This window comes from Papio anubis, chromosome 5 (genome assembly GCF_008728515.1).
Source record: "Papio anubis isolate 15944 chromosome 5, Panubis1.0, whole genome shotgun sequence".
NCBI classification, from domain to species: Eukaryota; Metazoa; Chordata; class Mammalia; order Primates; family Cercopithecidae; genus Papio; species Papio anubis.
In genome coordinates, this window is record NC_044980.1 from 125805373 (window position 1) to 125876612 (window position 71240).

The 71240-nt window shown below is 43.3% G+C and overlaps 1 protein-coding gene across 2 annotated transcripts; it reads left to right on the plus strand.

Annotated features, from left to right (window-relative positions):
- The first annotated feature begins 2725 nt into the window (after positions 1-2725).
- Positions 2726-58240, plus strand: HSPA4 (heat shock protein family A (Hsp70) member 4). 2 transcript variants are annotated; one of them, XM_003900096.4, is made up of 19 exons: positions 2726-3107; positions 16068-16125; positions 18497-18637; positions 21500-21622; positions 24672-24771; positions 25439-25572; positions 28117-28361; positions 38737-38813; positions 40341-40492; positions 40997-41103; positions 41501-41634; positions 43097-43278; positions 44584-44673; positions 47966-48118; positions 49380-49505; positions 51710-51817; positions 53602-53721; positions 55676-55837; positions 56045-58240. In XM_003900096.4, exons 1-19 carry the CDS (start codon positions 3001-3003, stop codon positions 56246-56248), a joined length of 2523 nt encoding a protein of 840 aa, XP_003900145.1. In that variant the 5' UTR covers positions 2726-3000; the 3' UTR covers positions 56249-58240. The 2 variants fall into 2 exon arrangements, with proteins under 2 accessions (XP_003900145.1, XP_021795363.1); XM_021939671.2 differs by having other exon boundaries at positions 2770-3141.
- Positions 58241-71240: the final 13000 nt, after the last annotated feature.

Consider the following 71240-nt stretch of genomic DNA (forward strand, 5'->3'; position numbering starts at 1 on the left):
AAATATCCCAGAATAATCTCTTGAGCTATAAGTTTGATGATCCAGGAAACTATTTATAGCAGGATGAGTACTCTCTGTGACTGATGGTAGTTATGTTTTATTTTGAGAAGGACAAATCATTAAAAAGATTGATAGGGCTCGTGGTATTTTAAACTGAAAGCAGAACCAAGGCAAACAAGGTAGTTGAGGTATGAAGTTGGAACACAATAAGATATGGGTGTACTTTTCATCAATTTAGCTAAGACCTAGGGAGGTCTTCCAATAGACGGAAGGCAGAAACAGGCAGTAACACAGTGATCTTTAGGTCCACTGGACAATTTAGCATAGGCAGCTCGGGCTGTTTGCTCAGTGATTAACAATTGAGATAAACAGATGGAGACAGGACTGTGTCATAATTAAGGTCAACAGTGTCCTTGGTATTACTGATACTGCCCCTAGGTAGGAGAAAAACAGACAGAGGAAGGAAGGTCAAGGTCAACCTAACTTAAAAAACTTTTAAAAATTATGATTAAAATATACATAAAATTTACCATTTTCATAATTTTTAAATGTACAAGTGTCACTGATCATGCACATTGTTATGCAACTACCACCAGCATCTATCTCCAGAACTTTCTCATCTTCCCAAACTGAAACTCTGTATCCCTTAAACTCTCCATTTCACTCTACTCGTGAAACCGCTTTTCTCTCTTTATGTAGTTGTCTATTGTAGGTGCCTGATACAAGTGGAATCATATTAAATTCTGAATATAAAATTAAAAAAATTTAAAAAAATATTGATATTTTTGATTTGACTTTTCACTTAGCATATTTTCAAGGTTCATTAATGCTGTAGCATTTATCAGACTTTCATTCCTTTGTCTTTTCAAGGCTGTATAATGTACTGTTGCGTGTATACACTAAATTTAGAAAACTAATTAATCTGTCAATGGACATGTGGGTTGTTTCCTCCTTTTAGCTGCTGTGAATAAGCTACTATGAACACGGGTATACAACGTACAAATATGTCCCTGCTCTCGTTTTTCCAAAGGCTGCTCCTTGCTGCCTCCACTCTTTTTACTCCCAGTACCCTTTTACAGGTAGCACCTGGTACTTGTCTTTGAAGCAAAAACAGGTTTTAATTAGGCAAAATGTGAGAAATGTGTGGCCATTTGCAAGTTTTAATGGTAATCAACCCGGGTTTGGGGTTGCTCCTATAAAGTGAAGTACCTCCTGAGGTGGCAGGAAATGCAGGTATTTAAAGGGAAGGGCATACCAGGACAATGTAATTTCTTCTTTGCTCATTCACTTTTAAAATGGCTGAAGGGCAGGTACTCTAGCCTTGAGACCTTCAACTCATGGTGTACCCTCCAGCAACAGAGAACTTCTTTTTAGTCCTTAAACTATGGTCTCTATTGCTAGTTTTTCAAACTTGAACACAGCCTTTTCCTTTTCTGGGAAGTTGTCCTAGTCTCCACCATTCTGTGCATATAGCACTTGCCCTTCTGTACTGGGGTCACCTTTACTTGTTTAGCCACCCTCATGATGGGGATGATCCTGGTTTTGTAGAGGTGAAACTTATATACCATTGGGGGGCCCTAAACAAAACAAATAATTAAAATGACAAATCCCAACACATTACTAGAGACTTGGAGATTCAGATCCTCCTTCTTAGATCTCTCTGGGTAACTTATTAGAAATGCTTACATACATTTGCTTCCTAATCCCTGGGGCCCATGCTTTCTACAGTCTACAGTAACAGGACTGGAGAAAAACACCCGAAACTCTATGAACAAGAAATTGTCGATCCCACGGAAGCCACTGTAAAACCGAAGAGGAAAGATGGACCGAACCTGAACTAGTTACAATCTAAACCCCTCCTGGGATTACCCCTACCCAGTCCCCTCCCTCACCACACTCCTCTTATGAGGAACTTCTCCACAACTCTCAGCAACTACCTGTTCTCCCAGGAGGCCATGCAAGCGAAGGGTCCTGAAGCTTAAGATTTATTAGCTTCATATAAAGGTCTGAGCGGACCTTTCAGGCCAGGCAGCGTATCACTTGCCTATGTTCCTTGCACCCAGGTTAGGGCCTACCACAGGGTAGGTGCTTGGAATGTGCTGGGGATTAAAGGCTTAAATCCTGCGGGCCCCTCAATCTGATCTAAGGACACGAGTGGCTTAGAGAACGGCGCGACAAGGCTGAGCGAAAGAAAACAAGGTGGTGTGGCTGGGAGTGGGCTCCTTCCCTCCGCTGGTGAGGGTGTGATCTTAGACTCTTGACAGAACAGGACATAAGGGCCGCGTTCCAACGGCGGCCTTCTCCCCTACCGGGGATAAGAACAGAAAGCACCCTGTGGGATCTGCAGAACAGCTCGCGTCTCATTCCAGGCGCCCGACAAGGTGGAACGCAAGACACCCCACTACCGGAAGTGTCTTTGAGAGTAAAAAAAAAAACGGCGGAAGTAGGCCGCAGCGCTTCCTCAGTATAGTCCCTCAAGTCGGCTCGCCTACTTTCTACGGGAAAGGGAGGTGCTCCACATTTCCATGCAGCTGTGCAGCGCCGCGGGTTCCACGCGCAGGCTCGGTTGGCCAATTGCACCTCCCAGCCATCTTTTAGCCACCCAGTCCTTTCCCAGGTTCTCGAGCCAGGACGTGACGTATTCATACGTACTGGGGGCGGGACCTGAAGGGGAAAAGCGCTTGAGCCGGGATATCGCGAGAACATTCCGTTCCTTCGTAGTTCTCGTGCTGCGGCTCAGCTCTCGTCGCAACGAGATCTTTCGAGATCTTCTCCGCCCCCGCTACCGGCGCCTCCTCTGCGGCCACTGAGCCGGAGCCGGCCTGAGCAGCGGTCTCGGTTGCAGTCCCCACTGGAAGGACCTAGGCGCTCGCGTGGACGCCGCACGCCCCTCAGTAGCCTCGGCCCAAGAGGCCTGCTTTCCACGCGCTAGCCCCGCCGGGGTCCGTGTCCTGTCTCGGTGGCCGGACCCGGGCCCGAGCCCGAGCAGTAGCCAGCGCCATGTCGGTGGTGGGCATAGACCTGGGCTTCCAGAGCTGCTACGTCGCTGTGGCCCGCGCCGGCGGCATCGAGACTATCGCTAATGAGTATAGCGACCGCTGCACGCCGTAAGTGTGGGCCGGGCCGGCCGCGTGCACTGGGGTGAGGAGCTAATGCTTGTTCCAGCCTGGGACCCTCGCTGCTTGGGGAACGCGGGCCGAGGAGTCTCCTCCGTTCCAAGCCGAGGTCCCGGTGGGTCAGGGACCCCCACTGGGTACTAGGACACTGGGGGCCGCGACCCACTATGAGCGTGGGTGTGTGCTAAGCGCGAGGCCTTTTCCCCGGTGACCAGCCGGCCTGAGGAAGGCTTCTGGCCGGTACGCGGACCAGCGGAGGGCACGGATAGGAACTGGAAGGACTGCAGGCGTAGGATGTAAACGGATCGCGGTCCTTTTCTGGAGGGCAGAGACCAGGCCCAGGTCGTACTGAGTCTTGTGAGTCCAACAGAGAGCTCAGAACTTTGCACACAGCAGGCGCTTAATAATAGTTGAATTGAATGGGTTCTGGGGCTTGCCAGCCTCGAGACCGTGGAGCGGTCAGCGTCCCACGTGAGTGGGGGCGGGGCAGCGCCCGGAAGAGAGCGAGCTGGAGCAGCCTCAGGCTCGGATTCCGGATGGACTCGGGATCTTGAGATTGGGGTGGCACGGATAGGAATTTAATAAAACCGGTGCTCTTACGATAACTTTACAGTCGCTTTTGTTTTCCACATTATTTCGGGGTATTGTACTATATTGGGTCATCCTCTGTTTTGTGCGCGTTAACCCCTCAATAGGGTTGCACTTTCCTGATAATGCATTCTAACCAGCGTGTTGGCCACTATTGTTAGTGGCTCAAGGGCCCTCGTTGACTTCTAGAACCCATAGTAAGTTTTGGGACCAGCACAGACATAGCTCTAAAAAATGGTGAGTCACTCAGGTCATTCATTGGTTACAGTAAAAGAGTCTGCCTTTCGAATACATGTAGATACATTTTAATCCATTGTCATGTTCTTAGACAAAACCTTGTAAGAAGTTCTGTATTTTCCATTCAGGGTCTCAATTCTTTTTTTTTTTTTTTTTTTTTTTTGAGGCAGGGTCTTATTCTGGCTACAGGCTGGAGTGCAGTGGTGCGATCTTGGTTCACTGCAGCCTCGACCTCCCTGGCTCCTGGCTCAGGTGATTCTCGCACCTCAGCCTCCTGAGTAGCTGGCATTGCAGGCCTGTGCCACCATGCTAGGCTAATTTTCTGCATTTTTAGTAGAAAAGGGGTTTCACTATGTTCACTCAGGCTGGTCTCGAATTCCTGGACTCAACCAGCTCTCCAGCCTCGGCCTTCCGGAGTGCTGGGATTACAGGCATGAACTGCCGCGCCCTGTTCAGGGGCTCAGTTGTTACTGATTGATTGATTGAGGTGGAGTCTCGCTCTGTCGCCCAGGCTGGACTGCAGTGGCATGATCTCGGCTCACTACAACCTCGGCCTCTGGGGTTCATGCGATTCTCCTCCCTCAGCCTCCTGAGGAGCTGGGATTACAGGCTCGTGCCACCAAGCCCGGCTAAATTTTGTATTTTTAGTAGAGACGGGGTTTCGTTGAGTTGCCCAGGCTGGTCTTGAACTCCTGACCTCAAGTGATCCTCCCGCCTCGGCCTCCCAAACTGCTAGGATTATAGGCGTGAGCCACGGTGCCCGGCCCCAGGGACTCAATTTTAAGGTCCATTATTTTCACCCTGAATTTTTGTCACATTTCTTCAGCAGGTTTCAGCCAAACTAGATTGTTCAGAAGTCTCACATTTCCCTTCTGATTGTCAAATTTCTGCACCCTCCCCACCTCCTAACCCAGGTGCTTCCCCTGAAAACTCATCCCAGAAACCAAAACTGTAGTTTGCCGGCCCTTTGCTGAGTTTAGTCTTGTTAGCAGCTCTATTAAGGCTTCTTTTCTTTTGGAGTCTCGCTGCTCCCTACGCTGGAGTGCAGTGGTGTAATCTCGGCTCACTGCAGCCTCTGCCTCCTGGGTTCAAGCGATTGTCCTGCCTCAGCGTCCCAAGTAGCTGGGATTACAGGTGTGTGCCACCACGCCTGGCTAGTTTTTGTCTTTTTTAGTAGAGACGGAGTTTCACCATGTTGGCCAGAGTGGGCTTGAACTCTTGATCTCAAGTGATCCGCCTAGCTTGGCCTTCCAAAGTGCTGGGATTACAGGAGTGAGCCACTGCACCCGGCACAGTTTTATTAAGGTTTAATTCATATACTATACAATTTACCCAGTTGAAGTGATCATTTTTAGTGTAGTCACAAAACAATGCAACCATTACTGTAATCAATTTTAGAACATTTTCATCACTCCTCCCAAAAGCCCTGTGCCCTTTAGCAGTCTATTTTCCCTATTTGTACTTTTTAACAATAGGTAGTCTAACTTGCATCTCCAGGGAAGTGTATCGTGCTCTTTTTTTAAGCATTAAAGTTTGTTTTTAAGCAATTTAGTATTTATTTGAGAATATCTTTGGATCCATGTTTTCTTGGGTCTGTAAAATGTCTCCCCCAAGGAACTGAAAAGGCTAAAGCGCTGAGTTAATGTATTTAGTGGCTTGGTCCTTTCCTGCCCTGTGATTGAACACACTTTAGCTCCAAAGGAGGCACAGGAAGAGAATCCCAAGTATTGGGAAGAACAGTGTTCCTATCCTTTCTTTTAGATTATTATCCCGTGCTTCTGTTTTTCTTTTAGAAAGACAGTAGCTGCAACAATTATACCATGAATTGTATTTGAAACTGAGTTGTTTCAAATAAAAAATTTGCCTCAAAGACATTGATGTATGACCCCATACACCATGAAATTGTGATAAGAAAATTCCATTTAAATACTTTAATTTTCCTTACATGTTTTCTTTATATTTTCTTTCCTAGTTTTCATTGACATACAGGCATGCCATACATTTCAAGTAATTTCTGAACTGTATGACTTTGATTCACTTTGATTACTCTGTGTTGGAGTCTTGGGCTAAATAGAAAATGGTAGCAGGAAGGTTGATTTATTTTTTTGGTAGCGGTTATGGAGGAAGGGATTCGGAGCTCATACATACAAAAAGACTGCATGTTGTGGGTTTGTTTTAATGTGAGAGTGGAAATGAGATGTAAGTCTTAGAGGGTTTGCTATGGTGGAAGTACCTCGTTTTCAGATTGTCGGTGTAACAATCTGGATTAGGTTTTTGAGGAGCCAGTGGAGTCTCATCCAGAAGAGACCCTTGATTTTCCACCCAATTTAGGCTTCCTTCATTTTATCAGATGTTGAGTGCCTCTGATGTGGTAGCCATTTTTCTAAGGACTGGAGGTACTGTCATGAACAAATAAGATCATGTTATTATGGACATGGCTGGTGGATTAAACCAAATGCTAAACAAAAATATATAGTAATTAATGTGGTAAAGGGCAAGGTGGAAAAGTACAGAATACAGTGAGAGTATAGAATAAGCTGGTCTAATTTAAATTGGATGGAAGGATCTGGCACGATAGCTTATGACTATAATCCCAGCACTCTGGGAGGCTGAGGTAGGAGGATCGCTTGAGGTCAGGAGTTCGCAACCAGCTTGGCCAACATGGTGGAACCCTGTCTCTACTAAAAATACAAAAATTAGCCAGGTGTGGTGGCCGGCACCTTTGGTCCCAGGTACTCTGAAGGGTGAGGCAGGAGAATCGCTTGAACCTGGTAGGCAGAGGTTGCAGTGAGCCGAGATCATGCACTGCACTCCAACCTGGGTGACAGAGCGAGACTCTGTCTCAAAAATAAGTTGGATAGGAGGTGCTTTGAAAGAAATACCATTTGAGACCTGAGGATGAGTAGGATTTTACCTTGGAGGTCACAGTAGGTTTGAGGAAGTATTGTTGCAGGCAGAAGGAACAGCAAGTGGGAAAGACCTGAGCAGCAAGAGCTGCATGCTTGATATATTGAAAAGCAGCCATGACTCTTGCAGCTGCTTGAGAGAATGCTGTGAGATGAATCTGAGGAATTAGGCAGAGCCTTGTAAATAATAATAAGGATTTTTATCTAGGTGCGGTGGGAAGTGATCCAGTATTTATTTTTTGAGACAGAGTCTCGCTTTGTCACCTAGGTTGGAGTGCAATGTTGTGATGATGCACATACACGTGGCTAATTTTTGTATTTTTAGAGAGACGTAGTTTCGCCATGTTGGCCAGGCTGGTCTCGAACTCCTGGCCTCGAGTGATCCGCCCGCCTTGACATCCCAAAGTGCTGGGAATACAGGCGTGAGCCACCATGCCCGGCCTGTAAAATTCTATATTATGGCTCTAACATGTTTTATTCAAACAGGTTATTTCTAATTTTTTGCTGTTACCAATAGTTCTTCAATAAGTAGCCTTACATATTTATGTTACAATGTTAATGCTTTTATTTTTGTTGTGTAGATTTCCAGAGGTGAAGTTGCTAGGGTAAGGGATATACTGTATATACTTAAAGTTTCAGTAATATTGCCAGAATTCTTTACACAAATATAAGGGATTAATTTGCAGTAGGAACAGATGTGATTTCTCTACTTCATTGGAGATTATGAGAATTATAATGAGTTAAAACTGTAACTCATACCTTTTTCTTGCCATAGTGCTCAGAATAGTGCCTGGGGTTCAGTAAATACTACCAAAGTATTTGCTAATGATACTATTACATATTATATTTTTTATTAATTTTTTATGAGATTAGGTCAGTAAGATGAAATCTATGGAAATTTACCTTTTGGGTTCTGCAACTGTGTACTTTTAAAGTGCAAAGGTTAATTACTGAGGAATTTGCTGTGTTTTTAGGAACTGCAAATCTCAAAAGTATGAGTTGTTTGGTCTGTTTGGTATCAGCCCTTTTTGGTACTTTCTAGTCCATGGCTAATGCAGTAACCAGAGAGTACTCTGATTAATGTCTCTGTTTCCATTCCAGTTTTGCCTATTAGTTGTATTTGATCGTCTAATTATTGCGGTTTCTCTGAAAAGCTCATTTTCTCCAATTGTTGAAGAAAGTGAATTAGAGCAACAGCTGTCGTAATATCCTGAGAGTAGTTCTGCATACTTTTTTTTTTTTCTTTTGAGACAGTGTCCCACTCTGTTGCTCAGGCTGGAGTGCACTGGTGCAATATTGGCTCACTGCAACCTCCGCGTCTCAGGCTCAAGCAGTTCTGGTGCCTCAGCCTCCCAAATAGCTGGGACTATAGATGCATGCCACCGCGCCCAGCTATACATACACTATAAAATCGAAACTATACCTTTTAAAGGATCTGTGCCAATTGCAGCTGTTCATAATATCCTCTCAGAATGTGCATAAATATTTGGTCAATAGTCTCTTTTAAGAAAGGGAAAACAGTGATATTCTCTGGCTGAAAAAGGATGTAATTTCTAGGACTTAAAGATTAGAACAGAGAGATCTTAAACTTGATTTGAATTAACTCCCTGCAATTTGGAATGGAGGAAAAGCAATATCAGTCAAACAGCAAATGTATGAGTACTTCTTAGGAGTTAAGCAGCATCGACTTGGCATTGTGTGTAGTATAGAGGAAGTGTAAGATAGAGATTCCTGCTGTCTAGTTGTAATCAATGTAGTTAAAATATGAATAACATCAGCAGCAGTAAATAGAATGAGTCCAGTTATGGACAAGGCTCTGTGATACAGACCTAAAATATGTTCAAAGGAGATGTAAGCAGTGGAGGCTAAAGTGATGAGGAAAGACTGGAGTGAGACTTGAACCAATAGGATTAGATAATACATGGAATAAAGGATTCAGATAGTTTGAGTGACGTATAGAAGTAGGAATGAATTAAGGCTGGCGGTGGTGGCTCATGCCTGTTATCCCAGCACTTTGGGAGGCCGAGGCAGGAGAATTACTTGAGGAGTTTGAGACCAGCCTGGACCCTGTATTTAATTTTTTAAATACAAAAAATTTAAAAAATTAACAGGCTGTGGTGGTATGCCAGCTACTTGGGAGGATGAGGTGGGAGGATCACTTGAGGTCAGTGATCAAGGCTGCAGTGAGCCGTGATCGAGTACTACACTCCAAGACTGGGCGACAGAGTGAGAATCGTCTCTTAAAAAACATAACGGGGCTGGGCACGGTGGCTCATGCCTGTAATCTCAGCACTTTAAGAGGCTGAGGTGGACAGGTCACCTGAAGTCAGGAGTTTGAGACCAGCCTGGACAACGCGGTGAAACCTCATCTCTACTAAAAAATACAAAATCATCTGGGTGTGGTGGTGCGTGCCTATAATCCCAGCCACTCGAGGCTGAGGCACGAGAATTGCTTGAATGCGGGGGGTGGAGGTTGCAGTGAGCTGAGGTCACGTCATTGCACTCCAGCCTGGCCAACAAGAGTGAAACTCAATCTCAAAACCCCAAAAACAAAAACAAAACAAAACAGGGCCGGGTGTGGTAGCTTACACCTGTAATCTCAGCACTTTGGGATGCCGACTGAGGTAGGGGGATCACTTGAGCTCCAGAGTTCGGGACCATACTGGACAACATGGCGAAACCCCATCTCTACAAAAAGTACAAAAATTGGCCAGGCGTGACTCACGCCGGTAATCCCAGCACTTTCGGAGGCTGAGGTGGGTGGATCCCCTGAGGTCAGGAGTTTGAAACCAGCCTGGCCAACATGGTGAAACACTGCCTCTACTAAAGATACAAAAATGAGCTGGGCGTGGTGGCGCGGGCCTGTAGTCCCAGCTCCTCAGGAGGCTGAGGCAGGAGAATTGCTTGAATCCAGGAGGCAGAGGTTGCAGTGAGCCGAGATGATGCCACTGCAGTCTAGCCTGGGTGACAGAGCGAGACTCCGTCTCAATAATACAATAATAATAAAAAAAGAGGCTGGGTACGGTGGCTCATGCCTGTAATCCCAGCACTTTGGGAGGTCGAGGCAGGTGGATCACTTGACATCAGGAGTTTGAGACCAGCCTGGCCAACGTGGGAAAACCGTGTCTCTAAAACTACAAAAATTAGCTGGGTGTGGTGGCAGGTGCCTGTAATCCCAGCTATTTGGGAGGCTGAGGCAGGAGAATCACTTGAACCCGCGAGGCAGAGGTGCAGTGAGCCGAGATTACACCATTGCACTCCAGCCTGGGTGACAAGAGTGAGACTTCGTCTCCAAAAAAAAAAAAAAAAATTAGCTACGCATGGTGGTGCACACCTATAGTCCCAGGTTCTCGGGAGGCTGAGGTAGGAGGATTGCTTGAACCTGGGAGGTGGAGGTTGCAGTGAGCAGATACGGAGCCACTACATTCCAGCCTGGGTGACGGAGTGAGACCCTGTCTCAAAACCAGAAAAAAACCCAAAATGTGTGTATACATGGGGTTTGGAGTCTGACGGTCCTAATTTTGAATTATAGACTCTAATACGTTTCTGGGCACATTGACTTGACTTGAATCAGCTCTTCCTCTATACGAATCCCATTTCTCAGAGAATTTAGGATTATCAAGTGTAGGCTGCTTAGCACACCACCTGGCACAGAAGGCTCTGTAATGAGAACTATGAAACGAGGAAGCTTGACCTGCTTGGATGAGAGAGGATTCGTGCTATGGATAGGGATCAGGGATGTAGACTGTGCAAAATTTGAAAGTTCTTGTTGACTGGAAAGTAGTAGATGTATTTCCTTTGAATGTTCTTGTCATGCTTATTCCATGTCAAAATCCTCAGGGAATAATTCAGCCATTGAAGACTTTTCAGAGCATTTATTGAGGAGAAGCAAACTGATAGTGGTATATCAGTTTTACTTTTTTTTTTTTTAAGGACTTACTAGATTTATTAGGATTACATAGGAGTATTTACCTAAATGTTAATAGTGGCCCTCTGTGGTGGGGGGAGGGTCGTGGAAGTATATGTAGTTTTTATTTTTTTTCTTCATACTTTTCTAATTTTCTACGGTAAACTTGTACTAAAAAGCATTGAATTAGGTTCTAGTGCTAGCGCTAATATTCAAGTTATTATTTTTGAGTATTCATCTCATTTAAATATTAGGTTTATGTAAGCTTTTAGTTTTCAAAATCCTTCAATTTGTGCTGTTTTACTTTTTTTTTTTTTGCGATGGAGTTCACTCTGTCACCCAGGCTGGAATGCAGTGGCACAATCTCGGCTCACTGCAACCTCTGCCTCCTGGGTTCAAGTGATTCTCCTGCCTCAGCCCCCTGAGTAGCTGGGATTACAGGCACGCGTCACCATGCCTGGCTAATTTTTGTATTTTTAGTGGAGACGGGTTTCACCATGTTGTCCAGGCTGGTCTCAAACTCCTGACCTCAGATGATCTGCCTGCCTCGGCCTCTCAAAGTGCTGGGATTACAGGCGTGAGCCAGCACGCCTGGCGCTGTTTTACATATTGACCCAGTTCAGCAAATTGATCATACTCTGTTTTCAGTTGTCCTTTTTTAATGGAAGTAGTACTTTTTTTTTTTTTTTTTTTAAATCCCACATCAATAGATAATTTTAAAGGTAGCTGACTGGGTTTCAGTTCCAGTAGGTGAAACAGTATTTTTTTTTTTTTTTTTTTTTTTTTTTTTGGGACAGAGTCTCACTCTGTCACTCTGACTGGAGTGCAGTGGCATGATTATAGCTCACTGCAACCTTGACTGTAAGAACTGAGTTTTAAATTTTATTTAGTTTTAAATAATTTAAATTTAAATAGCCACATGTGGCTAATGGCTGCTTCATTAGACAGTATGTATCTGTAACAGAAGACTTCGGATTTTACATTTTTCATTAAGACCTGGTACACGCACACACAACTGAAAAGCTTCATTAAACAACAGTACATTCACATGCAATGCATGCATGTTTTCTTTTTTTTTATTTTGAGTCGGAGTCTCGCTCTGTCACCCAGGTTGGAGTGCAGTGACGTGATCCCCGTTCACTGCAAGCTCCATCTCCTGAGTTCACACCATTCTTCTGCCTCAGCCTCCTGAGTAGCTGGGACTGCAGGCGCCCGTAACCACGCCCGACTAATTTTTTGTATTTTTAGTAGAGACGGGGTTTCACCGTGTTAGCCAGAATGGTCTCGATCTCCTGACCTTGTGATTCACCCGCCTCGGCCTCCTTAAGTGCTGGGATTACAGGCTTGAGCCACCGCGCCCGGCAAATTATTACTTTTTATTTGGGGGTCGGGGTGGGGTGAGAAGGCTTTACAGACAAAATAGATGCCATTTCTAGAGAATACATGAAGGTACTGGGCATTTCAGATGTAAAAAGTGACATAAGAAAAGCAGGAAGATTGGGATACTTTATTCAACTTGGGTTGATTGTGTGGATGAAATACAGCTGGAAAAGGGATTGGGTTGGGAGAAGCCTTAGGTTCCATATTAAGGAATATAGATTTTTGTTTGTTGGTAGTTGGTTTTGTTAGGAAGGTAATTGGAAGCAAGACGGTTTCAGAGTTACTGATGTAGAATAGGAAATTAACCCTACAGCAGGATTTGCAGGAAAGTTGGGAAATGTAATTGTTTTGAGGAGATAAAGGTTTGAAAAAGGGCTGCAGGAAACAATGGAAGATGAGTAACATTGCTGTTTCATTATGTTGTGATTGGGGTTATGGTGGGATATACCTTAGAAATTTAGATCTGGTGGTATTTAGAAAGATGGAGGTGTGCCAATTGTTAGGCTTATGCTAGGCAGCCTTTTTGAGGTGGAGGAAGTGGGTAAGATTGCCTTGGGCAATTTCCTAAGGGGCAATATAGGCTTTGAGAGGAGTGACATTTACTTGGTACTGAGGATTTTGTTTATTTGCATCTAGTGTCTAAAACAGATTTTATTTGTTTTAGTGATTGGTGACATAGTTGCAGAAAGGCAGAGCCTGACACCTTTGCTTTTGAGGGGCTACTCGCAGCACTTTCTAGGCCCAAAAGCTTAGGATTTGGAGGAATTCTGATGAGGTCCTAGGGTATACCATGTTTGTTCTTCCTGTCATTTAATAGAAGGTGTGGCTTCCTGTAGCTGCCCTGGGAGATTGGCTCACAGGGGTTCTTCGCCATTGGTTGTAAAGGACCACTGAAGCCCAGGGAGGCCCAGCATTCTACCAGTTTCCACAGGGCTAAGTTTATGTTTCTGCCAAATTAATAGGTCATCTAATTTAGTCAGATTTGGACCAAGGCAGTATGGTTCCAGAGCTGTTATTTACTTTGTTGACTTGGAAGAATCAGGAGTTCAGTGAGGATAAGAGTCAAAGCTTTAGACATCACCTACAGTCCTGACTTCATTGCTTTCAGATTGCATGACCCTGGATAAATTTATTTACTATGGTCTTGCTCGCTCTGTCTCCCAGGCTGGAGTGCGATAGCATGATCACAGATTGCTGCAGCCTCAGCCTCCTGGGTTCAGGTGATCCTCCTGCCTCAGCCACCCCCACCCTGTGACTCCGCCATAGCTGGGACTACAGGTGCTCACCACCATGCCCAGCTAAGTTTTTTTTTTTTTTTTTTTTTTTGAGGTGGAGTCTCGCTGTGTCGCCCAGGCTGGAGTGCAGTGGCAAGATCTGGGCTCACTGCAAGCTCCGTTTCCTGGGCTCACACCCTTCTCCTGCCTCAGCCTCCCGAGTAGCTGGGACTACAGGCGCCTGCCACCATGCCCAGCTAATTTTTTTGTATTTTTAGTAGAGACGGGGTTTCACTGTGTTAGCCAGAATGGTCTTGATCTCCTGACCTCATGATCCGCCTGCCTTGGCTTCCCAAAGTGCTAGGATTACAGGAGTGAGCTGCCGTGCCCAGCCTTGTGTGTGTGTGTGTGTGTGTTTTTTTTTTTTTTTTTTTTTAATAGAGACAGAGTTTCACCGTGTTGCCCAGGTTGGTATTGAATTCCTGGACTCAAGTGATCCACCTGTCTTGGCCTCCCAAAATCTTGGGATTACAGGCTTGAGCCACTGCGCCCAGCCAAATTAATGCTTTTTTTTTTTTTTTGAGACGGAGTCTCGCTCTGTAGCCCAGGCTAGAGTGCAGTGGCTGGATCTCAGCTCACTGCAAGCTCCGCCTCCCGGGTTCACGCCATTCTCCGGCCTCAGCCTCCCGAGTAGCTGGGACTACAGGCGCCCGCCACCTCGCCCGGCTAGTTTTTTGTATTTCTTAGTAGAGACGGGGTTTCACCGGGTTAGCCAGGATGGTGTCGATCTCCTGAACTCGTGATCCACCCGTCTCGGCCTCCCAAAGTGCTGGGATTACAGGCTTGAGCCACCGCGCCCGGCCTGCTTTTTTGTTTTGTTTTGTTTTTGAGATGGAGTGTTGCTCTTGTTGCCCAGGCTGGAGTGCAGTGGCGCGATCTTGGCTCACTGCAACCTCTGCCTCCCAGGTTCAAGTGATTCTCCTGCCTCAGCCTCCCGAGTAGCTGGGATTATAGGCACCCACCACCACGCCCAGCTAATTTTTTTGTATTTTTAGTAGAGACAGACCATGTTGACCTGGCTGGTCTCGAACTCCTGACCTCAGGTGATCTGCCCTCCTCGGCCCCCCAAAGTGCTGGGATTACAGGCATGAACCACCGCACCTGGCCAAAATTGACTTATACTTACTAATGCCTTTTTTTGTTTGTTTTGTTTTTGAGACAGAGTCTCGCTCTGTTGCCAGGCTGGAGTGCAGTGGCGTGGTCTCGGCTCACTGCAACCCCCAACTCCCCGGTTCAAGCAATTCTCCTGCCTTAGACTCCTGAGTAGGTGGGATTACAGGCACATGCCACCACGCCCAGCTAATTTTTGTATTTTTAGTAGAGACAGGGTTTCACCGTGTTGGCCTGGCTGGTCTCAAACTCCTGACCTCAGGTGACCCACCTGCCTCGGCCCCTCAAAGTGCTGGGATTACAGGTGTGACCCACCGCGCCCGGCCAAAATTTACTTATTAATGCCTTTTTTTTTTTTTAAGACAGAGTCTCGCTGTGTCACCAGGCTGGAGTGCAGTGGTGCGATCTTGGCTCACTGCAACATCCGACTCCTTGGTTCAAGTAATTCTCCTGCCTCAGCCTCCTGAGTAGGTGGGATTACAGGCACGTGCCACCACGCCCAGCTAATTTTTGTATTTTTAGTAGAGATGTGATTTCACCATGTTGGCCAGGATGGTCTCGATCTCCTGACCTCGTGATCTGCCTGCCCTGGCCTCCCAAAGTGCTGAGATTACAGGCGTGAGCCACTGCGCTTTTTGAGCATAAGCACGGCGTTTTTTCTTTTAACGTTCAAGCAGGTTTCAGTTTCGCCTTTCTAAAAGAAGCAGTAAATAGATTAAATCAGGAGATATTGTATGAATTGGTGATTTAGAAGGATGTTCAAAAGTGGGGATGAAGTTCCTTGTCAGAAAGTCTGAGTCCTGGCCAGGTACAGTGGCTCACGCCTAAATGTCAGCATTTTGGGAGTCCAAGATGGGTGAATCATCTGAGGTCAGGAGTTCGAGAGTAGTCTGACCAACGTGGCGAAACTCCGTCTCTACTAAAAATGGAAAAATTAGCTGGGCGTGATGGTGCATGCCTGTAATCCCAGCTACTCGGGGGGCTGCAGCAAGAAAATCACTTGAACCTGGGAGGTGGAGGTTGCAGTGAGCTGAGATAGGGCCACTGCAGTCCTGCCTGGGCGACAGAGTGAGACTCTTAAAAAAATAATAAAATTGAGTGCCTGGAAACTAGTTTTGGAAAAATTACTTTTTTACTTATTTAATAGGGCGAGAGTTGTTTTCAGGGTTTGTAGACTATATTCTTGGTGAAGTTATGAGCTGTCTTAAAAATGTTAATTGATACATTGATATGAGGGTACATTATTTTATACTGGGATTTTGAACAAGAGACTTGAAAAATAATTAGAGAATGGTAGAGACTGTCTAGTCCACCTCTCTTACAGGTAGTTATCACATCAGACCTGTGCTCCAGCATGTAAATGACAGAACTCAGTTGTAAGAGGCAACCCGTTCCATGGACAGATTTACTCAATAGAAAGGTCAAAATCGTAGATTTGTACCATTAAAATATATGACATTTTAGCTGACACTCAGATCTTGCCTGCTATGCTTTTGGATTTATCATTGCAGTAAGATTTAGTTCTTAAAGTGTATGTTTTGTCTTCCAGGGCTTGCATTTCTTTTGGTCCTAAGAATCGTTCAATTGGAGCAGCAGCTAAAAGTCAGGTAAAGTTTCATTTTTTTTCCTAAACTGACTTATTTCTTCTGTTCATCCATGTGTTCAGCAAGTAGTTGAATGCCCATTATGTACCTAGCACTGGTAGACCCTGGGTATACAACTGACATACACACCTGTTCTCTGTTCTCATGGACAGTCAGCCCTCAGAATTCCATGGGTTCTGCATCTGTAGATTCAAACAACTGTGGATCAAAAATATTTTTGGGAAAAAATATAACACTGCAATAATAAAAAATACAAATAAAAACAATCCAGTGTAACAACTATTTACATAGCATTTACATTGTATTATGTGTTATAAGTAATCTAGAGACAACTTCAAGTATACAGGAGGATGTGCATAGGTTATAGGCCAATACTGTGTCATTTTGTATAGGGACTTGAACATCTGTGGATTTTGGTCTAATTCAAGGGGTGCCCTGGAATCAATCCCCTGCAGATACCCAGGGACCACTGCGTCAGTGAGAAGCACATAGCCTTAAAATAGCATTAGCAGTATAATCTGTTTAATGCAAACTGCCAGGGTGTATTTTGTCCAGATCTTGTTAAGCAAGGCTTGCTTGTTCCTTGATATTTTACATGCTCCTTAAATCTGTCTTGTTGGGCCTTTCATCTTACTCATATATAAGGTAAGTGTTGATCTTATTAATCAAGTTTCTCAAGGAAGGAAAGCATATCTCTACAAATACATCAAAGGACTTGCCATTAGTTTACTCTGTAAACCAGGAACCTGATGTAGTTGCTGATTTCTGAATAACCAGAGCAGCAGAACCCCAAGAGTTCTGTATTCTAAGTGTCTGAGATATCTGTAAATTTAAAGAGTTGCATGTTTGACCTTCTTATGGTTCAACCTGGAGCAACCCTATAGGGTGAATCTGTTTTTGAATGGGGCAGGGCTTAAAATTTATTAGCCTAAAAAAGTGGTACTTGGCCAATTGGTTTTAATTAAGTTGGATGTTTTATAGTTCATTTTCACAGTGTTAGAGATTCTTTAGGAGATAGCAGGTAGACAATATTGAACCATTTTGAGATCTCTTTCCTTCTGAAATTTGAGTGGATGGCTCCTGTTTTTTAAACTTGCTTTTCATGATTGAGAAACAGTTACTATACTAAACTGGCTGCCCAGTTCTAGGTTGATACAGTTATTGTGTTACAGAGTTTCTGTTTGGCAGCTTACTCAAGGAAGACATGATTTGGGAGGCCTCATCTGTTTCACAAAAGGACTTCTGTGTGTTCCCTTTCATCTAGGGGATACAGGAGCTTTTTAAATCTCCTACATTGGGAGGAGGAGCCTGTAAATCTGAAGCAGAAGGTCATGGTCATTCTGGAATTTTTTGAATGTTTTTGTCAGCATTTTCCCTTCATAAATTGTGATAGCTTATTCTAGAGGAATTAGAAAACATAGATAAAAAAGTGTAAGGAATTTGAAAATCACTTGTTCAACCATTATTCGAAAATCATATAGACATTTGTCTTACCACCTTCTGAAAACTTTTACGTATTATATATTTCATTGTATGAATATACTATAATTTATTTAAGCATTTCCCTGTTACTAACCATTTAGGTTGTTTCTAGGCATCTGCTGTTACAAATAATAGTCTCCCAATATCCTTTTGTGTTCATTTTTGTGTACTTAGTATATTTTTTTCTTTTATGAGAAATTTGTTTCACTGGAACTTCTTTCTTTCTTTCTTTTTTTTTTTTGAGAGTGCAGTGGCCCTGTCTCAGCTCAGCACAACCTCCACCTCCTAGGTTCAAGTGATTCTCATGCCTCAGCCTCCTGAATAGCTGGGATTACAGGTGCACACCACTATGCCCGGCTAATTTTTTGTATTTTTAGTAGAGACAGTGTTTCACCATATTGGTCAGGCTGGTCTCGTACTCCTGACCTCAAATGAGGCCCTGGCCTCTTTCAAAGTGCTGGGATTACAGGCGTGAGCCACGACACCCGGCCTTAACTAGAATTTCTGAATCAATTTATGTATTGCTGAGTTGGTTCCTGGAAACTTTCAACCATAAACTATGGGCAACTTTTAAAGGCTACAAGTTATTTTATGTAAATGTTTACTAGAAGTTTAGGAACAGAAAATACTTACACAAGTGTAATGACCTGACTTCATGGGATATAGGAAGAGCAGGGCTCTGTTTTTAGCCCTGCCGCTCTGAGACCCATGCAAATCCCTCATCCCTCACTTCACATGCTAGTGGGCACCATTTAGAAAAGTTTAGTGTCTGGAGAAACTGAAACCAAGGAGACTGTATAAAGTTAAAATGTTGCTAATTTAATATGAGGCTGTTGAAATAAAAAAAAAAATTATTAGTAGTTTTTCCACTCTTTGATATTCTTTCTCTTAGGTAATTTCGAATGCCAAGAACACAGTCCAAGGATTTAAAAGATTCCATGGCCGAGCATTCTCTGATCCATTTGTGGAGGCAGAAAAATCTAACCTTGCATATGATATTGTGCAGTTGCCCACAGGATTAACAGGTATAAAGGTAAGGTTGTCAAGTTAATGCCTTATAATTAAAATGCAGTATTATATTTTATCAGTTCAATATCTATCTGTACCTTTCTGATGTCAGATTGTAGTGAAAATGCTTACAGATGCTTAGGAAAAGTGTTTTTCTGGTGAAGACTATTTGACATTTTTTGAATGATCTGGATTTTGGTTGGGAGCCGTGGGTGGTGCTCTTAATATGGGTTGGATGCCTGGATAGTGATGATTTGAAGTTAATACTGCCATTGCTGCTTGTTTTGCTCACTGATGCAGTGGTCTTTTTAGCGTGATTTTAGGGAATGACTTCTGGAAGAGTAGGCAAAGGAATCACAGTTTTTTTTTTTTGTTTGAGATGGACTCTCGCTCTGTCACCCAGGCTGGTGGGCAATGGCGTGATCCTGGCTCACGCCTCCTGGGTTCAAGTGATTCTTCTGCCTCAGCCTACCAAGTAGCTGGGATTACAGGCGTGTAATCCCTCTGCCTCCTGGGTTCAAGTGATTCTCCTGCCTCAGCCTACCAAATAGCTGGGATTATAGGCGCGTGCCACCACACCTGGGTAATTTTTCGCATCTTTAGTAGAGATGGGGTTTCACCGTGTTGGCCAGGTTAGTCTCGAACTCCTGACCTTGTGATTCGCCGACCTCGGCCTCCCAAAATGTTGGGATTACAGGTGTGAGCCCTGCGCCCGGCAGGAATCACAGTTTTAAGTCACTAGCAAATAGATGGACATACTCTTGGATATAGGACTTAATTTAGAAAGAGATGTTCTTCTGGGGAAAAGTGAGTTTGGTCTTTATCTGTGGTACATCTAGTGGAGTCTCTGTGAAGTATGCAGTGAACTGATCACAGAAAAGAGGTAAGAGGCTGGGAGATGGATAGGGTGGACACATTTGCCTTTCTTGTACTCAGAGGTAGTAAGAGGAATCCACAAGAGGGGAGTAGGGGCGTGATTGGCTTTCCAGGCAGGTGAGTTTATGGCGATATTTGGTTTTGGAGACCAAGAATCAGGAGAACAGGCTGGAAAGCCAGGAGATGTTGAGAACCATGAGAAGAAGGTAGTCTACTGTTGCAGTGTAGCCGTTAATTTAGTTGTATTTAGAAGTGAAAAATTCTGAAAATTAAAGAATGATGACTGGGTTTACTTAAAATATCTGTGGTAATTAAGGACAGTTTGAATGGGATAGTAAAAGATGAAGCTGAAGCACAGGAAAGAGAAAGGGGTTAAAAAGGGAGGTGAAGGAATGGGCAGTACTTACTAGTTACAAAAGAAATAGGATAAGTATTGGCAGATTTAGTCATAAGCATTGCAAGAACCAAAGAAGAAAAAGACTAGGAAGAAGATTTGGGAAACAAGTAGATGCAAGTCTAAAAGTGGAGGAATTGACCTCAGAATTAGGCAAATAGCAGGGAAGAAAGAGATAATTTAGAAAGGGCACCAGGAGGGATATTTCCCTATCTTTATCATGCAATATAGTAAGAGCTGTTCAATTCTAAACCAGAATAAACTGTGGTTGGGTTGGGGAGTGAGAAGGTGGCACGCAAGCTGAGTTAGGGCAGCAGCTAAAAGAAGAGAGCAACATGTTCTATTCTGGATTGTAATTGGGGAATATGGGCATGTGGGATGGGATGGGATTATTTTAGGCAGTCTTTCAACATTTAAAATTCATAACTGTTACCAAAGTTGCAGACTTTTATCTGGAATAGGGCTTTATCTTGAAGCTTTGTTCATTCATTATTGTTACTTATTTTATTTTATTTTTTGAGACAATCTCGCTGTGTCGCCTAGGCTGGAATGCAGTGGCAAGATCTAGGTTTACTGCAATCTCCGCCTCCTGGGTTCAAGCTATTCTCATGCTTCAGTCTCCCTGGTAGCTGGGATTACAGGCATGGATCATCACACCCAGCTAATTTTTTGTGTTTTTAGTAGAGAGGGGGTTTCACCATGTTGACCAGGCTGGTCTTGAACTCCTGACCTCAAGTGATTTGCCCGCCTCAGCCTCCCAAAATGCTGGGACTACAGGTGTAAGCCACTGCACCCAGCCTATCTTTTATTATTTAATTCAACCAGTATTTATTGTGCCAGGTCTTGTTCTAGGTGCTGGAGCTATGGCAGTGAACAGTCAGACAAATGCATGTCCTCATATTAGATTGAATCCTAATTGTGGAGATGGATAATAAACAGTAAACACATTAAAATATACATAGTATGTCAGATAGTAAAATAGTTTCTACCAGCAGCCTCTTTATAGAGGGACAGTGTGGGTTATGGTGAGCTACACTGATTTGCCTTTGCAAAGGAACTTTTCTTAAGATTTGTCGTTTTACATTGTGGTCCTTCATCTCCAAGTATCGTGTTTGGTTGAAAGCTAAAATAGTCTAGGTGTGGTGGCTCATGCCTGTAATCCCAGCACTTGGGGAGGCCGAGGCAGGAGGATTGCTTGAAGCCAGGAGTTTTGAGACCAGCATCGGCAACAAAGCAAGAACCCTGTCTCTACAAGGAAAAAAAAAAAAAAATTAGCTAGGTGTGATGACGTGCGCTTTTGCTCCCTGCTACTTGGGAGGCTGAGGCAGGAGGATTGCTTAAACCCGGGAAGTTAAGTCTCCAGTGAGCTGTGATCATGCCACTGCACTCCAGAGAGAGAGAGAGAGTGACAGAGAGAGACCCTGCCTCCAAAAAAAAAAAAACTAAAAGTGACCTTCAAGGTATTACTTGCAAAACTAGCTTTTTTTCAACTCCCTCTTGAGATAATGTTGTGTTGATAATGGGAGGCATTATTCATTTTAGCTTTTAGGACTAGGACATGAAGAAGTAAATACAATAAATCTAAGCCTCTTTGTTGTTTTTGTTGTTTTCTTGCAGGTGACATATATGGAGGAAGAGCGAAATTTTACCACTGAGCAAGTGACTGCTATGCTTTTGTCTAAACTGAAGGAGACAGCCGAAAGTGTGCTTAAGAAGCCTGTAGTTGACTGTGTTGTTTCGGTGAGTTTGATCCCTATACATTATTGGGAATTTGCATGAAGAAGCAGAGAGAAGAAAGCTGCTAATTTCAAGTAAAGTTTTTTGTCTCAGGTTGTAATGGTTATTTAAAAAATTTGTCAGGCTGGGCGCAGTGGCTCACGCTTGTAATCCCAGCACTTTGGGAGGCCGAGGTGGGTGGATCACCTGAGGTCAGGAGTTTGAGACCAGCCTGGCCAACATGGTGAAACCCTATGTCTACTAAAAATACAAAAATTAGCTGGGTGTGGTGGTGGGCACCTGTAATCCCAGCTACTTGGGAGGCTGAGGCAGGAGAATTGCTTGAACCTGGGAAGCTGAGGTTGCAGTGAACCGAGATGGTGCCATTGCACTTCGGCCTGGGTGACAAGAGCGAAACTCTGTCTCAAAGAAAAAAAAAATTATGAAACTAGTCTTCATTTTCTTACTCTCTTCTGCTGCTTAGCTTTTGCTCAGGCCTCCTTTGTTATTCTGCCTATTTAAATCTCTTCTGTTCTTCAAGGTACATTCATCTCAGCCTGCCCACTTCTTCCTGGATTTTTTTCACCACCTAGCATAGTGCCTAGCATAGCACAGGGTAGTCACTCATTTGTTGAATTAGTTGAATACCCCCAATTGTAAATGGCACTTGTTCTCTATTTGTATTTGCTGTTGGTATCTAGCATTAAAGACAAAGGCAAGGGCTGTGCTTGGTGGTTTAATCCCAGCACTGTGGGAGGCGAGGGCAGGAGGATCGTTTGAGACAATCCTGGGCAACATGATGAGATCGCTGTCTTTACAAAAAAAAAAAAAAAAAGGCGTGGTGGCGCACATCTGTAGTCCCAGCTACTTGGGAGGCTCATTCGAGCCCAGGGGTTTGAGGCTGCAGTGAGCTGTGATCACACCACCGCATTCTCGCCTGTACAATAGAGTGAGACCCTGTCTCAAAAAAATTATCCAAAAAACAGAAAGACATGGCAGCAATTGACTTTATCTTTTGCATATCTCTGTTAAGATGAAAGCCTGGCTGCTGTAGCTTTGTGCTTTAGTATGGTGGAATCCTAAGGGACTGTTGAAATATGTATGGTTACGTTGGCTTTGCCACCGAATCTCCTCATTCTGCAATTGTTACCTGATACTTTAGTTTTGTGGCCTCTTTTGTCTTAATGTTGGTGCATTGATTGGCAAAGCATGGACTGTTAGGTGGCTTTTTCACCCCAGAGTCTGTTGCCTGATGGATTCCTTGGTCCTTGGTTATCGTAAAGTAGAATTGACATTTGTCAGAAAGAATTGGATTATAGTTGTGTACACCATTCTGGGAATGGGCTTTATTCTTTATAGAAGAATAAAAATGCTATGTTCCTTTAAAAAACTCAGATTCAGTGACCTTGATTCCCCAGTGGCTGATACACCAGATGCTGTATTTCTTAGATGTTTCCTACCTTTCCTCGCCTCTCCATTGGTCTCCCAGATTTGTTTCCATTCCTCCATCTAGTGCCCCTAGCTTTGCTCCTGCATTATACTCTATGTGGGAGTAAAATATATGTAAAATATTGGAATGCCTAAGTGTCTTTTCTGGTTTTGGGTAAGAGTCATGTTTGGGCGGGGCCTGAAGATCACACTTGAGTTTTGGTAATTTGCTTAGGAGGGTTCACAGGCCCTAGCATATAGCTATTCTCGTTTTTTGTTTTGTGTTTTTTTTTTTTTTTTTTTTTTGAGACGGAGTCTTGCTCTGTCACCCAGGCTGGAGGGCAGTGGCGTGATCTCGGCTTACTGCATGCTCTGCCTCCCAGGTTCACGCCTCAGCCTCCCAAGTAGCTGGGAGTACAGGCACCCACCACCATGCCCGGCTAATTTTTTTGTATTTTTAGTAGAGGTGAGGTTTCATCATGTTAGCCAGGATGATCTCGATCTCCTGACCTTGTGAACCGCCCGCCTTGGCCTCCCAAAGTGCTGGGATTACAGGCTTCCCAAAGTGCTGGGATTACAGGCATGAGCCACTGTGCCCGGCCGCATATGGCTATTCTCATGCTAAGATTTATTATAGTGAAGGGATACAAAGCAAAATCAACAAAGGGAAAAGGCACATGAGGCAGAATCTGGAGGAAACCAGGCACAAGCTTCCCAGAGTCAGCATGTGCTTAACTCCAGCAACAGGTTGTAACAATATGGGTGAAATGTCCTCTACCACAGGAGTTCTGCCTGAGCCTGGTCCAGGGTTTTTTTTTTTTTTTTTTTTGAGACTGAGTTTCGCTCTTGTTTCCCAGCTTGGAGTGCAGTGGCATGATCTTGGCTCACTGCAGCTTCCACCTCCCAGGTTCAAGCCTCAGCCTCTAGAGTAGCTGGGATTACAGGCATGTGCCACCACACCCAGCTAGTGGTTTTTTTTTTTTTTTTTTTTTTTTGTATTTTTTGTAGAGATGGGGTTTCACCATGTTGGCCAAGCTAGTCTCAAACTCCTGACATGAGGTAATCCACCCACCCCGGCCTCCCAAAGTGCTGGGATTACAGGCAAGAGCCACCGTGCGTGGCTAGTCCAGGGTTTTTATCGGGGGTCAGTCACATTGGTACCCTATACCTAGCATGAACCAAAATTCGAGATTCCCAGAAGGAAAGCCGGTAGTCAGCACAAGCTACATTTTTGTATAAACAGTTTAGGTACAGTGAGCCACTCTTAATCATTTAGGGAAATTTTTTCTGTTGATTTAGTGAACTGTTTGTGAATCAAGATCCTGGATGCCAGGCAAGGACCAACATGCAAGCAGGCGTTTTCTAAGGATAGCAGTTTCTGGCCTCTATATTAACTCTTCTCTGTAGTCACTACTTTAGCTGTTGGTATTTTGGTCTGCCATGTAATCTGTGTATGTAAGGTAATGGTATGGCTATTGTGTATCCTAACGCTAACACTAAATACACTAACTTTTCTCTATGAGTTTGAAATATTTTCTTGATCATATACAGAATAAATTGTTGTAGGTATTTGATGGTATTCTTGGAATTTACTAACTAAAATTAGAATCTAGTAAACATTCATTTTTTTTTTTTTTTTTTGTAGGTTCCTTGTTTCTATACTGATGCAGAAAGACGATCAGTGATGGATGCAACACAGATTGCTGGTCTTAATTGCTTGCGATTAATGAATGAAACCACTGCAGGTAAGGAGGACCATTGATTAATTTTTTGACTTGGTTAATATTGAAGATTGTGAAATTTTAAAACTCTAGGGTTTCTTGCTCTTTATTTTGCTTTCAGCATTGCTACTCTTGCTTACCACCTGTGTCATGGTGTTTTTGGACACTGTGTCACTTGTGAAGAATTAATCTGACCAATACTTTTTGTGTACCCTTATAGCATGCATTTTGGTATTTAACCACATGCTTTTTGGGGAAGGAGCACGCTTAGCGTGTGGAACAGTGCTTTCGGTTAAAGATTGGTCTTCTCTTAGACTTGTGGACTGGTAGAGTCAGAGGAGTGGAACATTAAGCAGCATCTCATGGACAGAACATGTGGGGATGTTAAACATAGCATAGGGGTAGAAGAAATCCAGGAAAATATATTTGGAAAATGGGGGAAATGGCTTGGGGAAAATTGTGCTAGAGTCCATTGGCAGCTATAAGGAAGTCTAAGTGAATGTCAGTATTTAACTCTTGGAAGATAATCTTTTTCTTGAATAAATTATATAGTGCTTATAAAGAATTTGATTTCTAAAACATAACACATGTAGTTGCGTTCGTTATACATAAAACCTCTTTTTTCCTGCTTAAATGAATCTTATTTACTTAGATGTTGTTACGTTTAATTTTTGTGTTTTTTCTTCTGTAGTTGCTCTTGCATATGGAATCTATAAGCAAGATCTTCCTGCCTTAGAAGAGAAACCAAGAAATGTAGTTTTTGTAGACATGGGCCACTCTGCTTATCAAGTTTCTGTATGTGCATTTAATAGAGGAAAACTGAAAGTAAGCATGTTCTTCTTTTCCCCAGAAGACTGTGTTACTATATGGTAATTATGAAATTTTGAGAGACAACTATTTTTTCTCATTTTACAATATGGGAAAAATAACGCATACCTTACAGGGTTATTCAGAGGATTTTTTTTCTTTCTTTTTGTTTTTTTTTGAGACAGAGTTTTGCTCTTGTTGCTCAGGCTGGAGTGCAATGGCGTGATCTTGGCTCACTGCAACCTCCACCTCCCGGGTTAAAGCGGTTCTCCTGCCTCAGCCTTCCGAGTAGCTGGGATTACAGGCATGTGCCACCACGCCTGGCTAATTTTGTATTTTTAGTAGAGACGGGGTTTCTCCATGTTGGTCAGGCTGGTCTTGAACTCCTGACCTGAGGTGATCCACCTGCCTTGGCTGAGGTGATCCACCTCCCAAAGTGCTGGAGTTACAGGCATGAGCCACCATGCCCAGCAGGAGGATTTTTTAACACGTAGTTCCTTGGTGAATTTTACACTGGGGATTGAGAGGGTGGTACAGGTGCTCTGTCCTCTTGAGGTTTTGAGTGTTCTGGAAAAGGGGTTTCTTTTGGATTCCAAAACAAACTGGACTGGAAATTATAGATTTCTAGAAAGCCTAAAGTGTAAGCGGTTTTGTACACACAGAAGTATGGAAGGCAAGGAGGGGCCAGAGGGTGATCTCTGTCACAGTTGAGTTTGCTGGTTTATGCTAGTTCCACAGTAAGGTATAAAATTCTCTGTCTGTCTAGATGAGTTTATCTAGAATTTGGTGAATAACCAAGGATTTCTCAAGTGTTTGCTTTAATTATTTGAAATGCATATTAAAATACTTGGTGCTGAAGTCTAAATTGAACCCCTTGTATCCATTGGAGATTGGTGGAGAGGGATTACCCCAAACTAAATATTTGGTAATTTTAGAGGCATTTTGAGACTTTATTTGTTATGATCTTGTTTCTTTGAAAAATAGACATTTCCACTTTATATTCTGGTTTATATTGTTTTTAGGTGGTTTTGTTTTTAAATAAAAGGAAAGCGAATCTTTTAGATAATTGGGAAATGAGAGATTTGTGATTTTGCTTTTTTACAGCTATAAGTGGTGGGCCAAATGTAATTCTCAGTGTTTAAACTTTAATCACTAATAGAATTTCTAATATCTATGCTATGCTTTCATCTTTTTAAACAGAAGACTCTGGTCATAATTTAGCCTGGCTTTGGATCAGAGTGATGTGTATTAGTAGCCATCTGCTTCTGTTTTTCTAAATTGTCCTTCAGTGTCACCTGTTACCTGTCAGTTTTCCAATCCTTTTGATTACTTTTAAATTACAAAAATAATCATTACAAAAATCTCCCCAAATTGGAAAACACTTATGTGTAAAGAAAAGTCTGGGCAACATGGTGAAACCCTGTCTCTACAAAAGTTAGCTGGGTGTGGTGGTGTGCCTGTAGTCCCAGCTACTCTGGAGGCTGAGGTCAGGGGATTGCTTGAGCCCAGAATTTGAGAAGAGCCTGGGCAACATGGCGAAACCCTGTCTCTACAAAGAAAATACAGAAATTAGCTGGATATGGTGATGTGTGCCTGTAGTCCTAGCTACTTGGGATGCTGAGGTGGGAGGATTGCTTGAGCCTGGATGGTTCAGACTACAGTAAGCTGAGATTGTGCCACTGCACTCCAGCCTGGGCAACAGAGTGAGACCCTGTCTCAAAAAAAAAATAAAAATAAAAATAAATAAATAAATAAATAAAAGTTACTTACAATCTTACCATTCTTGGTGTATTTCATTCTAGTTTTCTAAGAAAACAATTGGAGTCACTATATTTAGCTCTGTGTCCTGTCTTTTTTTTTTTCAGTTTAACATACTAAGAAAATTTCCCCCATGACGTTTAGCATTCTTTGAAGAGTTTGTTTTTACTGGTTTTATTCCTTCATAAGGATGTCATCACTTATTTAGCCTAACTTCTATTACTGAATCTAATTAGATCTAGTTTGCTTCTAATCTGTTAGAGATTTGAAAACGGGTAACCCAGGCTAATTAGACTTCCAGGTTAAATAGAAACACATTGCTGTGAGCTAAGGCTGTAACAAATCCTTTGGTAGTAAACTGCAGAGAGTTGAGCCTTTGGTATTACTCAGTTTTGTGATAGTGAGTAGACTAGAAGTATGTACATGATACGTTAGTATATTTTACCTTGGACATGTAACTGCTATTGGGAGTCAGACTGGTGTAGTGGGGAGGGCATGGACTTTGGAATTAAGGAGATTTGGCTTTGAATTCCACTTCTACCACTTAGTAGCTTTGTGAACTGCAGTTTATCTCATCTGTCTAGGTCTGTAGCATTATCTGTAAATTGGGGATTATAGTACCTATTTTTACAGTGTGGTCGTAATAAGGATTAACTGATATATACATTGCCTTATTTTAACCTTAATGTAACCCTCCCTCTTTTTTTTTTTTTTTTAAATAAGCAACTTACCAGGTAAATATATATCCGTCTGTTTCAGAATTGATTGGTTCATTGTTAGATTAATTCTCATTTTTTCCCTGAGGTTCTGGCCACTGCATTTGACCCAACATTGGGAGGTAGAAAATTTGATGAAGTGTTAGTAAATCACTTCTGTGAAGAATTTGGGAAGAAATACAAGCTAGACATTAAGTCCAAAATCCGTGCATTATTACGACTCTCTCAGGAGTGTGAGAAACTCAAGAAATTGATGAGTGCAAATGCTTCAGATCTCCCTTTGAGCATTGAATGTTTTATGAATGATGTTGATGTATCTGGAACTATGAATAGGTAAGTATATTACTATTTTGATGTTAAAATATTCAGTGAGTTTTCTCCACATACGTTAACCTTAAATTGACTAATTGTTATTAAAATTTTCATGGGGGTTATATGATAATTTTGGTTCTGTTTTAAAAATTAGAAACCATTCAGGACCCTGCTTTCTATGAAAAGTTGGGTCTGGTTATTCTAATAATGTAGACTAATGTTTTTGTTTTGATTAATTGGATATTCCAACATGTTGGTAGTTTTTTACATATGCATTTGTCATACATGAAATTTCCATAAAATCAGGTCAAAGGGCTATAATGCAGAATTAAATTGAAAAGAATTTACCCAGTGATTAAGAAATTGTTCTTTTTTTTTTGAGAGAGAGTTTTTGCTCTTTTGCCCAGGCTGGAGTGAAGTGGCACGACTTCGGCTCACTCTAACTTCTGCCCCCGGGTTCAAGCGATTCTCCTGCCTCAGCCTCCCGAGTAGTTGGGGTTATAGGTGCCTGCCACCATGCCCAGCTGCTTTTTGTATTTTTAGTAGGGACGGAGTTTTGCCATGGTGGCCAGGCTGGTCTCAAACTCCTGACCTCAGGTGATCCACCCGCCTCAGCCTCCCAAAGTGTGAGGATTACCTGTGTGAGCCACTGTGCCCAGCCTGAAATTTTTCTTTTTGAAAGATTGGGTTCACTTGAGGGTGACAGCTCTTTTTGTATAGTGCTGCAAGAATTCTGGGTAATTGACATTTCGGGGTTATCCTCAGAAACACCCAGAGTGTTACTGTTGCCTGGTTCGGTTGCTTGGATGATGGGAGTAAGATGTTCTTTTGACTGTGAACTCTACTGGTAGAATTTAGGCAAGACTGGTGGTGTATTTGGAGACGTGTGCCTGAGCTGTCCGTAAAAAAATTGAAATGGTGTTTATTGTTGCCTTGTATCCAAATTTTTAGTCACCTCTCCCCCTACTTGCAAGAGATGGCTTTCGTTTTTGTTAAGCAGCAGTCTTGTGTGTGTGTATGTGTGTTCCATGAAGTCTGGAGGTAAGCCAATATGTTTCAGAAATTGTTAGTGAAATGTTACACGTTTGTAAGAGCTAAGTAGATACTTATTAAGTAGTTCAAATTTTTTAAAAACTCAATTTGCCTGTGTGCTGTTTTTTAAAAATAGTTGTGGCCGGGCACGGTGGCTCACACCTGTAATCCCAGCACTTTGGGAGGCAGAGGCGGGTGGATCACGAGGTCAGGAGATTGAGACCATCCTGGCTAACACGGTGAAACCCCGTCTCTACTAAAAATACAAAACATTAGCTGGGTGTGGTGGCGGGCGCCTGTAGTCCCAACTGCTGGGGAGGCGGAGGCAGAATGGTGTGAACCCGGGAGGTGTAGCTTGCAGTGAGCTGAGATCACACCACTGCACTCCAGCCTGGGTAACAGAGCGAGACTCTGTCTCAAAAAAAATAAAAATAAAAATAGTTGTACTGTGGTGGGGTGTGGTGGCTCACTCCTGTAATCCCAGCACTTTGGGAGGCAGGTGGATCACTTGAGGTCAGGAGTTTGAGACCAGCCTAGCCAACATGGTGAAACTCTGTCTTTACTAAAAATACAGAAACTAGCTGGGTGTGATGGCGGGCGCCTGTAATCCCAGCTACTTGGGAGGCTGAGGCAGGAGAATCGCTTGAACTTGGGAGACAGAGGTTGCAGTGAGCTGAGATTGTGCCATTGTACTCTAGTTTGGGCAACAAAGTGAGACGCTGTCTTCAAAAAAAAAAAAAAAACCCAAAAAGTTCTACTGTATCTACATCATCAGAATACATAGCTCTTATATATTCTACATTATAATCTTCATTTAGTGTGATTGTTGTTGCTTTTTTGAGACAGGATCTTACTCTGTCACCTAGGCTGGAGTGTAGTGGTGTGATCTTGGCTCACTGCACCCTCTGTTTCCTGGGCTCAAATGATCCTCGTGCCTCAGCCTCCTGAGTAGCTGGGACTACAGGCACATGCTACCACGCCTGGCTAATTTTTGTATTTTTTGTAGAGACAGGGTTTCACCATGTCGCCCAGGCTGGTCTTGAACTCCTGGACTCAAGTGATCTGCCTGCCTCAGCCTCCCAAAGTGCTGGGGTTACAGGTGTGAGATAACTGTGCCTTTTAGTCTTTAACATTCACCTTTGTTTAAATTGATGAAACTGGATTTTTTGACAGCATATTTCTTTTAATTAATGGTTTCTTCACTTAAAAAAAACTTGAGGTGAAATTCACGTACCATAAAATAAAGCATTTTAAAGTAAACAATTCACTGGAATTTAGTACATTTACAGGGTTGTGCAGTGGCCACCTCTGTGTAATGGAAAAACATTTTCGTCACCCCAGAATAAAACTTCATACCCAGTAGGTGATTATTTCTTGTTTTCCCTTACCTCTGGTCCCTGGTGATCAACAGCCTGTTTTCTGTTTCTGTGGATTTATATATTCTGTATTTTTCATATAAGCGGAGTCATGTAATATGTGTCTGACTTCTTTTGTTCTAACTTCTCAGTGTAATGTTTTTGAGGTTCATCCACATTCTGTATCAGTACTTAATTTTTTTTTTTTTTTTTGGGCAGATGTTATTTTCTTGTATGGATAATACCACAGTTTATTCATCCATTCGTTTGCTGATGAACATTTGGGTTTCTACTTTTTAGCTATTATGAATAGTGCTGTGGACATTTTTGAACAAGTATGTGTTTTCGGGTCTTTTGCATATATACCTAGGAGTGGAATTGCTGGCTTATACAGCAGTTCTATGTTTAACTTTTTGAGGAATCTCCAAACTGTATTTCTCAGTGATTACCCCACCAGCGCTGTACTGGGTTTCAGTTTCTCCACATCTTTGTCAGCACTTATTTTCAATTTTTTGGATTATTTTAGTAGATTACTAGTAGCTTTGTGTTAATTCATTGTTTTGATGTTGGAATTGCATTCTCCTGCAGATTCCTAAGGGATAGCACATGTGAATAGCGTTCCTTAAGTTCTTGCATGTTGATGACAATTTGCCATGTTTATACTTAAAAGTCACTGTAGTTGGATAGAACCTTCTTAGCTTTTCTTATCTTGTTGAGTGTCTTAAATGCAGAAACAGTCTATTTTTTTTTCTTTTTTTTTGAGACAGAGTTGCACTGTCACCCAGACTGGAGTGCAGTGGCACGATCTCGGCTCACTGCAAGCTCTGCCTCCTGGGTTCACGCCGTTCTCCTGCCTCAGCTTCCCGAGTAGCTGGGACTACAGGCGCCTGCCACCATGCCCGGCTAATTTTTTGTATTTTTAGTGAGATGGGGTTTCACCGTGTTAGCCAGGATGGTCTCGATCTCCTGACCTTGTGATCCGCCCGCCTCAGCCTCCCAAAGTGTTGGAATTACAGGTGTGAGCCACCGCGTTCAGCCAGTAACAATCTATTTTCTTTTGGTGTATAACATTGCTGTCAAAGTGTGACAGCATAGTTTTTAGATATTTGTCACTTGTTCTTTTTGCTTAGATGCCCAAATGTTTTTGATTTTTTTTTTCTTGAAAGTCCATTTGGGTGTGGTGGCGCACACCTGTAATCCTAGCACTTTGGGACGTTGAGGCAGGTGGATGGCTTGAGCTCAGGAGTTTGAGGCCAGCTTGGGCAACATGGCAAAACCTCATCTCTACTAAAAATACAAAAAAATAGCCTGATGTGGTGGCATTCGCTTGTAGTCCTGGCTACTTGGGAGGCGGAGGTGGGAGGATGACCTGAGCTCAGTAAGTCGAGGCTGCAGCGAACCATGATCATACCACATTGCACTCCAGCCAGGATAATGAGAGTGAGACCCTGTCTCAAAAAGAAAAAAAGAGAAAGCTCAATAATTTTACTACAGTATGTTTTGATGTTGATTATTTTGCATCAGTTTTTTTCCAGGTACGTAGTGTGCCTTTTTGTTACATAGTTTGACATTACAAATCTAAGTTTAATTAAATTTTCTTAAGTTTTCTTGAATTATATTATCTGTTGTAGTGTTGTGGTTTTCTTTTTTGGGAATTCCTACATAATTATGTTGGATCTTCCTTGCCTGTCTTATTAGGTTTTTCTGATTCTGATTTGTTCTTTCATTTCCTGTATCACTTTCATTGAGATATAATTCACATTCCATAAAACCTTACTATTTTAAAGTGTACAATTCCAAGGTTGTGCAACTGTGACCACTGTTTAATTCTAGAATGTTTTTGTCACCCCAAAAAGAAACCTTGTACCCATTAGCATTTACTCTCCATTTCCCTCCGTACCCTAGGCAATTACCAGTATGTTTCCTGTCTCTATAGATTTGCCTGTTCTTTTTTTTTTTTGGAGACAGAGTCTCAGTAGGTCACCCAGGCTGGAGTGTAGTGGTATGATCTCGGCTTGCTTCATCCTCTGCCTCCTGGGTTCAAATGATTCTTATGCTTCAGCCTCCTGAGTAGCTGGAATTACAAGTGTTCGCCACCACACCCAGCTAATTTTTGTATTTTTAGTAGAGATGGGGTTTTGTCATGTTGGCCAGGCTGGTCTCGAACTCCTGACCTCAAGTCATCCCCCCGCCTCTGCCTCTCAAAGTGCAGGGTTTATAAGTGTGAGTTCCTCTTTTGTTTTTGTGAAATGTTTTAAAAATGTGGCTTAACTTTCTGAGATGTTTTCCCTCCCTCTTATCTTCTTGTATGTTTACTGTGTTGTCCTGCTTAGTTTGGATTTTTTAATCAGTAGTTTTTCTTCAGTGTAGTTCTTTTTTCTTTGAAGGTAACTTTAGGTTGGGCTCAGTTTGCTGTGGTCCCTGAATACCTCGTTTTAGGGCCTTTTATACTTGTTTTGAAACATGCCAACCCCTGCTGATTTCAGCTTCTGTTTTCAGTTTGGCCCTCTGAGTTAGGTTATTCTGGAGTTTTCAGACCAATTATATACCCTTTTGTTTCCTTCTGTTTATTTTGCACAGAGCTGGTACTGTGGGTGGTTTGTCTCTGCCTATATGTATTTTGAGGTTTGTGGGCATATGTCGTTACCTAATTTTGTTGTAGGATTGTTTAATCCCAGGAGATGGAGGCTGTAGTGAGCCATGATTATGCCACTGCACTCCAACCTGGGCGACAGAGGGAAACCCTCTCAAAAACAAAACCAAAAAAATCCGCATCAAATTATCACATTATTCAGCAATTGTATTTCTAGATACATATTCAAGAGAAATGGAAACACATGTCCACAGAAAAACTCATATGTGAATGTTCATTGCACTACTCATAATAGCCAAAAAGTGGAAACAACCCAAATGTTCATCAACTGATGAAGTGGGTAAAGAAAACATGCTCTGTCCATACAATGGGATGTTTTTGGCAATTGAAAAAAATGTAATACAAATACATACTAAAACATGGATGAACATTGAAAAGTTCGTGCTAATGAAAGAAGTCACAAAAGGCCACATTTTGTATGATTCCATTTATATGAAATGCCCAGAATTGGCAAATCTATAGACAGAAAGTAGATTTAGTGGTTACCTAGGGCTATGGGAGTTGAGGAAAGTAACAGTTAAGGGGGATGAAAATGTTCTTTTTTAGACTGAAAATGTTTCAAAATTGATTGTGGCAATGCTTGCACAACTTTGTATATATGAAGTCACTGAATTGTATACTTTAAGAATATTTTTGTACCAAAACCTCATGCCCAAAAGTCAATAATTACATCTTTATTTTTATCTTTTTGATTTTATTTCTTTCTTTTTGAGGCAAGTTCTCACTTTGTCATGCAACGTGTAGTGCAGTGGTACCATCTTAGCTCACTGCAGCCTCAATCGCTCAGGTTCTAGAGATCCTCCCACCTCAGCCCCCCAAGTAGATGGGAGTATAGGTGTTCACCGACATGCCTGGCTAATTTTTGTGTTTTTTGTAGAGGCAGGATTTTGCCATATTGCTCAGGCTGGTCTCAAATTCCTGAGCGTAGCCGCCCTTCACCTGATTACAGGTGTGAGCCACCTCACCCGGACGGGAATTACATACTTTAAATGGGTAATTCTATAGCATGTAAATTGTATTGCAATTAAACTTTTTAAAAAGAAACTATCAAAAAACCTCTACCGTCCAGGCGCGGTGGCTCACGCCTGTAATCCCAGCACTTTGGTATACCGAGGTGGGTGGATCACCTGAGGTCAGGAGTTTGAGACCAGCCTGGCCAACATGGTGAAACCCCATCTCTTCTAAAAATACAAAAATTAGCTGGGTGTGGTGGTGGGCACCTGTAATCCCAGCTACTCGGGAGGCTGAGGCAGGAGAATTGCTTGAATCCAGGTGGCGGAGGCTGCAATGAGCCGAGATAGTGCCTCTCTGCTCCAGCCTGGGTGACAGAGGAAGACTCTGTCTCAAAAAAATACCAAAAAAAAAAAAAACAAAACCAAAACCAAAAAACCCCCCAAAACACAAAAATTACCCGAGCTTGGTGGTGTGCACCTGTAGTCCCAGCTACTCGGGAACCTGAGGTGGGAGAATCGCTTGAACCTGGGAGGTGGAGGCAGCAGTGAGCTGAGGTCGTGCCACTGCACTCCAGCCTGGGTGACAGAGTGAGACTCCGTCTCAAAAAAACAAAACGAAACAACAACAACAACAAAAACCTCTACTGCTGTTGCTATCTTCTTACAGTCTTTTCCTTTGCTTTTCACAATTTTGATTTCAGATATTTTCAGACATGAAACAAAGTTGGAAGAATTTTACAGTGAATGTCCTTATGTCACCACTTAGGTTCTACTGCTAACATTTACTGTACTTGTTTTATTACATGTTTGTTCATGTATCCTATAGAGCCATCAATTTTTAATTATTATTATTATTTTTTGAGATGGAGTTTTGTTGTTGTTGCCCAGGCTGGAGTGCAATGGTACGGTTTCAGCTCACTGCAACCTCTGCCTCCCGGGTTCAAGCGATTCTCCTGCCTCAGCTTCCCAAGTAGCTGGGATTACAGGCATGCACCACCACGCCCAGCTAATTTTGCATTTTTTGTAGAGATGGGGTTTCTCCATGTTGGTCAGGCTGGTCTCGAACTCCCAGCCTCAGGTGATCCGCCCACCTCAGCCTCCCGACGTGCTGGGATTACAGGTGTGAGCCACTGCGTGGCCTGGCCTCAATTTTGTTTTTAACATATCTCAAAGTAAATTGCATCTGTGTACTTCTTCCAGAAACTTAAATTGCGGACATTATAAATGTAGACTTCTCCTCAAATACTAAAGTTTGCATATTGACCAGAATTCGTTGTTTTTGGATATATTTTTATATAATGACACACTCAAGTTTTAAGTGCTTATATGCTGAGTTTCAACATACACATATCTTTGTAACTAATGCCTTTATTATGAAATAGACCATTATGTTGGAATGTTTCCTCAGGCTTCCGTAACCACTGATGTGCTTTTTGTATTTTTCAGTCTGTAGATTAAGTTTGCCAATTCTGTAACTTCCTTTTTTTTTTTTTTTTTTTTTTTTTGAGACGGAGTCTCGCTCTGTCGCCCAAGCTGGAGTGCAGTGGCGCGATCCTGGCTCACTGCAAGCTCCGCCTCCTGGGTTCACGCCATTCTCCTGCCTCAGCCTCCCGAGTAGCTGGAACTACAGGCGCCCGCCAGCGCGCCCGGCTCATTTTTTGTATTTTTAGTAGAGACGGGGTTTCACCATGGTCTCGATCTCCTGACCTTGTGATCCGTCCGCCTCGGCCTCCCAAAGTGCTGGGATTACAGGCGTGAGCCACCGCGCCCGGCCAATTCTGTAACTTCTTGTAAGTGGCATCATGTAGTATGTAGTTTTTTGTGTGAGGCATTTTTTTAGTCAGCATAAAATTGAGATTCATTTGTTTGTTCCACGTGCCATTTGTTCTGTATTGCTAACTACTATGCCATTGTAGCTTTGTTGTTATTGATGGACAGTGACTCTTCAGCTTTTTTTTCTATTAGAAGTAAAACAGTTTAAACTTCTAACATGTAAGAGCTCTGGTTGCTACACATCTCACCAATATTGATGTTAGCAGTCCTTAAGTTTTGCATGCTCTGGTGGGTGTATTCTATACTTTACTATTCTTTTTTTTTTTTGAGACGGAGTTTCACTCTTTTTGCCAAGGCTGGAGTGCAATGTCGTGATCTTGGCTCACTGCAACCTCTGCCTTCCAGGTTCAAGCGATTCTCCTGCCTCAGTCTCCCAAGTACCTGGGATTACAGGCATGCGCCACCGTGCCCGTCTAATTTTGTATTTTTAGTAGAGACGGGGTTTCTCCATGTTGGTCAGGCTGGTCTCAAACTCCCGACCTGAGGTGATCTACCTGCCTTGGCCTCCCAAAGGGCTGAGATTACAGGCGTGAGCCACCGCGCCCAGCCTGCTATTTTTTGTTGAGATGTAATTTAATAAAGTCACCTCCTTTTCCCCTTTTTTTGGAGAAAGGATCCTTGTTGCCCAGGCTGGAGTGCCATGGCTTGATCATGGCTCACCGTAGCGCCATGGCTTGATCATGGCTCACTGTAGCCTCGTCCGGGTGATCCTCCTGCCTCAGCTTCCTGGATAGCTGACACTACAGGTGTGCGCCACCATGCCCGGCTAATTTCTTGTATGTTTTATAGAGATGGGGTTTTGCTGTGTTGTCCAGGCTGGTCTTGTACTCCTGATTGAGCTCAAGCCTTAGCTTCCTGATGTGTTGGGACTACAGGCGTGAGCCACTGCACCCAACTAGAAGTCACCTTTTTAACATGTGTAATTCAGTGATTTAAAAAAAAAGAATTTTTTTTGTGTGTGTGTGTTTTCATAGAGCTCAGCGGCCATCATCACAACTAAATTTTAGAACATTTTCATTACATCTTAAACCCTAAATGAGTGAGCAATCAGGCTGTGAAAAGACATGGAGGAACCTTAAATGCATATTGCCAAGTAAAAGAAGCCAATTTGAAAAATCTGCATATACTGTTGGATTCCAACTATATGACATTTTGGAAAAGGCAAAACTATGCAGATGACCGGGTGCGATGGCTCATGCCCGTAATCCCAGCACTTTGGGAGGCCGAGGCGGGTGAATCACTTGAGGTCAGGGGTTCAAGACCACCCTCACCAATATGGTGAAATCCCATTTCTACTAAAAAAAAAAAAAAAAAGCCGGGTGTGGTGGTGCATGCCTGAAATCCCAGCTACTGAGGGGGCTGAGGCAGGAGAATTGCTTGAACCCGAGAGGTGGAGGTTGCAGTGAGCTGGGATTGCACCACTGCACTCCATCCTGGGCAACAAGATTGAAACTCCATCTGAAAAAAACCCCAACCCCTACTCACCAAAAAAAAAAAAAAAAAAAGACTAGGCAGACAATAAAACAGTTAGTTACCTGGAGTTTGGAGCAGGGAGGGATGAATAGTTGGAGCACAGGGGAGTTTTAGGGCAGTGAAATTGTTCTGTATGTTACTGAAGTGGTGAATACTTACACATTGTTAAAACTCACAAAACACTAATAGAAACTATCATATTTATCACCATTGACTCATTAATTGTAACACATGTATCTTACTAATGCAAGATGTTAATAGAGGAACTGGGCTGGGGCTGAGGAGGAGATATATGGAGATTCTTGTCATGTTCATTTCTCTGTAAACCTAAAACACCTAAAAATGTATATTAATATAAAAGAAAGAGACATGGTTGTGCATGCCTGTAGACTCAGCTACTTGGGAGGCTAAGGTGGGAAAATCACCTGAGCCTGGGAGCTCACTGAGGTTGCAGTGAGAGTGAGCCAAGATTGTGCCACTGCACTCCAGTCTGGGCAATAGAGTGAGACCCTGTCTCAAAAAAAAAAAAAAAAAAGAAAAGAAAAACCCTGTACTCATTAGCTGTCCTTCTCATCTCTTCTTCTTCCCTTTAGTCATTGGTAGCCACTCGTCTCCTTTCTCTGGATATACCTATTCTGAATATTTCACATAAATTTGTGTTCTTGTTTGACTTCTTTAACCCAGCATAGTGTTTTCATGTGTTGTAATATGTATCAGTTCCTCTTATTGTATTCATTCATTTGTATTGCTTCATACAGTTGATAGGCATCTGGGTTGTTTCGGCTGCTTGTGAACATTAATATATCAGTTTGGTGTGTGAACATGTGTTTTCTGTTCTTTTGGCTGTATACCTAGAATGGAATTGCTGAATCGTATGCTAACTCTCTAACATCTTGAGGAACTGCCAAACACTTTTCCCAAGTGGCTGCACCATTTTCATTTTCTATTACCTGGGAATGTATGAGGGATCCAGTGTCTCCACATTTTGCCAGCACTTGTTAACTGTTTTTTGTTATAGCCATCTATTCCACATACAAGTGGAATGTGATTTAATATACTGTGTTTTTTTTTTGTTTTTGTTTTATGTTTTTTAATAGAGGCAAATTTCTGGAGATGTGCAATGATCTCTTAGCTAGAGTGGAGCCACCACTTCGTAGTGTTTTGGAACAAACCAGTAAGTATTTTTGTGACTGAATTTGTTTGCGTATCTCAGACTCTTTGGAAATTGTTATTTATTATCTTAGCTTTGCAAGCAGCGATACAAATTTTTATTGTGTGAACTAATTCAATAGTATGTATTAAGCTTTTAAAAAATCTGTATCTTCCCCCTGCCCAAAGTAATCTTTTGAAACGTCTAGGGAAATCTAATAAAAGTTTCTCCAAGACACTGAATTCAGACTGAAAGTTAGATATAAGCCTCACAATTATTTAATGGTGGTAAAAATTGTCTTTTGCGATGCTGATACGGTAGTCTTGTAAACTTTTCTGTCAGTGAATTCTTCCCTAGCTGGATGAGAGCTGCAGCAAAGGGGTAACCACATACTTAATGCTTTAATTTTGTCTCAGGGTAAAAGGTGACTGATTTAGGAGTATATACTAATTTTCCTAAAATCTTTGACAAACCATTTACCTGCACTTCACTGTTGCGTTGATTGCTATTTCAGAGTGTTGAGATATACTGTCAGCTTGGCACAGGCCTTCCTTTTTAATTAGTGATGATGGCAGATAGGCTTATTTCCACATTGGGAAAGGCCATTTCTTTAAATAGCCCTTCTCAAGAAATTATCAATGGTTATTAGATAAAATGTGACAAGGAAATCAGGTGTTATTAAGAAATATTTTATGAGCAACAGCAGATCATTGATACACATCTTCTTTCTTTCTGATACGAAGAAACTCTACCCGTATTTTATTTTTTATTTTATTTTATTTTTATTTTTTGACATGGGAGTCTTGCTCTGTCATCCAGGCTGGAGTGCAGTGGTGCAATCTCAGCTCACTGCAACCTCTGCCTCCTGGGTTAAGGCAATTTTCCTGCCCTCAGCCTGCTGAGTAGCTGGGATTACAGGCGTGCGCCACCACGTCTGGCTTATTTTTGTATTTTTAGTGGAGATGGGGTTTTACCACGTTGGCCAGGCTGGTTTTGAACTCCTGACCTCAGGTGATCTGCCCGCTTCGGCCTCCTAAAGTACTGGGATTACAAGCATGAGCCACCATGCCTGGCCTCTATCTGTGTTTTAATGTGGACTATGTTTATGCGTTGGATTAGAACACTGGAGTAGCTGGATGTGATTCTCCTTTTTTTTTCCTTTAATGTCAAGTCAGAGTAACTCAGTGCTTTGAGGCCCTCTTATTTTCCTGACGGCTAACATATTTGTTTGGTCTGTTGATGTTTTAACACTTCTTTGTGTGATATTGTGTGAGAAATTCAGTACCTGTACACTGCATTACATTTGAGTATTCCTGGCCCTCACTTCCTAAATCCCACTAGCTACCCTTCCCCCATTATTTTAAGAATTAAAACACCTACTTGTTTCCAGATGCCACATGCCTCTGTGAGTGTGGGCATGAGTATATGTGTGTTGTGGAGGTGGGTGAGGGAGTGGAGGAGTTTTGTTACACATCTGAGTTGTTTCATCGTGGTAAGATGTTACTGTTCTTTCGTTTAATTAAAAAAATCTGTCTAATTCTTTAAAAATAGAGTTAAAGAAAGAAGATATTTATGCAGTGGAGATAGTTGGTGGTGCTACACGAATCCCTGCGGTAAAAGAGAAGATCAGCAAATTTTTTGGTAAAGAACTTAGTACAACATTAAATGCTGATGAAGCTGTCACTCGAGGCTGTGCATTGCAGGTGAATAGTCTTTCTTTTATAGGTAACCGTTTATAAATCATGGTAACAAGATGGCAGTGGTTTATGTATCTCATAACCTGGGGTTAGCTCAGGGTGATTTCAAGGTGTTGAGATTCCAAAACCTTTGTTTTAAAATAGAGGTGATGTTCCTAAAAGTAATTGTTCTCTTTAGCACATAAGATGAATTAATTGACTAGAAACATAGGTAACTCTGAGCCTGAAGTATGACTAGAATTTGGCCTGTTACCTATGTCTGTATGAAATAGTGTACATCAATTAAATAAGGGTTGGGGTTAATAGAAAAATAAGGAATAGCAAGGAATAGCTAGATTATATAGGGGATTGACATGATAGAAGTTTGTGAAACTGTTCAGACACCATTAAATTACTAATGTAAATATTTTAAAAAGACCATTGATTTCTGAAGTCATTTGTAGGTTTAGTGATATTATTCAGTTTATAATGTCTATACTTGTTAAATGGAATTTTTGAAAATTATTCTAGTGCGCCATCTTATCGCCTGCTTTCAAAGTCAGAGAATTTTCTATCACTGATGTAGTACCATATCCAATATCTCTGAGATGGAATTCTCCAGCTGAAGAAGGGTCAAGGTATCATGTTTATTAATCATTTATATACCTAAAGTTGACTATTAGATCTGAGTAATATGTTGCTCTTCATTTCAGTTTACATAAATCCGTAACATTTTATCATAGTGCATGAAGGAAAGTGATCATTTATTTTAGTCAGAATAAATTTGTGTCCTTATTTAGTTTATCACACTTGATTCTGCTGAAATCCTTGGTGCCTTTTATGTGCAGATTGACGTATTTCCTTTTTTTACTGACTTTATATATAAAGATTCTTGGGAACTCTTATAATCTGGAAATAATGCCATTTGAAAAGAGAGAGAAACTAACACTATACAATAATTACAAACGTAGAACACATGGGTAAAAGTGTTAGGAATATCCTGAATTTGTGTTTTTGTCTTTTTCCTCCATTCAGTGACTGTGAAGTCTTTTCCAAAAATCATGCTGCTCCTTTCTCTAAAGTCCTTACATTTTATAGAAAGGAACCTTTCACTCTTGAGGCCTACTACAGCTCTCCTCAGGATTTGCCTTATCCAGATCCTGCTATAGGTAAGAGTTGGGAATTTAAAGGAAAAAAAGGCACAGTGGCTCACAGCTGTAATCCCAACACTTTGGAAGGCTAAGGTGGGAGGATCACTTGAGCTGAGGAGTTCGAGATCACGTAGTGGGCAATGTAGTGGGACCCTGTCTCCATTTGAAAAAAAAAAAAAAAAGCTTATCTACTTGGAGAGTTGGCGTAGTAGAAAGAACAAGTACGGTATTCTGAAATTTAGAGGCTTTAGATTACAAAAGAAAACCTCTTCCAGTCTCGTTAACAGGTTTAGAACCAGCCAAATGGCTATTATTTAATTGGATCTCCCATCGTATTGGCAGTTTTTCTTGGTTAACGCACATTGTGGTTACAACTTGTGTATAAGGTGGGGCTGTATACTGTAAGGAATTAACGAAATTCAATTTGGACCCTAACATACAGTTATAAGATGTATACAGAAAATCGCCAGGCGTGGTGGCTCATGCCTATAATCCCAGTGCTTTGGGAGGCCTAGGTTGGCAGATCACAAGGTCAGAAGATTGAGAGCATCCTGGCTAACACGGTGAAACCCGGTGTCTACTAAAAAAATACAAAAAAAAATTAGCCAGGCATGCCGGTGGGTGCCTGTAGTCCCAGCTACTTGGGAGTCTGAGGCAGGAGAATGGTGTGAACCCGGGAGGCAGAGCTTGCAGTGAGCCGAGATCATGCCACTGCACACCACCCTGGGCGACAGAGCGAGACTCCGTCTCAAAAAAAAAAAAAAAAAAAGATGTATACAGAAAATCATTAGGAGATGGTGATACAATATCAAAGCATCCTAGGTTTCAGAACCGTGTTATCTAGAGTATTTATAGACTCTGAGAAACTCTGGAAATAATACTAGTTGAGAAGAGAGAGAGAAACTAGTTATACTATAAAGACCTAGAATATATGGGTAAAGAATTAGGAGTATCTGGCATTTAGAAGCTGTGGAAAGTTAACCTATTCTGTTTTCCCTATCTGTAAATCTGTAAAACCAGGAATAACAGTGATAATTCATACTTTTCAGAGGTCTGGGAATGAAGAAAATGTAAATAAAACGCTTGTACAGTAACTGGATCTAGAAATGGCAATTTACTGAGAAATGACAAGCAGTGTGGAATCATTTTTTTTTCTGTTTTGTTTTTTCAGTAGAGAATGTGACAAATATGTTTTAGGAATTAATCTGAAAGTACCATTTAAAGATAAATAGAAATTGGAAGAAAGGAAAGAATTGGGAGATATTTGAGTTCTTAATTGGGGCAGGATAATAAGAGACTGAAAGAAGAAAGAAATCTGATGATTTAATAAGATTCTAAGAGGACCCATTTTGCTTATTTTAAGCATCATGTTACTGAGCTATCATTGAAAAGTAGACATAATGTAACAGTGTAGGCATATATTCATGCTTGAATTCATCCTCTTAGGTTATGTGTTCTTTTGTCTCTCGTATGTCCCTAGCTCAGTTTTCAGTTCAGAAAGTCACTCCTCAGTCTGATGGCTCCAGTTCAAAAGTGAAAGTCAAAGTTCGAGTAAATGTCCATGGCATTTTCAGTGTGTCCAGTGCATCCTTAGTGGAGGTTCACAAATCTGAGGAAAATGAGGAGCCAATGGAAACAGATCAGAATGCAAAGGAGGAAGAGGTAATCTAGACATTGTATACCATTTGTGATGGCCCAGAGGTGACTTGGCTAGAAATTATAGCAAGTAGACTTGGTAGCAAGGGAGGAGTGTTGTGACAGAGCTGCTGAGTGAGAGTGGATTTATATGTTTGCCCTTTCCCCAATATAAGTGGACCAGCAGTAGATTTTTATGCAGAATTTGTATAGAAATGGAACACAGTTGATTTCTCCTTTCAGATCTTATACTTCTCAACTTGAGTTATTCTTGATTCTGGTTATTGAATGCTCTGAGTCTCAGTTAATTATTTTCAAAAGTAGAATAGATTGTACACTCATTTGTTGGAATTATGCACTGGGTGTTGTCTTTATTGTGCATCAGAATCAAAGCTTTATAAAACTACAAATTCCCTATGATTCTAGCACTTCGGGAGCCTGAGGCAGGAAGACTGCTTGAGTCCAGAAGTTTGAGGCCAGCCTGGGCAACAAAGTGAGACTCTTATCTCTACTAAAAGTAAAATTTAACCAGGTGTGCTGGCACACACCTGTGGTCCCACCTACATGGGAGGCTGAGGCAGGAGGATTGTGTGAGCCTAGGAGGTCGAGGCTGCAGTGAGTCCTGTTTATACCACTGCACTCCAGCCTGGGTGACCGAGTGTGACCCTGCCTCTGGGAAAACAAAACTACAAATGCTGGGGTTTCATTCCCACAGATTTTACTGGAGTTGGTCTGGGCTGAGACCCAGGTAGCAGTAGTTTTAAAAGCCTCTCAGGTCATTCTAATATGTTGCAGGCATTGAGAAGCCACTGGTTCAGGCTCTCCACAAACCTCTTCTTTCATCATTGTTCTTAGGCTTTGTAATTTTAACGTGTTCACCTCCCCGAGCGCATGCAGTGGTCATACTTTTGAGGATGAAGAGAGGCTGACTTAGGAACTATTTGAAAAAGTTGGAACTTTTGAGAGAAAATACCTTTGAGGAAGCCTGGAGAAGCTTATGCTCTCTTCAGGTTATATTTTGTAGATTGTATTAAATGATGCCACATGGTGAACTGTGAGTACTTAATGATGTACAAAGCAGTTCCACAGTCATTCTTCTTTATGTAAGGGTAAGGCAGGGCAAGTGTTATCCTCATTGTACAGATGTATTAACTAAGATCCAGAGCGGAAAATTTCTGTGTTATAGGTAATGTGGCCTACCTGGAATTTAAGCATAGGCCTTCTGATTGCTGGTAATTCAGCAGAAATTTCATAACCATGTGACTTTGTCAATGTGTAATGAAGGTTGTTTAGTCTTCCTAATTGCAAGATTTAATTTGACCTGTTTTTCAGAAGATGCAAGTGGACCAGGAGGAACCACATGTTGAAGAACAACAGCAACAGACACCAGCAGAAAATAAGGCAGAGTCTGAAGAAATGGAGGTATGAATTGTATGTTTTTGGTTTTTGTTTTTTTTTTTTTAAAGGCAGACTTTTACTCTGTTGCCCAGGCTGGAGTGCAATGACATGATCTCGGCTCGCTGCAACCTCCACCTCCCGGGTTCAAGTAATTCTCCTACCTCAGCCTACTGAGTAGCTGGGATTACAGACGCACACCACCATGGCAGCTAATTTTTTTTTGTATTTTTTAGTAGAGATAGGGTTTTACTGTGTTGGCTAGGCAGGTCTTGAACTCCTGACCTCAGGTGATCCACCTGCCTTGTCCTCTCAAAGTGCTGGTATTACAGGTGTGAGCCACCACGCCCGGCTGAGTTGTGTTTTAGAGTATGCACTGCAGGCTTTTTAAAGTACATGGTTTTGACTGAGGGGCAGTGTCTTGAAAGATAGTTATACTTAGAAACTCAATTTATTTGAACAATTTTTTTAGCAAGATTTTGTAGTGATATTTGTAGTGTGCTATTTGCAAGATGGCCTTTAAACTCTCTCCTGGTTTATACATGGGAAGAAAGCACTCAGGAAGCCTAGTTTTACTAGGCTAGTGATTTATTTATGCTGGTTTCTGAATGGCTTATACTAAGTCATTCTACCCATAATTTAATTCATTACCGATAAACAATAATGAAACTGAAAATTTTTTCAAAATTATCAATAATCCATGCCTTTTAATTTTTTATTTTTTTTATTTTTTTGAGATGTACTCTAGCTGTGTTGCCCAGGCTAGAGTACAGTGGCGTAATCTCGGCTCACTACAGCCCCTGCCTCCCATGTTCAAATGATTCTTACGTCTCAGCCTCCCGGGTAGCTGGGACTACAGGGCTCACCATCACGCCTGGATAATTTTTGTATTTTTAGTAGGGACAGCGTTTCTCCATGTTGGCCAGGCTGGTCTCGAACTCCTGACCTCAAGTGATCCTCCCGCTTCGGCACCCTGGGATTACAGGCACGAGCCACTGTGCCCAGCCAAAATAACATCTTTTAATAAAAAGGCATGGGGCCTGGTTAAGTGGCTCACGCTTGTAATCCCAGCACTTTGAGAGGCCGAGGTGGGTGGATCACTTGGGGTCAGGAGTTTGAGACCAGCATGGCCAACACGGTGAAACCCCATCTCTACTAATAATACAAAATTTATCCGGGTGGGGTGGTACATGCCTGTAGCCCCAGCCATCCAGGAGGCTGAGGCATAAGAATTGCTTGAACCTGGAAGATGGAGGTTATGTGAGCTGAGATTGTGCCACTGTACTCCAGTCTGGGCGACAGACCAAGACTGCATCTTAAGTTATTTTAAATCATGGAATAATTAAATGTATTTTGTGAATAATGTAAATAATGTATTTATTTCAAAAAGAGTAGTAACATTTTTGAATGAATCCTTTACAACGTATTATTTAGTTTTTAGTTGTCATGTTTAAATTTTATCATTGAAAATATCTTTTAAGTTATTTATAAAATTACAGTGTATAATCTTGCCATCTTAGGAGTTTCTAATTTTAAAAAGTTCTGATTTTAAAAAATTTCTAATTGTGGCATTTAAAAAAGTTGGACAGAACCTTAAAGTGGCTTAAGTCTGTTATATATTTTCATGTCAATTAACAAAATTTGATTGCTTTCCTTTAGCTGTGCAAGTAATATTAAAAAAGAAAATGGAAAGGAAATGGTGCTTACAGATTCTTTAGTTGGGTCAGGCCTTTTTCAAGATGGAAGACCCTTTATGTTGTTGGGTGGGATGGGGGCACCAGTGGCAGAGACAGAGACTTGTTCTCCTATGTGTTTGTGGAAGGTGGGTGAAGAGAAGGGAGAAATGACAGCCCCTTCCCCAATGCCCTTGAGCTGTGGGGGGTTCTAGAGGTATTAGTTATCTAGGCTTCCTTGGGATGGCTCAGAAACTAAAGTGCCTTTTGCATAGTATTGCTTCTAAAGGCAAATGAAATAGAAATGATAGATAAATTTCAGCAGCCGACTGAAGTTAGTTTGATAGGAGGTGGGAAATGACATTAAAATTTTGCTTTATCATAGAACAAATTGAATTCCAGATGAATTCTAAGGTTCAAAGTTGAAAAGGAAAAAGCTTGAAGTGAATATTTTTCTAATCTGTGGATGAGGAAGGGCTTTCAGAGTATGAAAGCAACATAAGTAATCTCAAAGGAAAAGATATGGATATATTTGACAGTCAAAACTTACATATAGACAAATAATACAGTTAGAAAAAACTTAGAAGAGTCGCTGTAGCTCACGCCTGTAATCCAGCACTTCGGGAGGCTGAGGCAGGTGGATCACTTAAGGTCAGGAGTTCGAGACCAGCCTAGCCAACATGGCGAAACCCCATCTCTACTAAAAATACAAAAATTAGCTGGGCGTAGTGGTGGGCGCCTGTAATCTCAGCTATTCAGGAGGCTGAGGCAGGAGAATCTCTCGAACCCGGGAGGCAGAGGTTGCAGTGAGCCGAGATCGTGCTGTTGCACTCCAGCCTGGACTACAGAGCGAGACTCCATCTCAAACAAACAAACAAACAAACAAACCAGAAGAGTCAGTTGTTTGTGGGGAAAAAAAACACTGCAATCCTAAAAGAACAGTGGATAAAATATTACTAGGCAGTTTGAGGAAATAATTAAGTATGGCTTGGAAGTGTCTGAAAAAGGTTAAAAGAAAGTCATAATAACAGTGAGATGAATTCTCATTTGTGGATAGGGTGCAGTGAAATGAGTTTTCTCTTTGTGAGAATGTAAATAGTTATAGACAGTATAGAAATCAAATTACCAATATGTTACTGATCCGTAAAAATTTCATACCCTCCTCCCCACTAACTTCGTTTGCATGTCTATATGTTTAAAAGTAGGAGAAAAATTTTTAATAGTGATTATATATTGATATGGGATTATAGGAGAGAGGTATTTTGTAAAATTTACCATCTTAATTGCTTTTAAATGTACAGTTCAGTAGTGTTAAGTATATAGACATTGTGGTGTAACCAGTCTTCAGAACTTCATCTTGAAAAACCGAAACTCTATACCCATTAAATAACTTTCCATTATTCCCCTCCCCCATCCCCTGACAGCCACTATTCTGATTCCATTTTTATGAATTTGACTGCTCTAGATACCTCATCGTATTGACTTAGTTTTTATTTTCTAGATGTTATGGTAGTCCTAAGTTACTTAGATCATCATCAAAAGAGAACGAAGTAAAAAAAGCAAAAACAGCTTTTCAAACATGACCCATTTTGAAGTTTAAGGTAGTCTGTATGTGTGTTTGTTCTTAATGATTTCTATTGTTTTAGACCTCTCAAGCTGGATCAAAGGATAAAAAGATGGACCAACCACCCCAAGCCAAGAAGGCAAAAGTGAAGACCAGTACTGTGGACCTGCCAATTGAGAATCAGCTATTATGGCAGATAGACAGAGAGATGCTCAACTTGTACATTGAAAATGAGGTTGTTATTTAAAGTCTATTGGAACAATGAACTACTAACAAATTAATGTTACTATAGTATTCAGACTCTGCGTTGAGTGACTTAATGCATTTTTGATTGTTTGGACCTCGAGAAAATAATTTAGACTTTTGCATGGTATTTTAAGGGCAAGTTGAAGCAATAGATCCCATGTTATTTCAGTTCTTCTATGGTGGTACTAATATGTCTGTATTGCTAGAAGCTCTGTTGTGAAAATTTTGACATATAATGTCTTTGGTGTAGGGGAGGTATTGTTCATTTTTGAATACATGGGTATATTTGTTCACTAGAGATTGGGATATTTGAGGTTGGCGGTCATGGAAGTTGATCAGTAGGAGAAATCATATAGCATTGATGGTGGCAGTATTTTGCTTATTCCTTTCTGTTGCCAGTCAGTATGTAAATATAGTAACTCTTATTGAGAGATGCAAGGTTTGGGATTTGTGAGCACATTTATTGAATTAATTTTTGTCTATGAGGTTTCTTTCCAGGTTTCCACTGGATCTTAGAATAGTTTTGTCTTATAGAAACTTCAGCATTTATATTGCATGAATGAATTTGATTTTTGTTGTCTCATAATAAATAATACAGCAGAGGATATCACTTAGTGACATTGAAAACAATAGGTTTTTTCATTTAATAGATGTTTTAAAAACAAGAGGTTTTTAAAGTTCTCTTTGTCTTAAATTCTTTAATTTTGCTTTTGGGTGTCTATACCTTGATGTTTCTATTGTTCTTTTTTTTAATCCCACACACAAAACTCTTTTTGATATTCAAAGTCTGTCAAGGATTAGTCTTCCCACTTGCGTTTGTTATGTGACTTGCAGAACTAAAAGGATTTGGGGAAGAAAGCCTCTACTTTTTTTTTTTTTTTTGAGATGGAGTCTGGCTCTGTGGCGCAGGCTGGAGTGCAGTGGCGTGATCTCTGCTCACTGCAAGCTCCGCCTCCTGGGTTCACGCCATTCTCCTGCCTCAGCCTCCTGCGTAGCTGGGACTACAGGTGCCCACCACCACGCCCGGTTAATTTTTTGTATTTTTAGTAGAGACGGGGTTTCACCATGTTAGCCAGGATGGTCTTGATCTCTTGACCTCGTGATCCGCCTGCCTTGGCCTCCAAAGTGCTGGGATTACAGGCGTGAGCCACCGCATCCGGCTCTACTTTTATAATTATATTGGTATTTAAGAGGAAATGATTTCGGTTGTCCTAATGTCTAATTAATTTATACATAATATTTATTCTCAGGGTAAGATGATCATGCAGGATAAACTGGAGAAGGAGCGGAATGATGCTAAGAATGCAGTGGAGGAATATGTATATGAAATGAGAGACAAGCTTAGTGGTGAATATGAGAAGTTTGTGAGTGAAGATGTAAGTCTGCCGCAATATGCCTAACTACTGTGTGTCTTCTGTGAACATCTTTAAATGGGTTAGAAGGGAAATCTGCAGCTATATGTGTATAATAGAATTATTAAAAAGTTTTTTTGGGGGGGCGCAAAATTTTATATATTTGTCTATTAGCACGGTGTTTTGCAAAGTTTGGTCTTTGTGCATCGTGTTCACAAATCACTTTTGACACATTCGAATATTATTTATCTGCTATTTTTCTTTTCTTTCTTTCTTTCTTTTTTTTTTGAGACAGAGTTTTGCTCTTGTTGCCCAGACTGGAGTGCAATGGCACGATCTCGGCTCACCGCAGCCTCCGCCTCCCAGCTTCAAGCAATTCTCCTGCCTCAGCCTCCTGAGTAGCTGGGATTACAGGCATGCGCCACCACACCTGGCTAATTTTGTATTTTTAGTAGAGATGGGGTTTCTCCATGTTGGTCAGGCTGGTCTCTTAACTCCTGACCTCAGGTGATCCGCCTGCCTTGGCCTCCCAAAGTGTTGGGATTACAGGCGTGAGCCACTGCGCCCGGCCTGTATTTTTCTTTAAATTGTTAAAGCTCACTTTTTCCTGTTTATTGTTAAAAAAAAAAAAAATTTTTCAATAGCTCTTGGGTTCAGGTCGTTTTTGGTTACATGGATGAATTATATAGTGGTGAATTCTGAGATTTTGGTGCACCTGTCATCCATGTCCTGTACGTTGTACCCAAGATGTAGTTTTTTTATCCTACACCCCACTTCTGTCCTCCCGCTTTTGAGTCTCCAAAGTCCATTATATTACTGTGTATGCTCCTGGGTACCCATAGCTTAGCTCCTACTTATAAGTGAAAACATAACAGTATTTGGTTTTCCATTCCCAAGTTACTTCACTTAGAATAATGGCCTCTAGCTTCATCCAGTTGCTGCAAAAGACATTACTTTGCTTCTTTTTATGACTCAGTAGTATTCCGTGGTTTTCTTTTTTTTTTTTTTTTTTTGAGACAGAGTCTTGCTCTGTTGCCTAGGCTGGAGTGCGGTGACACGATCTTGGCTCACTGCAAGCTCTGCCTCTTGGGTTCACATCATTCTTCTGCCTCAGCCTCCCGAGTAGCTGGGACTAAAGCGTCCACCACTGAGCCCGGCTAATTTTTTTTGTGTGTTTTTTTAGTAGAGATGGGGTTTCACCATGTTAGCCAGGGTGGTCTTGATCCCCTCACCTCATGATCTGCCTGCCTCGGCCTCCTAGAGTGCTGGGATTACCGGCATGAGCCATTGCGCCCAGCCTACTACTTTTGCTTTATTTACTCATTGGTTGATGGGTACTTAACTCAGTTGTTATTATTTTTTAATTTTTTTGAGATGGAGTTTCGGTCTTGTTGCCCAGGCTGGAGTACAATGGCATGATGTTGACTCACTGTAACTTCCGCCTCCCTGGTTCAAGTGATTCTCCTGCCTCAGCCTCCCTAGTAGCTGGGACTGCAGGCGTGCTCCACCATGCTTGGCTGATTTTTGTATTTTTAGTAGAGACGGGGTTTCACCATGTTGGCCAGGCTAGTCCTTACCTCAGATGATCTATCTGCCTCAGTCTCCCAAAGTGCTGGGATTACAGGCATGAGTCACTGTTCCCGGCCACACTTGCTTTTAAATGCAGTTTTTAATTCTGAAATTTTTAAACTTATCCAAAGTCCTCCACGGCAGGGAGAATAATATAATAAAACCCCCCATACCTATCAAGTGGACCAACATTTGCCAGCCTTGTTTTCTATGTCTCCCATCTCCTTCCTCCCCCTGTATTTTATCTTATTTTATTTTTTTTGAAATGGAGTATTGCTCTGTCGCCCAGGCTGGAGTGCAAGTGGCCCCATCTTGGTCACTGCAACCTCCGCCCCCTGAGTTCAAGCCGTTCCCCTGCTTCAGCCGTTCTAGTAGCTGGGATTACAGGTGTCCGCCATCATGCCCAGGTAATTTTTTTTGTATTTTTAATGGAGACAGGGTTTCACCATGTTGGCCAGGCTGTTCTCGAACTCCTGACCTCAGGTGATCCACGTGCCTTAGCCTCCCAAAGTGCTGGGATTACAAGTGTGAGCCACCGCGCCTGGCTGCCGTCCGTATTTTAAAGCAAATCCCAGATACATCATCATATTCTATGCCTCTGACTGTATTTGGGATGTAATTTTTGAATGACCTAATTATAATATTTTCTTTATCATTAGGATCGTAACAGTTTTACTTTGAAACTAGAAGATACTGAAAATTGGTTGTATGAGGATGGAGAAGACCAGCCAAAGCAAGTTTATGTCGATAAGTTGGCTGAATTAAAAGTAAGTGACTCTTGAGAGTAGGGGTATCCAGAACCCTTGTTGAAGCTTCCTCTGAGGACCTCAGATTTGGGAGGAATTCTCAAGTAAAGAAGACAGACTGAAAATGATGTTTGATTAACTAAACCCTTTATGACTTAGGCTCATTGTCATTCTCACTTTTAGAACCTTGTAATAACAAAATGATTTTTCTGAAAATTGAGTTTAGGTTTATAATACTTCACTGAATTGGATGTCTAGTGCATTCTTGGTGTCAAGAGATACAAAGACTAGCAAGACTTAGTACCTGCCCTAAAGGCACAGGGAATGCAGTTGGGGCAGAGCTGTTTCTGTTTATGTAGTTTGGATTCTCAGTAAAAGCAAAGCATCTGGTGGGTTTTCTTTTTTTTATAAGACAGAGTCTTCCTCTGTCACCCAGGCTGGAGTGCAGTGGCGCAGTCTCAGCTCACTGCAGCCTCTATCTCCTGGATTCAAGGGATTCTTAGGCTTCAGCCTCCAGAGTAGCTGGGATTACAGGCATGTGCCACCATGCCAAGCTAATTTTTGTATTTTTAGTAGAGACAGGGTTTCACCATGTTGGCCAGGCTGTCTCGAACCCCTAACTTCAAGTGATCTGCTTGCCTTGGCCTCCCAAAGTGCTGAAATTATAGGTGTGAAGCTACCACGCCTGGCCACAGCATCTGGTTTTGTATTTAAAGCATCTCATCTTTTAACATTAGGATTAAAAATTCAAAGAATTACATAAAATTGAGGCCGTTTGTTTGGAAAAGGTTGCAGATGCACAAGAATGAACTTTTCACATTTCTCTTTAATTTTAGCTCTGGATTACTTTCTTGTGGAACTGGGCCATTTTGAGTCTCACTCTGTCACTCAGGCTGGAGTTCAGTGGTGTGGTCATGGCTCACTGCAGCCTCGACCTCATGCTCAAGCGGTCCTTTTGCCTCAGTCTCCCAAGTAGCTAGGATTACAGCTGTGTGCTATCACGCCTGGCTGTTTTAATTTTTTTGTAGTGAAAGGGTCTCCCTGTGTTGCCCCGACTGGCATGGGAACTCCTGGACTCAAGCAATTCTCCTGCCTTGGTCTCCCAAAGTTCTGGGATTACAGGCATGAGCCATGGAACCTGACCAAGCATTTCTTAATATCGCTGTTGTATTAAGTTTTCAAGTTCCAGTTATTTCATAAATGATTTTTGTGTTTGAATTAGTATCCATATAAGGCTCATAGATTTTATTGATGTTGCTTATAACTGTGTCTATAGTTCTTCTTCCATCATTTCCCTGTGTTGCCCCACCCTTTCCTTATTTATTTTATGAGGAAATTGGATCATTGGTCCTGTAGGATCTTCCTGTAGTTGGATTTTGCTGATTTTCACCTCCATGGTGGTATTTAATATTATTTGTCAAGTTGATGGTTACATTTAGAGGCTCCATCAGATTCAGGTGTTTAAAATTTTAAATTAAAGCATTTTTTATTTTTGGCAAGTATACTTTATATTTAGTACTGTGTATCTATATTAGGCGGCACCTGATTTTTGGTGGTCTCCCTGCTTTGTTTTGAGAATAAGGGCTCAGGTGACAAATTGAAGCGATTCCACATAGAACAGTACTGAGGTATAGTCTCATTCCCCTCCTGAAGTAGCTTCATACTTCCGAAGGCCTGGAGAAATATATTTAACTTCTTATATGTAGCACACGGAGATTAAATGTACTTTATCACCAATCTTAGTGGAATCAGTACTCTGGATCGTCGAACTGCCGTATGAAGACTTTGTGTATTCTTTTGTTAAGAATCTAGGTCAACCTATTAAGATACGGTTCCAGGAATCTGAAGAACGACCAAAATTATTTGAAGAACTAGGGAAACAGATCCAACAGTATATGAAAATAATCAGCTCTTTCAAAAACAAGGTAACTTTTTTTCTTTTTCCTACTCTTATTTTAGTGAAGTTAACTTCTTTTTTTTTGAGACGGAGTCTTGCTCTGTTGCCCAGGCTGGACTGCAGTGGCACAATCTCGGCTCACTGCAACCTCCATCTCCTGGGTTTAAGCGGATTCTCCTGCCTCAGCTTCCCAAGTAGCTGGGATTACAGGCATGCGTCATGACGCCCAGCGCATTTTTGTATTTTTAGTAGAGATGGGGTTTTGCCATGTTGGCCAGGCTGGTCTTGAACTCCTGACCTCAAGTGATCCACCTGCCTTGGCCTCCCAAAGTGCTGACTGGTATTATAGGCGTGAGCCACTGCTCCTGGCCTTTAAAGTTAACTTCTGAGGCATTTACATAGCATTTTTTTCTCTTGTTCTCATTAACTTGTTTAATAGCACTTTTTATTTTGTATATTAACGTAATGTGGAATGTTTTATAACATCTTAATAAGAACCATAGGATTTGCTATATCTCTTTAATAGGTGGAATCTGGAATTGAACAGTGTTGTTCAGTTTCCTTTTCATTAGTGTTTGACTTAACATGCTCTATCCTGGTCTTTCTAAGAACACCTGAGGCCCAGTAATTATGCACACAGTACCTTTATAAGGTAGGGGGTGGTATCAACATATATAGATAAATTCCAACTTATTTAAGCCTCATTTTCCTTGAGCAACATTCAGGGTCACTAAATTGGGAGAACTGTCATTTAGCCAGAAGTCTGACTCCAAAGTTCAGACTTTGGAGTATAAAGTCCCTCCATTATACCCCAGGTTCTTGACATATTGTTAGTGTAAGAAACTTTGAGTGATAAATTGAGCTTTTGTGGTTTTTTTTTTTTTTGACAAGTTCTCACTTTGTCACCCATGCTGGGGTGCAGTGGTGAAATCTCGGCTCACTGCAGCCTCAACCTCTCTGGCTCAAGCAGTTCTCTTGCCTCAGCTACTTTCTCAGTAGTTGGGACTGTAGGCATGTACCACCACACCCAACTGGGGTTGTCTTTTTTTTTTTTTTTGAGATGTCATTTCACCATGTTACCCAAGCTGGTCTTGAACTCCTGAGCTCAAATGATCCACCCACTTCAACCTCCCAAAGTGCTACGATTACAGGCATTAGCCATCAGGCCCTGCCTTTTTTTTTTTTTTTTTCTTCTTTTTTATGAAACAGGGTCTCAGTCTGTTGCCCATGCTCAAGTGCAGTGGTGTGATCGTAGCTCACTGCATCCTCAGCCTCCTGAGCTCAAGTGACCTTCCTGCCTCAGCCTCCTGAGTAGCTGGGACTACAGGCATGTGGCCCTCATGCCTGGCTAATTTTTGTATTTTTTGTAGAGACGGGCTCATCGTGTTGCCCAGGTCTTGAAGTTATGGGCTTAAGTGATCCTCCTGCCTCAGCCTCCCAAAGTGCTAAGATGACAAGCGTGAGCCACCACACCCAGCCTGAAAGGCCTTCTTTTTTTTTTTTTGGGACGGAGTCTCGCTCTGTTGCCCAAGCTAGAGTGCAGTGGCGTGATCTTGGCTCACTGCAAGCTCTGCCTCCCAGGTTCACATGAAAGGCCTTCTTTTAAAAACAGTATTAATTATAGTTTTGGTTCCAAACTAGCATGCTGAAACTTCAGCTGTCATATCTAATGTAATTTTTTTGCATTGTGAAATTATCTTCATAAGATTTTGTATAAATCAGGTACTGCTGTTTATCTTGTTGAAGCCTTTGAATTGATACCTTATGAATTTTCTTGGCCTTTAAAATTTAAATCTATCCTGAGTGTATTAAAAAATTGGGATTAGGTTTCTTTTGAATAATGTCTGTTCAGATTGTGAGGCTAAATATGCTTTTTTTTTGAAAGATTATAAGTTTTTGAAAAATGGCAGAAACTAGACAATATTTGCTGGGAGGGAGGGTATCACCCTTTTAGCACTTGTCTGACTATCTCCTGGTTGCAGGAGGACCAGTATGATCATTTGGATGCTGCTGACATGACGAAGGTAGAAAAAAGCACAAATGAGGCAATGGAGTGGATGAATAACAAGCTAAATCTGCAGAACAAGCAGAGTTTGACCATGGATCCAGTTGTCAAGTCAAAAGAGATTGAAGCTAAAATTAAGGTAATTTAAAACTTTTTAAAATAGTCTTTTCTTGACAGCCTTATTATTAATAGTCCTCAAGTGACATTTAGGAGGGAACTTTATTATAGTGTCTTAGCTTCTAGGTTGAGGATTGGGTGGTGGGAGAGGGTGGATTTGGGTTTAGCATGTCTTGTAAAATTTGTTAATTTTATAAGAAACCACGGTTTTCTTTCTTACCCATTCCAGGAGCTGACAAGTATTTGTAGCCCTATAATTTCAAAGCCTAAACCCAAAGTGGAACCTCCAAAAGAGGAACAAAAAAATGCAGAGCAGAATGGACCAGTGGATGGACAAGGAGACAACCCAGGTCCCCAGGCTGCTGAGCAGGGTACAGACACAGCTGTGCCTTCGGAGTCAGACAAGAAGCTTCCTGAGATGGACATTGATTGATTCCAACACTTGTTTCTATTAAAACAGACTATTATAAAGCTTTAAGTTGTCAACTTTGTTCTAAATATCAACTAGAGCAAGTGAATACTGAAGATTTCTTAGTCAGTTTTTAGGGGATTTTCGGGGAGGGGAAATAGGTAATGTATGGAGCATTTTGACTTCTAAATAGTTAGATACAGAAATTAAGTGCATTGTATCTTTTTCATAATGGTACTATTTAGAAGCCCAGTTACTCTTACTGAGCTAATGCTTCACTCCTTTATGTTTAACCATGTGTCTACAAGAATAAGTTTGTTTTGGAAAGTTGAGCTATAGCTACAGCTCTAGCTATCCAGCAGACTTTTCATTATGACTTACATGGCAGGAGCTCTAATTATGCTTTAAAAATCTGTTGTGGAGATAGCTCTAAAGGCTCCCTGCCTGGTGTGGGGATGGGGTCTCCCTCTTTGTGAGGGTTGGAGCATGGCACAGCATGGATTAACACGGGAGAGGAACAAAGGTGTGCTCTGAACGTCTTCATATTTCACCTTCACCCTCACCTGTGTTCTGTTCCCTATCTCCCAATAAAAGGGCTCCCATTATAAATGCCATGTACTTCTCTTGGGAAAATAGACCCCCTTGCCTAGAGTAAGTTGTTAACTGAGGGCTTTAAACCTGGAGGCTCTTTCTGAAAGTTTGTTCACGAATACCCCAATCATCAGGGTCTAAATAATTTTCAGAAGATTAGAATTGGGTAGATATACTGTTGGAGATAGCCATGGTAAATTTAACTGAGGAATTAAATCCTTGTTAATTTTGGTGTAAAGATTTGTATCCTGGCCTGTTTATTCAGGTGGGAGATGTTCTGTATAATTTTGAGGTATAGCTTGAACTCCTAGGACAAGAGTTAAAAGTTCTTTTTAGCTCATTCACAATCACTTGTGTGTTGTGTTAATATCTATCATGAACCTGCCAATTTGTACATGTTAAGCAGCTGACAGATGATAGAAAAAAACTAAGATACACTGGATTGTACTGGATGAGTCTGAAATTAGTGTTAAAGAAGTGTGGTGCCTGATGTTATAACAACACCTCATTCTTAACTGTGTGGCCAGTGTCAGGTATACCAAAGCATTCCTCTGACTGCTTTTTGGGGCAGTGTTGACAGGAGTGAGGCATTTTGGAAACTCCAAGGGAAGCCTGTGTTTGAGGCCAGAATTGGTACCTGCTTTAAGAAACTGTTAAAAGACTTGTTGGTAATGTTTTGGATCTTTGTAAAAATTGATATTCTGTATAACAGAGTGCCTCTCTGTTACTTTTGGCCTATGTTGTTAGAAATAAGATGATATGTTGCGTAGTTAGAATTAAGCGTTTGTCCATCTCTAGATACATCGAAAAGTTTGAGTGTTACAGGCTCTCAAGTGCTACAGAGAAAAATTGCTTAGGAGGAGGAAGGGGAAAGTATACTTACACTGGTGTGTAAGCACGCATGGAAGCCTCACGGCACCGCAACAAGGCCCTGTCCTTAGCACATCTCTGTTCTCTACCTGTCATGCTTCAAGAGTTCCAGCTGGCCTGCTGTGAAGCCAATAGCTATTTTAAAAGTGCTGGCTGCAGGATTAAACCAACCCTTGTACAACTGGCCAAGTCCTTAATGGCCATTTCTTCTTTAAAAAAAAAAAAAAAATTGTTTTTGTTTTTTTTTTTGGTGTGTGTGTGTGTGGTGGGGGAAGGGTGTGGGTGTTGGGATGGGGTGAATTTGAAGTTGAAACAAGATGATGTGGTCTACTTGCTCTCTGCTTAGACAGACGTTAAGACCAGTTGGATTTTCATGGAGGCCAGGACAGAGAGTGGTAATTGATGGCTTGTGTAGAGACAAGCATTTATCCAGGTTGCGTTATCCAAACTGATTTGTTAAAGCTCCAGGTCACATTCTTACACTAAGAAAATCATTCAGTAAACATGAGACAAGTTTAGGAAAAACTAATAAAGTAAACCTGTCTTACACTTGAATGGTTTCCTTAATTCCATAATGAAGGCTGCTGGGTGTGTGTGGGTGTGGGTGTGTGGGTGTGTGTGTGTGGGCGGGGCGAGGTGTGTGTTTTCAATAATAACGTTCTCTAGGAGTAGGAACCCCCTGAGCTAAATTTCACTTAGCATCTGTTGAAGACCTCCAGCCTGAAGAGTGACAGCTGAAGCACTGCCTACTTTGTAAGAAAATGTTGCTGATTTTTCTGTACTCCAGTTGAGTCTTGGCCCAGTTGCTTTGGTGTTAGGAATCCTTGTCTTGCTCCTGTGACTGGGCCTTACTTTGAGGGTTTTGTTAGCAGAAGGTGGGGGTTATGGCATAAAGGTAAGTGCTAGGACTGATACCTGGCCAAAGAACAGCACGGCCCAGAGTCCTAGAACAGTTGCGGCCACTGGATATGTGGTGTGGCTGTGTGGAATGTGTGTTGGTGTATATATATGGTGGTGATGGGTGTTTAAAGGGCATGAAGCCAGTGAAAAAGACCTTAATTGGAGAAGGCATGGGTCTAGATGAGGAGGGGTCGGGGTCTTGTTCCCTGGGTCATGCCCCTTACACAGTCCTAGTCCTCTGGCTGTAGGAGCGGCTTACCTGCCAGGGCCTACCAACAGGGCCTATTGTAGCCACGTGTCTTAAGAAATGTGTCTCTAGTAGGTTTGAACATTTAAGTGGTTTGTGTAGGGGAATTGTTAGATGTGGTAGAAAGAGCTGAGATAGCTGGGTGTGGTGGTGTGCACCTGTGATTCCAGCTACTTGGGGGGCTGAGGTAGGAGGATCACCTGAGCCCAGGTGGTCAAAGCTGCAGTGAACCAAGATTGCGCCCTTGCAACTCCAGCTGGGGTGATAAAGTGATACCCTGTCTCCATAAAAGGTGGGGGGCTGAGAGATCAGGGTTCTGTTGTGGGGCAGTGGGAGCTGTTTTGCGGGGGCACAGGGGGTCTGGGGGATGTTGGAGGTAGTGGGACTTGGTGCATCTTTGAGGGGACAGCCAGATGAAGGGGAAAATGGCTGGTTTTGGTACCTGCAGGAAGAGGGAAGATGTAAGCATGGTTCCAGCTCAAAACCATGCTTTAGAAGTTGGGATAGTAGTTACTCTTTGTGGAGTAGTGACAAGATGATGTGAGACTTGGTGATCCTTCTTTCTTGATCTGACTTTTGATAGTGTACTTATATGTACACTTGATCTATTTCAATAATTTCAAGTGGCTTTAACAGAAAGGTGTATATTATTATTATTATTTTAGATGGAGTCTCACTTTGTCGCCCAGGCTGGAGTGCAGTGGCGGGATCTTGGCTTACTGCAGCCTCTGCCTCCCGGGTTCAAGTGATTCTTCTGCCTCAGCCTCCTGAGTAACGGACTACAGGCATGCGCCACCGCGCATGGCTAATTTTTGTATTTTTAGTAGAGACGGGGTTTCATTGTATTGGCCAGGCTGGTCTTGAACTCCTGACCTTGTGATCCGCCCGCCTTGACCTCCCAAAGTGCCGGGATTACAGGTGTGAGCCACCATGCCTGGCCTACATTTTTACACAAGAATGTAGGTTATAAAACTACATAGCTTCTCATGTTTGGAAATAACATTAAATGGGTTTGCAATAAAAAAGCCAGAATGATTTTCCCAGATGAAGTGGTTTTTAGGATGGGATTGTGGGTGATTGTAGATTTCTTTTTTTTTTTTTTTTTGAGACAGAGTCTTGCTCTGTCGCCCAGGCTGGAGTGCAGTGGCGCTATCTCGGCTCACTGCAAGCTCCGCTTCCTAGGTTCATGCCATTCTCCTGCCTCAGCCTCCCGAGTAGCTGGGACTATAGGCGCCCGCCACCACACCTGGCTAATTTTTTTGTATTTTTGGTAGAGACAGGGTTTTACCATGTTAACCAGGATGGTCTCAATCTCCTGACCTCGTGATCCACCCGCCTCAGCCTCCCAAAGTGCTGGGATTACAGGCGTGAGCCACCGTGCCTGGCCTGAAAGATTTCTACAATAAGCATTTAGGGCCAGGCATGGTGGCTCATGCCTGTAATCCCAGCCAAGTTGGGAGGATTTCTTGAGTCCAGGAGTTCAAGACCAGCCTGGGCAACATGGGGAGACACGCCCCCACCCCCCACCACCTCCTGTCACTAATAAAAGCATTTAGGAATTTTATAATGTTAAGAAAACTAGAAGTGTGTTTTAAGAAGAATGGCTCCAAGGTTTCAAACCTAGAATATAGGATATGATTGTACATGTGGAGCTTCTAGTCTTGAGGAGTCATTGGAGATGAGGTAGGAGTTTAGATTGAGAAGTTTTCCTGGGTGGGGTTGAGACATTGATGCTCCAGGTGGGTGTGGATGGAAGCTTTTGGGGCTGCAGTTGTGTTCCTGGTTGACGGGATGAAGACTTGTGTTTGGATGTGTTAAGAAGAGGAAGTAGAAGCTTTGAAAGAAGGAACTGCCAGAGAGGAGTTATGATGCATAAAGCATGTTGGGAGGAAGGGAGCTAGAGATGTGAGATGTGGCAGTGGCCAGCAGGGTTAGATTCTTCAGGAGGGTGGGAGCCGGGTGGGTTGAAGGGGCTTGAGGTGAGGGTCAAGAAGCTTGGCCTCTCTGAAAGGAGGCATCAGTCTGTGAGAAAGGAGGTTGGGCAGTGTTCTGTGCCCACAGTCCTGTGTGTAAATGGGGATGGTTCCCACCACTTAGTTGAGACTATTGGGAGTCTTGGAATTGCCAATACATTCCTTGGATGTACTTGGCTTTGGCTGGGGCAGCCCTGGGCCATGACCCTCTAACCTGGAATGCCACTGTTTTTGTGAACTATTTTGAGCAGATGCTGCAAGAAGTGTAGAAGCTAAAGAGGTGATGTCTTAAGCATCAGTCTACGAGGCAAATGGGGAACATGGCCAAGTTGAGGTATAAGCAGCACATTTGGGAAGATAAAGGAGGGTGTAAATTTTTGGAGGATCAGGGAGGGAAAGACCTCAGAGGATGTGAAAAAAATACAGAATGCTTTCCAGATTTGCTCAATATCCATGAACAAGTGCCAGGCTAATCCTGACCTTATTCGTCCAGTTTCAGCACACGTCATTAGAACAGGGAGAGTAGAGAGACTCTTTACTCTCACTTCCTAAGTGGCATTCGCCAGCTTCAAACAACACAGAAAAGAATTCAGAAAGCTGTGTTTTTATCGGGCCTGTTCACTAGTGTGTCTAGGTTAACATCCTTCAAGGGCCAGGTGGACTATTAGATTTGGAGTCCTGGATCAGTGAAGGGACAGAAACCACTTCAAGTGCTTTTCTTATCACAAGTAAGCAGACCCTTACTCACCACATACTGGAGGTCTCACATTTTTTTTTTCTACATGAACTTTAAAACGTATTTTAAAATATCTATTATTTAAATTAGACTCAGCTAATGCTTGCAGAAGAGAAAGCTGGAAACAGATGGTGTTGGAAGACCAGTCAGTGGCCCAGCTTCCAGGATGTAAATCCCAGCAAAGCATTTCTGAGGATGAACTGGGTCAGTATATACTCCACAAAAGGATGGTTCCAATTATAGGGCACCTTTCAGGAGTGCTGGTGGGGGGCTTCGTAGGACCCATGTGAGGTTGCCGTGAGGTTACCATGAGGAACCAGTGAGCTGTGTGGGTTAGGAAAGTTGAAAGGGCCCATGCGGTGGTAAAGGAGGCTCCAGCATGAGTGAAGGTCTTTCCTCTGTGACTGGTCCTGTCCTTGTCTTCTACATCCCACAACTGAAGGAGGGACTCTGCCTGGGTTACGGCTGCCTGCCTGCAGCCTGGCATGAAACAGGGAATGGAGAAGGCGCTCAGTGAATACTTGAAGGCGGAAATGCAGTATTTTATTGTTTTCTATTATTTTCAATGAGGGGAAAAATGGTAAAACTCCTCTTGAAGTCCTCTTATCCGAACTTCCATTTTTGGGGATGAGGAAAGAGTCTCTCAGAATGGGTGGATGGCAGAGCCAAGAATTTTGATGCCAACTGTTTTGAAGAGTGTTACACTTCTGGAAAGTTGTATGGCTAGACTGTGGGGCTTTTGCCTTCCAAAAAGTCGCCCTGAGTATAGCATTAGTTGGAGTCACACTCCCTAAGAATCTGATGTTCCCCTCCGGCCAATTCTGATTTGGTCTTGTGTGAAATTGCGGTGCTTGTGTTGCCACATGGGGGCGCCATCGCTCTTCTTTTGCCGTGGTGGCTGGTTCCGTGCGTAGATCAGACTTCACTCCTTGAGGAGTCCCACAAGTTTGGAGAACACAGCCAGCCACCTCTTCCTCTAGGTAGCTACAAGCAAAATAAGTATGGTTTAACAGAGTCCTCAAGCTAGCAAGCAGGGGCTCAAGCAAGAAAGTAGGCCTTTTGCTACTGACTTCTTAGGTCCTTACCACCCAAAGTATGGCATCACTGTTAAAAAGAAGAATCTTGGCCGGGCGCGGTGGCTCAAGCCTGTAATCCCAGCACTTTGGGAGGCCGAGATGGGCGGATCACAAGGTCAGGAGAGGAATCGAGACCATCCTAGCTAACATGGTGAAACCCCGTCTCTACTAAAAATACAAAAATCTGGCGGTGGGGCCGAGTGGCGGGGCGCCTGTAGTCCCAGCTACTTGCTCGGGGAGGCTGAGCCGGGAGAATGGCGTAAACCTGGGGAGGCGGGACTTGCAGTGAGCTGAATCTGGCCACTGCACTCCAGCCTGGGTGACAGAGGGAGACTCCAGCCTCAAAAAGTCTTGGACTGATCCCAGACCTCGGGTAGATCCCAGCCCGGTGCTTCTCAGTATACCTAGGGATCTTGTTAAAATGCAGATTCTGATTCAGCAGGTCAGAGTGGGGCTGAAGAGTCCATTTTTTTTTCCTTTTTCTGAGATGGAGTCTCACTCTGTCACCCAGGCTGGAGTGCAGTGGCGCAAGCTGTGTTCACTGCAACCTCTGCTGCCCAGGTTGAAGCAATTCTTCTGCCTCAGCCTACCAAGTAGCTGGGATTACAGGCACCTGCCACCATACCTGACTAATTTTTGTAGTTTTAGTAGAGATGGGGTTTCATCATCTTGGCCTGGCTAGTCTTGAATTCCTGACCTCGTGATCCACCTGCCTTGGCCTCCCACAGTGCTGGGATTATAGGCGTGAGCCACCGCACCTGGCGAAGAGTCCGTTTCTAACAAGTTCCCAGGAGATGCCTATCATGGACTGTGCTTTGAGAAAGACAACCTATAGGAGCCTCAATTCCTTCGTCTGTAAAACGGGGGTAACAACAGGCCTGTCCGGCATGTGAGATGATGGATGCGGAAGGCACTGAAGACAGGAAGAATAAAGGTATTGCTCACAACAGGTGTGTAACTTGCCCTTTAAAGTGCAGAGTAGCTGACCCAGACATCAGCAGTCCGAGTTACCTCAGCCTCCCGGCCTTTCTTGTCCTTATCCCACCAGGAGCCCAGGCTCCAGAGGAACAAGGTAGAAAGTCAACCTAAGAACTAAAGAGGTACCGCCCTCCCGTGTGACCTGGTCGTAGTCCCTGGGTGGGGAGGGAGTGCTGCTTCCTGTCCCTGGGGTGACACATGAATCCACCTGGATGGAGGAACGGAGGTCCCTCTGTTCCTTTTGACTTGAGCCACTCCAATGGACTCAGCCTCGTGTGATCCCATTAGTAGCCTCAGCAAGGAGCAGGAACAACACACTAACCCTGTTCAAGGTGGAGTTCTGTAGCTGTGGATAGAGACTCCTAGAAAGCAGCGATTTGCCTCTGAATCCTGGACATCTGTTGCAGAGAAGTGAGGAAGAGCTTCAGAATACCTGGGTTCCGTGTGAGGCTCCTCAGGCCCAGTTTTGTTTCCTTGCCTAACTTGTGGTGGAGAGGCCAAATATGCATGGCATAAAAGAGACAAGGCCTGGTGTGGTGGCTCATGCTGTAATCCCAGCACTTTGGGAGGCTGAGGCAGGCAGATTGCCTGAGGTCAGGGGTTCAAGATCAGCCTGGCCAACATGGTGAAACCCCGTCTCTACTAAAAATACAAAAATTAGCCTGGTGTGGTGGCGGGTGCCTGTAATCCCAGCTACTTGGGAGGCTGAGGCATGAGAATTGCTTGAACCTGGGAAGCAGAGGTTGCAGTGAGCCGTGATTGCACCACTGTACTCCAGCCTGGGTGACAAAGCAAGACTGTCTCAAAAAAAAAAAAAAAAAAGGACAAGATTTCTTGGTGTATGAGGGTTCCCCCTTCCTTTGAAGAGGATTGCCTCTTGGCATTCATTACTGTCTACAAGTTCTGTCTTGGTCATCTTGTTTTCCAGATTTCTATAATGCCCAATCCGGAAAATGGGCAGAAGAGACAACACAGGAGAGGCGGAGGAGAAAGGGTGGGAGGACTCTCACTGTGGACCAGCTCCCGGGCTCTCCTCTGAGGTAAAGCAGCGGCTGAGTGTGCATCTGAATCCCCTGGGGACCTTGTTACACAGACGACTGGGCCCGCCCTCCAAGTTTCAGATTCCACAGGTCTTCAGTGGGGTCCTGGAGTTTCATTTCTAACAAGCTCCCAGGTGAGTATGCTGCTTTTGTTCTGTGGATAGAGAGTCTGAGTGACGGGTTAAAGGAGAAATAACTGGGACTGCTGATTAACATCACAAACAGCTGCGGGTGATGGAGATTGTGGGCAGGAAGTGGAAAGAGCGAGGCTGAGTACAATGGTGAGGAGAGGGAGAGGCACAGTGTTTCTGAAGAAATGCCAAGGAAAGTTTGGTATTTCTCTGGAACTGTTTCTGACCACAGGACATTGTGTCTTGCGGGCTATGTGACTTGGCTCTAGCTTGGTTGTGGCCAGTGCTAGTATGCGGAGTGGTTCTTCTCTGGGCGACTGGCTTATCTCCACGGTGCTCCTGGCTCCCTGGTCTCGCCGGGTAGCTGGCAAGTCTGTGACTTCTTTATTCACATGTGTCTTTTTCCTGGCCAGGTGGAAAGCTTCCCCAGGGTGGAGGAGGCATTTGCCAGGTTGAGGTCCCTTCTCTAATGGCACCCACAAGCCAAGCTGCACCTCTGTCTGCCCCTCTCCACCCCTGTCCTCAAAGTGGAGAATGGCTCTGTAACTTGGAGGGGCCCTCACAGCCCAAGGGAAAGGCCTCGGGGTCTCCCATGTCCACAGGTGAAACATGCATGTCAGTCAGTTTCCATTAAATCAGATCCAGCGCTTCAGCTTGCTCCACACAGCTTTTAAGGGCACTAAAAATAAGCCTTCAATTGGAGCTAACTCCTCAAGCAGCACTATCTGTTAATGAAATTGCTTCCTGTTAATTTGAGTTTACAGAATAAGTGGCGCCTGACAATCTGGCATGGCTGTCATGGCACCCACCCCCAGGAATGGGCTGCTGGTGGAGGACTTCACCTGGGAGCTGAGGACTTTCTGGCCTCAAGTGCTGTGGCAACTGAAGGGGACCCAGCGGTTACGACAAATGGGGAGCCTGGACTTCGTTTCTTGGCTTATTTGGTCCCTTTCGTCACCATTCTCTGAGTGGCCAGCTCTTAATCTAGCAGGGCCTGCAAGTAAATAATTAACAATCAGTGTGCAAGGTAGCAGTAAGACAAGTACAAGGAGCTAGGGAGCAGCCTGAGGAGGTAGCCAGGAGCGGCGCGGCGGTCAAGGATGAATGTGTGTCAGCTGCATAAGTGAGTAGAGAGAGGGTTTGGTGAGGGAGCTGGAGGCAGAGGGGACAGCTGGACCACAGATGTGCAAGGAGCGACCAGTAGTCGGAGTGGAAAGCTCAGGGTAGAGAATGGAGACAGAGAAGGCTGACAAGATGCTAGCCAGGGCCTGCAGCACAGATGCTGTCAGTGGGTGAAGTCACATAAAAGGTTCCCCCACCTTTTTGCAGTCACTACTTGATATAGGAGTTGGGAGGATGCTGCTCTTGAAAAGGGGGCCTTGTGAAATTCAAGATGATAGACACCATCAGAGATGGGGTGATGACAAGCAAAGTCAGATTCTAGGAAAGGGCAAGGGGTGCCTGGCAGGGAGGAATCTGGCCTCATGATACAGGAGGGAGGAGGGCATCCTTACCCCTACTCCCGCAGCTTGAAGGCATCTGGGTGTGGGCATGGAGAGAGCTGGCCCCCAAGTCACAATGCCTTAGGCCCAGGAACCCTTGCTGGGGGGCACTGCTGCCTGAGTGTGGCATGCTTGAATAGTCAGGAGAATGGGTCAGGGAGTTGAGCAGGTGTAGCGCAGCTTGCAGGCTGCTTGCGGCTCTGGGGCCTGGCTGTGGAACCTGCTGATGCCTGGCACCCCTTGTCAGACACAGCAGCCAAGTCATCCATGTAAGCAACATCTCAAGGAGGCCTGAAATATTTGGGGGAAGGAATTCCTGGAGCTCAGAACACTTGTATCTTTCATACTGAGACAAATGAAGGCTTCATTTGTACCTAGACAAAGGGCCTTGATTTTTTCCTTAGGGTATTGGTAAACCATGGTGAGTTTTTGTTTGGTTTTGGAGGCAGGGTCTCACTCTTATGCCCAGGCTGGAGGACAGTGGCATGATCATAGCTCAATGCAGCCTCAAACTCCTGGGCTCTAAGTGATCTTCCTGCTTCAGCATTCTGAGTAATTGGGACTACAGGCATGAGCCACCACGCCTGGACAGCCATGGTGAGTTTTAAAGCTAGGACACAGCCCTCCTCCTCCAATGCCTGGCCCTCAAGGGACAGGGAGTTGAGGGTGAAGGGGAAGGACTGGGTGGGTTTGCAGGAAGAGAGGCTTTTATGAGGATGCAGGTGGTTTGGGATGAGGGCAGGACTAGGGGGCTCAGATGCTCACTGTAAGATATGCTGGCTGTTATCCTTGTTCAACCAGCCTCTCTCGTGTCTCACATTCTATTGTAAAATAGCTCTGGGGCTGACCTGTTCCTGGAAGGGTTGGCCCCCATTTATAATAGCAGTGATCAAGGCAGCTCCCAGACAATGTGTGACCTCACCTTTTCTCTGAAGCAAATAGGAAAGAAGAATAGGTCCATCCCTGATGGCAGAGGATACAGTCCAGCAGGGTCAGGGCCTGACAGTAGGGCTACTGTTCTTAGGAAGGACACACGGGGCCGGGGGCGGTGGCTCACACCTGTAATCCCAGTACTTTGGGAGGCCGTGGCGGTTGGATCACTTGAGGTCAGGAGTTTGAGAACAGCCTGGCCAATATGGTGAAACCCCATCTCTACTAAAAATGCAAAAATTAGCTGGGAGTTGTGGTGCGCACCTGTATCCCATCTGCTTGCAGGCTAGGACATGAGAATTGCTTGAATCTGGGAGGTGGAGGTTATAGTTAGTCAGGGTCATGCCACTGCACTCCAGCCTGGGCGGCAGAGTGAGACTCCATCTCAGGGAAAAAAAAAAAAAAAGGAAGGACACACAAATGCTGCTCTTTCAGGTCAGTCCCTGTGTGTCTTCTACTTAGCGCCCGCTTTGTTTCTAGTGGACCTACATGTGCTATTATTGGTCATTTTCTCCTCCTGGTGAAAATGTGGATTGACATCCCTACCTCCCTTTCACACTGTGCCTTTGGGGGAGAAGCTGGGCAGTGTGTTAAAGGGTTTCTGTAGAGGCCGTGGGGATGTCCCCTTCATACTGTTTTCTTGGGCCTTCTTTTTCTTTCATAGACAGACCTGACGGTGAGTAAACTTCGCTTTTCTTCAGTCCTATTTGTGTTAAAATGGTCCAGTTTACACTTCACCAAAACCATGGAATCATGTGGACACTTTGTTAGGGCCCCTCCTGGGCCCTGGAGGTGCAGCCTTATGTTAGGGTGGATGCGCCTCTGCCCTGAATCTGCAGTGGGCCAAGTGCAAAGCTGTGTGGTCAGTGCCAGATGGCCCAGTGATAGTGAGTGTACTGGTTTCCCAGGGCTGTCGTAAAAAAGTACTCAAGCCTGGGCGGCTTAAACAGCAAAAGTCTGTTCTCTCACATTTCTGAAGGCTGGAAGTCTAAGATCAAGAGGCCAGCAGGGCTGGTTCCTTCTCAGGGCTGTGAGAGAATCGTCTTCATACCTCCCCCCTGGCTTCTGGTAGTCCCAGGCATTTCTTGGCTCATGGAGAGCCATCTCCCCGTGTCTCTTCACATAGTCTTCCTTCTCTGCAGGTCCCTGTGTCCAAATTTCCCCTTTTTATAAGGACACCAGACTAGATTAGGGCCCACCCTAATGACCTCATTAACTCTAAAGACCTTATTTCCAAATAAGGGGATATTCTGAGGTGCTGGAGGTTAGGACTTCAACATATATTTTTTAAGGGGACACAAACCATTACAGACCCCTTTGCCTGTGGATTTCTTGGGGACTTCCAGGGCACACATGCTCAGGCAGGGCCGTGTTGACTGAGGGTTTCCAGGGTCACCCTAGGAGCAGACCTAACAGGTGGCCTGAGAAGAAGGGCTCTGGGCTTGAGGAAGGATGCCAAGGAACTGTTGAGAATTGTTGGGGCCAGCTCCACCTTCTCAGACTCTTCACTGTTCTCCCTACCTCCGTGTCCCCCCAGTTCCTCGATGGGCAGTTGTGTGAGGAGGCTTGGGAGCAGAGCTGGTTGCATGACTGCCTTCCTGGAGTCTCCACTATGGGAGTCCTGGGAAAGTTCCAGAGAACCTGTATGCAAATCACATCCAAATGTTCATGAACCCACCTTCCTACCTGGCCTGTATATACGTGCCAAGAATTAGGCTGACCTGGGTTCTGGAGGGGTGGGAGGGGCCTGGCCTGCTGGTCCAGGTTTGCATCGCTTGACCTGTAAATTCTGAAAGACAGGGGCTGGCGACCCCATCTACCTCTCCTCCCGGTACTGGGGTGGTCAGGGCTGAGCTGCGGGTGGCCTGGCCTCTGCTGCGTGTCTGTCCTCTGCTGTGTGTTGTGCAAGGTTCTTTTCTGCATGTTCACAGGAGTTGAGTAAATTACGAGGACATCAACTCTAAAATGTAGCCTTGGCTTCAGAAACGTGGGACAAAATGGCAACAACTGAATTTCAGATGTAGAGCTTGTCGCATTTAACATTTATGAGTGGCAATAAAAGGGAAGGTTGGAATTGTATCTGCAGTTTCCAACCACAAGCCATAATTTTACACACTCGAACATCTGTTTTAAGATCGTAGCAGAGAGTGTTGGGTAATTGGCTCCCTTTTGTCCTGGGCCCATCAGTTAGGCCCCATCAGCTTTATTATAAATTCTCAGGGATTTATTAGTAAACAACATTTGGGGAGCCTGATGCTGCCACACTGTAGCCAGGGAGCTTGAAGTGTCTAAGTTAGGACCTATGCATCGGTGCTTTCCTGGGCAGTCAAGAGCTTCTAACTCAGGGAGCCTCGACTTCTCAAGAAGCCCTTGGGGCAGGAGGGAGAGGGAGAGAAGCTAGAAGGTGTGCTTCCTGGGAAGGAAGTGCTGAGGGTTTGTTCCCACAGCCTGACCTGCCCTGGGGGTCGGTCTTGGGAGACCTGGGTGCAGAGGTGTTCGGCAGGACAAAGGTGGAAGGCTTTGGAATTGGATAGGCCTGGTCTCATCCTGGCTTCACCACAGGTATGCTGGGTGATGATGGGCAAAGCGTTTATGTTTTCTGTGCCTCAGTTTCCATATCTGTAAAAATGGAGATGACGATAATACTCCTATTTCCTGAGGTGATTGTGGAGATTAACATGAACACGTGTGAGGGCTCAGCACTGTCTGGGCACATGGAGAGACCTGGCAAGTGGGATATTAGTACCAGGGAAGTGAAAGGAGAAGGCAGAACCAAATAGCTGGAGAAGCAGATGGCTGTCTGCAGGAGCACTGGGGGGCCAACAGAGCTGCTTCAGCCACAGTTCCATGTGGCTTCCAGGTGTGGGCCTATCAGGAGGGGGAAGTTGCTGACTGTACCTCCGTGTCAGGGCTGGGAGAGTGGGCGGTGTCCCTGCTAGCTCTGCAGGCCTCATTCTAGCCCTTAGGTGGTCCTGGTGTACCTGCAGCCCTTTGCCCGACCTCTTGTCCACATGCCAGCCCACCAGCCTGCCTCCACTCCTTCAGGGGTGCTGAGCAAGGCCTAGTGTGGGCTGTGGTTGGCTGCAGGGGACTCCCGCGGGTGGGTGGTTCTTAAGGAGGGCTGGGGTAGGGTCTGGCCCAGCTTACTTCCTTACTTATATGGTGGGGCACTCACAAGACAGGAGGATAATGGGAAACCAATTGGTCTGCAGGCCTGAGCGTCAGGGTTTGGGGGGAGGGATTGTCTGGCTTGGGGCCTCTCTTTTAGGTTTATTGGCCTTGGCACAGCCTGGCTGGCTGGGCTGCCTGGAAGAGCTGAAGCTAGAGCAATTAATCTGGGAGGTGAATGTCCCAGGATGGCTGCTCTCAGCCTGGGCCAGAGACAGGCTCAGCTTTCCTGTTCATGACCAAATGCTCCAACTGGCCTCCCTGGGTGGGGTGATGAGGAATCCCAGTCTGCCCCAGAGCACCTGAGGGTAATGGGATCCCAGCAGCAAACACACAGCCTGGCTGTGTAGCTAAGACAGCCCTGAGCCTGAATCCCCACTGCCCTGTGACCCAGCCCTGGAGCCTCTAATTAACCTCTCTAAACCTCAGCGTCTTCATTTGTGAACTGGGGGTAATAATAGAATCCACCTGTGAAGATTGAACAGGATAATGCGTAGCAAATGCTTAGTGCCACACCTGTCACCTACTAAGCACTAAATCAGTGTTAGCTGTTCTTGTTCATGAGGTTAAATGAGGCGTTGGCATTCAGTGGGAGATAAACCTAATCCGGGCCTCTTGGTAAGGCATAAAAACACAGCCTCTTGAGTTGCATGAGGCCTGGTTCAAATCCGGCCTCTGCCATCTGTGTGACCTTGGGGAAGTTACCGCCTCTGGGGCTCCATGTCCTCCTCTGTAAAGTGAGTGTAAGAATATGACCTATCTCATAGGGTTATTGTGAAGATTAAATGAAACAGTGTCTCACTCAGTAAATGTACTTTTTTTGTTATTAATAGTATTATTCACATTCAAGGGAACATTTTTTTTTTTTTTTGAG

What these genes read in the sequence shown, in the direction of transcription:
- HSPA4 (XM_003900096.4), top strand. Translation starts at nt 3,001, where the DNA reads ATGTCGGTGGTGGGCATAGACCTGGGCTTCCAGAGCTGCTACGTCGCT. An exon ending in TTAATAGAGGAAAACTGAAA is followed by an intron (nt 25,573 to 28,116) that starts GTAAGCATGTTC and finishes TTTTTCCCTGAG; the next exon opens with GTTCTGGCCACTGCATTTGA. An exon ending in GTATCTGGAACTATGAATAG is followed by an intron (nt 28,362 to 38,736) that starts GTAAGTATATTA and finishes GTTTTTTAATAG; the next exon opens with AGGCAAATTTCTGGAGATGT.